The following is a 52175-nucleotide window of genomic DNA, read 5'->3' as shown; positions in this document are numbered from 1 at the left end:
TCTCCCATCACGAAGCGCCCGGTCCAATGATGATGGTGAGTGTGGCGGTTGCCTTTCTGGTGCTGTGAATCGTCTCGTGTCACTGCGAAGAGCAGAATCTTGCGGAAGGTATCTTCTATTTTCAAGGTAGAGGACCTTCCTGTACTCTTGGCTGTACACTCCTGAATAAAGCAAAAAGCTTGTTTGTGGCTGAAGATTTTTATTGTTTAAGTGAAACACTGATTACTCTTTTTGTTGACCAGGTATCGGAGCAATCATTGTTACAAAATAATCCCTATCTGAACGTGTTTTCATCATATTTTTCTCGAAGTTATTAAATATTTTAAAATTGGTTAAAGGATTTGGGTACTTTTTCAAGGTGAGGTGCTGTAGTTTTTGAGAATTGAGTAAAACAATGTCATGAAAATATGTTTGTAAATGATTATAAAAATAATTTTCGTCTCATGAGACGAAAATTATTTTCATGACATTGTTTTACTAGTTTCCCAAAAACTACAGCACCTCAGCACATAGTATTTTGTTGAACTGTCGGATTATGTGCTTTAGAGACCAAGTTCTATAACTGAAAAAAAGTTTGAAAAATATTGTATAGTTTTTGAGATATGGTCCCACTTCGGGTTGACCTAAAAGTAGGGGCCAACATGGGGTCACGGGTTTAATCAAAGTTTATTTAGTCAAAGTTTATTTATAAAGCCTAAGAAGTCCGAAACTTAAAATTGAAAATCGGTGTTGAGGTCAGTCAAAGATGCTGACTTTAGAGACTCAAAATTGTATCTTGCCAGGTACCTCTTAGTTTATTACAAAGTATAACAAACAAATGGCTTTCAATTATTAGTTTCAGTCTTACAAATGGTACACATAAAAAAGAAGATGGCATATGTAATTGTATGTTTGTACCTTTTATTTGACAATGCCTGCAGGCATTGGAAAGCGACCCAGGTCCAGCAGACTTCAACACCTTGGAGCTTCCTGGGTTATCAAAAATGTCATAAACGCAATAAGTTCAAAATGTCATAAACGCACAACTCTAAGCTGAAAAAGTGCTTTCCAAAGAGTCTTTGATGTTCGAATGTTGATGTCAAATTGCATGGATGGAATTAGTCATTTTTCTGTGATCATGCTTCCAATGGTGGTGTCTCCATCTCCGAATGGCCAGTCTAGATGATTGATGCTCACCATGAATGAATAGACGAACGAGCGAAAAAAAAAAGTTTTTCGGTCATGTTATAGCATAAATAATAGTGTAAAACCATGAAATTGTTATGACTAACCTGGGATGATAGACGAAAGCAGCAATCTCCCAATCTTGTCGCGGGTCCTGTGATCGAAGTTCATGCACTTAAGAATGACTGGATGCATACTGTATTGGACTTTCTGGTGGGTAAATGGATCAAATCCATCAGCGCTCACAGAAAGTGAAATACAGCGACCCTCACCTACAAATTCTCCATCTAAAAAGATTTTTAAAAAACACAAACATTGACCTATCATTATATTACAGCAAAGTATTTCAGAGAAAAAAAGTCGCATTCAAACTCAATGGCGTCCAATAAGGTAAAATTCTTCAAATGGTGGGGGGGGGGGGGTTAGGGGGGTGAGTATTAAAAAAAAAATCTAAATTAGAAAAATAGCAACATTATTTTGCTGTTTTTTCTAATTTTGAAACTTGATATCTGCAACTTTTGAAACCTGCAACTTGATATACATATATGTATATCAAGTTGCGGGTCGCAAATTTCTGATCCACTTTTTAAAATAGCAAATCATTGAAATTGCTTTGAAAATTGCGAAAGGCCATCCCGAGGTTCTTTTCAGCATAACGACATCAAAACATTGATGAGAACATTATTGGCATGTCCAATGTGCTAACTAGGCCTAAGCTACACGTCAGCCCCGAGTGCCTCATGACCCGTGAAGAACTTGACAAGTCGCATTTAAGTGACATTACTCTGCCAGATGTTGACACAAAAGAAGTTCACCTGCTCATCGGACAAGACAATCCCTCTCTCCTGATCCCGAAAGAAGTGCGCGTAGGTGGTATAGGAGCACCTTATGCTGCAAGGACCATTCTGGGATGGATCCTCAATGGACCTGTAGGAACAGAGCCCTTTAAGCCTGTGACATCACATTTTTGTCAACACGGACACCAGTCTACAGCGCCAGGCTGCACGATCTACCCCCACACAATGGAGACAACTTGAAACTAAGTCCAACCCAGGAGATGTAAATCTTTCAGTCAGCGAAATCTTGGGAGTTCAAACATGTCATTTATGGATGGATAAGTCCTTTCTTTCTTAAAGTTTGTGTAATTTTGGGACAGTTTATCTATCCACAGGAAGGTTGGCTGAGTTGTATATTGACAACTTACTTAAATTGCCTTTTTGTGTGTTTTATCTTGTTACAGTTGAACCACAGCCACACTCACACACTCTCACACCATAACCAAGTTTGCTACGAATTGCCATCTTAAAAGTAAAATTAGTCACCAATCTTCTGAATACCACATCTAGTACGATCCTTGTCATCTCATTGTAATTGTCACACCGTGGTCAGCATCGTTAGGTATAATAAACATTTTCAAGTTCATAAAAGTCAACATAAGCTGTGCGTTTCTTTTTCTGAGAGTTGTGATTTAATCAACCGTCAACCATGTCAACCATCTGTAGCGATTTGGAGGCTACAGGTGTATTGAGTAAATAGGTTGGCAGCTGCATTGATGTTTCTCATTGGATCAATGGTGACTCTGCATGACATTAAGAATTTAAGATCTGCGTACAAGGTTCCCTTGTCACCACTTGATGTTGTGTCGTATAAGTGTAACCATATCACCTGGTAAATGAAGAAAATTACTACTTCCAGAATGAGGTTTACAATGTAGTTTGTTTGTGCCTGGTTTGGGTAGGACATTATGGATGAATCTTGTTTCATCTCATTAATGCTGGGAAGGGCAAACTTGTCTGAAGCATATCACTGTGAACGACCGGTCCGGTGGGCGTTCTCGAAGGTGACATCTGGCATGCTGAACTTGATTGTTAATGTCTGCATTGCCTTCGAAGGGAACTACATGATTCTCGTTGAGGGTTTCCGGTATTCCACTTATACTTATGTTGAAGCTTCTGGAGTAGCGTTCCTGCTGGAGACTTTGCTTATGGATGTTAGTCAGGGCCTCGTCTACCTGTCTTGCCACCCAAAGTGTTATGCCTTTGGCATGCTTGTTACCAACAAGGTTCAAGTTTTATTTGGAGCCTGTGATTTACCACCAGGAAGAATTTGTACAGACAGATTATTCTGTCACCATCACCCATCTGACGAGCATCACTGAATCACATCAACCCAAACAGGGTGCTGTTCGGGAATAGTTGAAAAGAGCATCCTTTTCGAGGAGACAATCCTGGTTTTCTTTCATTTTATTCCTGCGAATGCTCCGCATGAACACCAACCAGTTCTGACCCACGTGGAATTGAGCAACCAAGTGGCAGCCATGTAGTTGCAAAGGTCGACTAAAGCTTGTATCGGTGTTCTGCTAGTTCCTGCAACTTCTTGAAAGCTTCAGCTTTGTGTTCTTGGGGGAGGAAGGGTAGTGACATCAGCTGTCTGATGAAGTCGCTGATGGCTACGTCGGCATGTAGGGGACATGCAGCCCAAGCTCCTGGCACGTCAGCCAGACTGCCTGTGTCCAATGGTACAAGCAGCCTGCTATGTGTACATCAGCGAAGACAGACTTAAGGGCTGATCAGATCCCAACCTCAAAGTCTACAACACTCTCGGTTAACCTGGGTGCCAGTTGACCTGGGTACGAGTTGACTTGGGTACGAGTTGACTTGGGTACAATAATTTGGGTACGTGTTGCCTTGGGTACGAGTTGACTTGGGTACGAGTTGCCCCGATAAAACGCAGTGGTCCATTGCGCAACTAATTGAATCTTACGCGGTTGTAATGCATGATGCCTTGCAAAAAACAACCTGACCTTGCTTTACTGCGAGCATTAGCACACACTGCCCCTGGCCCAGACATTGCCACGACCGCATTGTCTCGAAACAGCAATGCCTTGTCTATGTATTGGGAAGCCCAAATTTTTTATTGAACGGCTTGTGTCACGTACATGTACATAACAAACGGGGCATTCCCAAGGACGTCATCTTCACCGGATCGTCTTCTTGCAAGTTCATGACGGATGTGGATGTGGAACGGATGGAAATGTTTTGTTTACTTGGCCTTAGACAGAACGCCTGGCATTATAACATGCACTGTTATTGCTTGGGACAACATCAGTCTTCTTCAAAGGTGGGATGTTGTTCTCCACTGCAAGTTTAGAAATGAAACCTCTCAACATTTTATGAAGCTGCATGTTTCTTTCCTTGGACTTCGTTAGCTTATTCTTCAGCTCGGCTATCTCTCTCCACAGATCCACATTCTCTCCCAGGCATTCCTGGTATGCCTGGTATGTTTCGTTACTCCCCAGGAGCTGGGTGAAATACCCATCTGGCCAATACTCAAGGGGAAATTCTGATGGGTATGTGGGCGCTGGCTTTGGAAGCGGCTTGACTTTTACTCTCCCAACAATTTCTTCGAGAACCATGTGCACATAGTGGCTGGGGTCTCGATGAACTCCAATTTGAAACTCAGTCTGAGTTGGGTTACCAGTAATTGAGTCAATCCTGAAGTACTTCATGGAAGCTGCTATCACTAAGGCAGTGGTGTATTGAATTATTAGGTTGGCAGCTGCATTGATGTTTCTCATTGGATCACGGGTGACTCTGCGTGTCTCCAAGAAACAACGAAAACCAAACAAACACTATACACCAAAAAACAACATACACGCCATGCAAACAAACATACATGTACACCCAAACAAAAGCCATAGCAAGCAGACAATTAAACTAAAATTAAAAAGATAGTTCTGTGTTGGTTTATCAGAAATTGAGTAAATCCCTAAGTACTGGAGTACTGCTATCACCAAGACAGTGGTGAATTGAGTAACTAGGTCAGCAGCAGCATTGATGTTCCTCATCGGATCACTAGTGACTCTGCGTGCCTCCAAGAAGTTGCGAGCTGCACACAAGGCTCCCTTGTCACCACTTGATGTAGTGTTGTATAAGTGTGACCATATCACCTGGTAAAGAAAATTGCTTGGTGGCCAACCCTGAGACCTTATCTAACATGGTCTTGCTTTTGGCCTCTACGTAGATCTTCGATGGATTTTGAAGAAAAGATGATAGAATCCTCCATCTCCTTCTGTTTATTCTCAATTGTCACCAGTCTAGAGAGAAGGGACTCCTGGTTGGGGATGACTTTATCCAACTTGGCATTCATACCTGAGGCCATTGATTGCACTTCCCGCAGCAGATCAGTAATAGAAGGACCATCTGTTGTTTGGCTGGAGCTTGAGCCTGGTGACTTTTTGCGCGGAGGTAGAGGCTCTAGATGGCAAAACTGCAGGAGTTTTTTTTCTCTTTTCTTGGTGGCATTGCAGATAAAATGTGAGGAATACGGAGTGACCGGAGGAATGTAGGTGGAAATTCAGAGGTAAGATTCGACTTTGAAGGAGATGGAAGATACTAAATCGTGATCTTTAAGGTGGTTTTCAAGGAGACAATGAAACCTGCGTATTCATGGTATTGCTGCATCACGCCCTCTATGTTTAAATACTTTTAGAAAGATCCATGTTTAGAAACAAACTAATCAAAATTATTTCTTGGCTCCTTGATTCCTAATATAAAACTAAAAGAGCGGCACACATGTAAACAAGCTAGATTACACATACACACTGTACATGGACATATGCGGAACATACACGTACAACGCAGGAAAATCACTGGTTGCCTGCTGAGAGTCAGCCAGTTGAAGAATTCCAGAATGGAATGAAATTTTTATGAAGTGATACCAGTAATGTAGCGAACATGATCACGATTATTCTTCACTTGAAATCTGTTAAGGAACACTCAACTTAACCAATATACAAGAAAACATTGATGGGAACTTGTTGGCGCAGGTACTTACAGTAATGAGAAAAGTGAATGTTTTGCCCATTCTATTCCAAAATGTGTGGAATGGCAATACTTATAAACAAACATTTTATACAAAAGGAGAAAATTTGCCAGAATTTTTGCATCAAAATTGGACTTTATAATAATTGGCTTGCAATGTCATGAATGTACAATGAAATGGCAGCTGGAATTGGCAAATCTGAAGATTCTTAGCAGACAAGTTGATGGGAATGCGCTTATGTCTTGTTTTGAGGTCTTCAAGTTGTAATGTGCTGCGAAGTCGCACTGAGGTGATCATTTTGATTAAAGGTGCCCATCCGTGTTCTATTGGGTTGAGGGCTGAACTTTTGGGTGCGTATTTCGTTAAACACAGTGATTCCAGGTCAACTCGGCGAAGAAAACGAGACAAATAGACTGCAACTGTCCATGACAAATCATTCCAGTCAGGTCCCCTGTCAAAGATGAGCACTGCCCCATCTTTCCTTCGAGCACTGATGACGGACATACGAGGTACGTGTATCTCCTGCTCAAGTTGTCTATGTAGGGAGGAGATTGTTGTCGATCTACACTTGATCGGCGCAGTGAGTCTGAAGCGTAGCCTTGCTGGGTGATAAATAAAGTTGCTGTTTCCACAACCAGAGGATACTTCTCGTAAAGTGGTGTACGTCAAGCTCCTTCCCGGGGGCAGTTGTTTTTTTGTTTCTTAAATCTTTTCTTTTCGGAACGATGATTGCATTTGTAGACAAAATGTCCTGTATTGAGGTCGTCAAGTTCCAATGTGCTGTGAAGTTGCACTAAGTTGTTCTATTGTGAAGTTGCTCATCCGTGTTCTATTGGGTAAAGGGCTGAATTTTTTGGTGCATGTTTTTTTAAACACAGGAAGTCCAGGTCAGCTGTCAACTGTCCATGACGAATCATTCCAGTCAGGTCCTCCATTAAGGACAAGCACTGTGGAAGGCCAGAGGATTTAAAGAATGGAGTCGCACCCGGTTTTAATGTATGAAGATTTTAATAAATCAGCATTCAATTCTGCAATAAACCAAACAAAAATCCAAGTACATGAATGAGTACACATACCATATCTTAGAATACTGCTAAACAGTCTTAACACGTGTAAACAGAAAGATTATTACAGTCCAAACATCTGAAACAAGTGAAAGTAATTAATGAAACATAATGATTTTTAAACGGAAACATTAACCTACTACTGTGACCGGATACAACTAGCAGATCAGTAACAGTTCAGCAACAATAGTTCAGTCCAGTTAAACAGCATACAGTTCAGTTAATCAAAATGGTAATCCCCTAAACAAAAGGAAAACATTTTAAATACAGGAACCTGCCATGTATACTAAATTTACCCTGAACAAATCACCTTTAAAATCAATAAGATCATGCCCAACTGATTTACAGTAAACAAATCCTGGCCTCGATGATACTTGCTCTAGAATATTCATAAATTCTTACATAAGCAGAACTTGTAACTTGGAACCTTATTAAACGGATTTATAAACATCCGAACTTTAACCTTTGAACTTTGACGTGCATCAAATGCATAACATGTAACATATTACAACTTCTCCAGTGAGCAGAAAAACCGTTAGAATTATCTTTAATACTACGAAACTACTGAAAGTCTTAGCCAACAATACAATTCTATAACACTCACCCTAAACGCCGATCAGTAAATCTAAGCAGTATCAGTACAAATTTAAGCAGTTTAGATAACCTTTTATATCAGTAAAGCTATCGAGAAATACAGTTTCTGATGCGTTTATCGGAAAACGGTCGCCAAGTGTCGCGCCCTCAAGCGACAGTTCGTAATAAACAAAACTCGACGAAACACACTGCCCCATCTTTCTTTTGAGCACTGACGGACAAACAAGGTATCTCCATCTCAATGTGTCTCTGTAGGGAGAGGATCGTTGTTCGGCATGCATGACCTACCTTTGGTTGGCACAGGAGTCTGCAGCGTAGCTTTGTTGGGTGATGAAAGCAGTTGGCGTTTCCACAACCGGAGGAAACTTCTCGTGAAGTGGTGTACGTCCAGCTCCTTCCTGGGGCAGTTTCTTAAAATCTTTTTTGTTTCGAAAACAGAGATGGCACCTGAAGGCAAAATGTCCTGTCCCTTGCCCTCCTTGTGCTTTCCAATCACTGTTGAACCTCCAATAGTTGAGAAGTAGCTGATCGTGGTGGTCTTAAATGAATTGTAGAAGATGCCAATGGTTACTGAATACAATGTATGTTTATAAGTTGGTTGGGAACTAATTTTGTTGTATTTGTTTTCTTTTGTTTTATATTTGGTTTGTGATGTGCCCTGAACATCCAGTAAGGTGAAAATGTGTGCATCACAAGACTTAATTATTACTATTACCTGATTGGTCCTGGTTAGAGGAGGTTTTTATTGAACTGGCAAATCCAAAGCATGTCTGACATTGGCTTGCAACCCACGATGAAATCTAGACGATGGGCTTCAGGATATAAACTAATTGAAAAACCACAATTAAAACATTATCATTAATAGATTAACACAGAGAAGCTCATCCGGGACATCACCCTGTGTATTGGTAATGGTATGATACATGTTGACAAGAAATTGTGGTGCATTGGTGAAACTGTGCAGCAAAAAGCAGAATTCTGCTTATGTGACGAAACCCACCCAAACATATAACTTAGATCTGGATAACAATGTACTTTTAAAAAACAAAACAAATAATAAAATGCGTGTATGGATCTACGTGCTAGAGGCGAAACCCTTGGGTAATGTTTTACATGTACATGTAGGTAGCTGATCACTGGTTCTATTACAGCGACAATTATAAGAAGATTTAAGTTTAGAATTGGGTTAGGCCGTTTTGTTTGAAATAGAATGTTAACGCTTGCAATAGTGTTATCGCTAGGAAGTATCTAAAAAAAACACCTCTACACTAAACGAATGCTGAAATAAGAAGGACGATTCGTATGGGGAGGTGCAGTGTGAATTATCAATGCGCCAGGTGCGATGGTCGAATATTGAAGAGGATAAGTTTAGACCAATGATGGAATCTTAATGTGGTTAATAATGTAAGCCCACTATATAATTACAAAATAAACAAAAATTTACACAAGTACCACAATTGGAAAACTTAAAATATTTTAATAAAACACTAGTGTATCAAGTATACTGAAACAGCAAGTTTATTAATAATAATAACTTTAGATTTTTATAGCGCCTAATAATTAACACTTAATTCTCTAAGCGCTTTACAAAGAAGTACACTATACAATCTTCAACAACATAAATATAAGGGGACAAATAACACCACTACAAGCATAACGACACAACAATACAAGAATGGTAAACTATTGTAAGAAAAGGTGTGTCTTTAAGGCACTCTTGAAATCATCAAGGGAAGATGTATTCCTGATCGTCAAGGGTAGAGAATTCCACAGAGTTGGAGCCGAAGCCACAAAGGAACGGTCTCCATAGGTATGCATATTAACAGGGTGTACTGCAAGGAGGTGTTGTGACGATGATCGAAGTGTACGTACTGGATTGTGCTTATGAATGAGATCTGACATATAAGATGGAGCAAGATTATTCTAGGCTTTAAAACACATGATAAGAATCTTAAATACAACACGTTTTTCTACGGGCAACCAATGAAGTTTCTTTAGAAGGGGAGTGATGGAATCTCTTGAACGAGCACCCACTATTAACCTAGCTGCTGTGTTTTGAATTCTCTGTACCCGGTTTAATTCCTTTTTCGGAAGGCCATACAACAATGAATTACAATTATCAACATGTGACATTATCAAAGCATGAACAAGTATATTAATAGATCTACTATTTAGATATTGCCGGTTCTGTCCAATTTTCCGAATGGCTATGAATGCCAACCGACAGGTTTTAGTGATGTGATCAGACATTGTGAGGTGCTTATCCATGATTACACCCAAGTTGCGTGCCTTACTACAACTGCAGGAATGTCAACTCCATCAACAGTGATAAAAACAATTTAGATTAAAACAAAATAAAAACTTAACCATGAAGCTTGCATCAACTTTGAAGTCTTGTTTAGTTTAACGATAATATAATGAAACACAACTAGCCTGAAATAAGTCAATACAAATAGAAATACCTAAACGCGTAGCTTACTAGCTGATTTCCGACACTTGCCATTCAAGGCATCTATGAGTGTTTTGGTATAATTGTCCCCTGCCGTAGCAACTGGCCATTGTATGTCGGCTTGGGCCACTATGGCCTGAAAAGTTGGGTGTCTTTTCAGCGCCATCTTTTAGACTTCTCTTCCCTTGCTAAGAACCTTACCACCATGGTAGTTGTGTAGAGCAAGTTCTTCTTTCATCAACAGGCGGGATACAAGATTTTTTTATGAGAACAAAGTCTCCGCACTGAGCAGGGCGTTTACTGTCGATGGTCTTGGTTGTATGTCCAAAGGATGACAGGTATCAGATTGTGTGGAGCTACATGTAGGAACGTCCATGTTGAGCGTACATGTACATGTACATATGTAGCATCCTCTGCTAGGAAGATCTTACATAGAGTTTCCCCTTGCCATTTGTGGCTGAATCTGTACTATCATTCCATCATGTGCCGGCAGCATAGCGGGGACCTTTAAGTTTCTGAACCAATCTCTGTGAGTCACAAAATCGTTAAACAGTATCCATCACTGTAAGAAAGATGGTAAAAAAGATGGTGTGCCTTGATATGCTTTACTTTGTGACATTAACGGTGTTAGATACATGTAGGATGACCAATTGTACACTTTAAGGCAAAGCATCCTGGAAACCTCAGAAGGATTGCAAAACTTTGTTTGCCATTTCGACCAATCCTTCCACTCTCTTGAAAGTAGTCATCTACATCAGGTGCTGGGCCATAATGTAACACATGATTGTAGCTCCTCCACATGAACTCCCACGCCAAATGCAACAGGTGCTACCAAAACTCTTATAAAACTATCGGCCTTTGTAAAATCTTGCATGACCTTTTCTTTCCGTTTTTCTTCAGTGCATTATGAGAGATTAAATCCTCTCCAAGAACATCATCAAAAGCAGCGTGCAAGTCTCTGCACTGCCTACATGTATGTGACTGACTGAAAAAAATTAGTTTGGAGTTTGCTGCCCATGCTGCTCAGTTTCTGACCAGCCATTAAATTTGTGCAATCAAAAACGTTTAAAACAGTTACACTATATGATGGAAGGTCGAAGTGTAATTGCTGGTTTACCTTTTTATGCTTTACTTTGTTGAAGTAAAGGCTTAGACAGGACAAACAATCGTACACTTTCAGGCAAAGCATCCTGAACCTCAGAAGGATTGCAAAACTTTGTTTGCCATTTCGACCAATCCTTCCACTCTCTTGAAAGTAGTCATCTACATCAGGTGCTGGGCCATAATGTAACACATGATTGTAGCTCCTCCACATGAACTCCCTTTTGCAAATTGGAGTCGGCTGCTCTTAGTCTTTACTTGTTGTACTCTCCACACTCCTTGTGTAATCCCTCTGAGGTGTTGCTTTCCACTCTACTCTTGCAAATTGGAGTTAGCCGCTCTCAAGCTGAAGTGCCACCTGTCTCACAACAGGTGTACTTTTGACATCTTCGGTGTTCTCTCTGTGCCTGATATTTGTTGTTGAAGTCTTATATCCACGTATATCCACAAAATGTTCTCAGAATCTAATGCTGTAGTAAGCGGTGGGGACAATTTAGAAATCAGAACCAGTGACGTTCGACGGGCGACTTGTCGTACTCTCCACAGTCCTTGTGCATCCCTCTTAGGGACAGCGTCAAAAATATTTTTATCCTTGGGGCCTGCCGAGGGGTTTGCAACTCATTAAATTTGGCCTATTGTGTGTCTTATCAGCTGGTAACAATGGACGGAGAAGAACGCGGCGCGCTGCGACCGGTCGAGGTTGTAAAACTGGTCACAGTAGACTGAATCCTGAAACGATGGAAAACGGATGGATGACACCCTTGCGCTAGGACAAACCATAGAGCATGGATAAAACTGTTCATTATTTTTCCTTAAAATTGTGTTTAAGTACGCGACAATACTCTGGTGTTATGAATGTGAAATTGTTTGTTTTATAACTTTGTAAAAACAAGAACAATCAATTCCCCCATTTTTTTTTCTGATAAAAAAACATTTTGTTGTTGAACGTTCGTTTAATCCCCCCCCCCCCCCCGTTCGTTTAATTTATACCAAAATATCAGACAGTTTAAATAAATAAATATAACTTGATGAAGGCCATTTAAGTAGTTTTTGTATAAAAAAAAGTTTAGTTAAGTTAGATTTACATTTAAAATGAATAATTAATTAATTAATAACAATTTAGTTATAATAATGAAATACAAATAAATATAAATATATTAATACAAATAGTAATACTTAAAGGCCTAGTTTCGTAGCTAATTTGTGGCACTTGGCGTTCAATGCATCCTTCAGTGTTTTGGTGTCCCGTGCCGTTGCAACCAGCCACTGTATGTCTGCTTGGGCCGCTGTGGCCTGAAAAGTAGGATTTCTTTTTAGCGCAATTTTTTGAACTCCCCGTCCCTTGCTCAGAACCTCACCACCATGGTAGTTGTGGATGGCAAGTTCGTCTTCCGTCAACAGGCGGGACACCAACTTCAAGAAGTCCTTCGGATTGTCGACCTTCTAAAAAATGTCTAAATATACAGTTTTAGACATCACTTAGACGGCTATGTCCGGATGCCCGATTAAGATGTCCCCATCTGCTCCACCATCGACCTCGACGTAGTTTGGGACTTCTCTCCCAGCCGTCTTTAACCCAACTGCTCCCGTAGCATTTGAACCTCCCTGAGCAAAACTGAGAGCATATCTCTGTTTTGACGGGCTATAGTACCCCAGCATTCGCCAACTTGTCCTGAATTTTTTTTTAACAATAACCATAATTAAAAACATTGTTTATTAACGAAAGTCAAACGTCCATTCCTTCTTAAAATGGTAGACTCCAATATTCATTTGAGGATTTACAGTCGGTTAAAACTAGGTGTTGTTTTCCACGCTACTCTTGCAAATTGGAGTTGGCTGCTCTCGGTCTGGCACAGAAGGAAATGGAGTATCCGCCCAAAAAACACGTACTCCTTAACCAATCGGTTAGCTGAAGTGCTACCTTTAGTGCAAAGACCGGCAACGATTGAACCCCCCCCCCCCCCCAATTAATTCTTACAGTGTACTTTTGGTGTCTTGGGTGTTCCCTCCTGTGCCTGGAAAAACTTCTTGCCTACCTCGAATGTTACACCCAACTTGGAACATATTTGTTGTTGAAGCCGAGTATGTAGGCCCTAGTAGTACACTGTAATGACCATTCGGTTTGGCAATTCAAAAAACTAAAACTTTGCATGTCAGTTTTCACACTTGATAACTTGATTTTATATGCATTTCAGATATATAATCAGTGACACGTTTTACATAAGAAACGTTGTCTTCTGCTGCCAATCGGTTCTGCAGCTGTTGTTGCAGTGGCCTAAACCTTCTTACATGCACTCTTCCATGAGGCCTAGGCCCACGAGGGATGGGTGGAGCCTGATGCATGGTCGGAGCAAGTTGAACTCTCAGGCGATTCGCCAGTGAGGTGACGTTACGCTGAAGTAGGATGATGATTCTTTTCAGTTTAACGTAGGAACAAAACACCATCAATAGGGCAGTTATCCCCACAACAGCAATACTTTTAGCTGGATCCAGTACAGCAAATGACACTCTCCTATCATGGTTATGGTTGCATGCAAAAAACAACAACGGATGCAGACCAACTTTCGTAATGCTTAGCAGCTACTGTTGTCACTGGCTCATTTCTGGCTGACAAAAAGTGTGAACTAAAATACTAAAACCCATCGCTGCAAAAAAAACAAAAAAAACATTAAGAAATGTTACAATGGTATTCAGAAAAGTGCTCAAACATATTAAAAACGAAAAAAACAATAATCGCTTGCTTTAAAAAACATCTGGAAATTGTTGCTTTGTATCCAAAACTACCTTTAAAACCAGCGCGGTTCGGTTTGTTTGTCAACGATACTCAATAGAAAGGACCGGCTGCCATTTAAAAAAAATTGTACCACATGCTGGCAACAGTGAAGGGATACGGATTTTTTTTCTATTTACCCCAGAAAAAAACACCCCCGAAATTGTGCTTTTTCTCAAACCGACTTGCCGCCAGTTTTCATGAGGCTTATGGAGCTCGCTGATCGTCTGCGGCTTATTCAGTGTTTATGCAAAAATCTTCAACAACAACTTCAAAGTTGTACATGTAAGTGTACTTTATACTTAAAATTTGAATCTAGCAAAAATTTCCAAATTGTACTTTGCATCATCATTTTCAACGAACATAACAAACATTTCCTTTAACTTACCTGTGGTGCAACATTTGCAATGTTGCCAATGCTAGCAGATATCGCATTCCATCGCATGCTGCCTTCCGATAATTTCTTCTTTGCAGCTTGCAAGGGTACTCGGCTTGTTTTTTCTCTCTCTTACCCCCTTTTCTAGCACAGTTTGGCATTTTCGACGATTTTCACCAACAATAGCAAGAAGCTGAGTGATGATTATTCTACAAAAACTGCTTGTCCAGATTATCTTGTCCATTATGGTCTGGTGTGCATTCACTTGTAGGTCTTCTTCTGATAACGGTTAAGTTTCCTATCGTTTACAAGCCTCGGTATCTTTCAAAATGTTTTAATCAAACAGCTCTCTTTGAATAAATACGTATCAATCGGTAGCCTCTATTTCTGGTTGGGTTGGTCGTAAAAAGACTAATATGTCAAGATACTTCCAAATTGACTGTATTCAAAAACAATGTCGCACCTCCTGCATTACATTGTCAGTTTCCTGCCTTCTGTCAATCCTTGCACAGAAAAATACTTTAGTTTTACAGGAGGATTAGTACAAGGATAGAAAAAATAATGCTGGTGAGTTAGCACTATCAACGTGGCGGGGTTCGGCGTGGCAGTCTTTAAAAACAGTGTTTGCTGAACTTGTTGATGAAGTTAAACTCGTTGAAGACGAAGTGGCACAGCAGAAATACTGGAAGGATAGGGTACCTGTCGTTGTGAGTTCAATATGCTGCAAACGACAGAACATGCCTGTTCAGGAACCCCTGACAGTTCACTCAATAGGTTAATAGTGATTTGGAGATTTTCGTTTACCCCTTTTAACACAGCATAAAGCCAAATCGGCTTACTGCAATCCCAAACTTCTCGTTTGTATTCAAAATGTCTGAACTACAAAAGTCTTAAACAAAAACAATTCAATGTACATACTCCTTTAATATAGCTGAATCTTCACTAAATATTGAGAGTAAATTTAAAACGTCTAATTTAGGAACTTTCTTCTTAGTTAGACATGATGATGAGAGATAAAACATGAAAAGAAATGCTTTTAGCGACGCCTCACTTAAACTTACATGTGTACCTGTGGTGCAACGCTTGTAATGTTGCCAACGGCAGCAGATATCACATTCCATTGCATCTTGCCCTCTGGTAACTTCTTCTTTGCAGCTCATGCAAGGGTACTCCGTTTGTTGCTTCTCCCTTTTACCCACTTTTCTTGTAAAGATTTGCATTTTCGATGATTTTTTACCAACGTTAGCAAGAAGCTGAGTGATGAATATTCTACAAGAATTGCTCGTCCAGATTATCCCACAAATCAGATTGTCTGGCGTGCATTCGCTTGTAGGTCTTGTTGGTCTTCTTTTGGTTATGGCTGAGTTTCCTATCGTGTACAAGCCTGAGCCATCTGAAGAGTGACAATTTGTCCTTGTTTATGCAGTGGCGTTATCAGCTTGTAAAACCCCATGTTGCTGGTTCTAGCAGCTGTGTTTAGGGCTCTGTGCCATCCCTCAACATCATTGTTAGTTCTGATCGTCTGACGGCTTATTCAGTATTTATGCGAAATTTTTAACAAAAACTTTGAAGTTGTAAGTGTGCGTTATACTTTAACTTTGAACCTAACAAACATTTCCAAATTGTACTTCACATCATCACTCTCAACGAACATCATTAACGTACATTCCCTTTAACTTTACCTGGTGTGCAACACTGTTGCAATGTTGCCAATGCTAGCAGATATCGCATTCCATCGCATGCTGCCTTCCGGTCACTTCTTCTTTGCAGCTCATGCAAGGGTACTCCGCTTGTTGTTTCTCTCTTTTACCCCCTTTTCTAGCACAGATTGGCATTTTCGACCTTTTTTCACCAACAATAGCAAGAAGCTGAGTGATGATTATTCTACAAAAACTGCTTGTCCAGATTATCTTGTCCATTATAGTCTGGTGTGCATTTACTTGTAGGTCTTCTTCGTCTTCTTCTTATTCCTTTATTTAATTCTGTATTTATTTTCCTTACTTCTTGCTTTTTTATAATTGTTTTTTTTTTCCCCGTTAATGTTCTGTCTTGTGCTATTGTTACTTGTTTGTTGTACCTTGTATTGGTCGAATAAATAATAATAATAATAATAATGATAACGGTTAAGTTTCCTATCGTTTACAAGCCTCGGTATGTTTTCAAAATGTTTGAATCAAACAGCTCTCTTTGAATAAATACACAATCGGTAGCCTCTATTTCTGGTTGGGTTGGTCGTAAAAAGACCAATATGTCAAGATACTTCCAAATTGACTGTATTCAAAAACAATGTCGCACCTCCTGCATCACAGTGTCAGTTTCCTGCCTCCTGTCAATCCTTGCACAGAAAAATACTTTACTTTTACAGGAGGATTATGTAAGTATAAGGTGTCGCAGAGTGGACCCTTGCGCCACTCGACTCAGACTAACATCAGACATAAAACCCAGAAACAAGAATGGAACACAGTGACACCAGATTAGAAATAATAAAGAAACTACAATTTAATAGAAGTACCCCACAATAATTTAGCTTTAACAATCTTCCAGTTTTGCACCTTTGCATTCTCCACAGCTTAGAGCAACCCGTACAACTTACAACCTTTACTACAAACAATTCTATTTAAACACGGTAAAGCTACGCCTTCACAAATCTCACAATGGCCATACCCAAAAGATCAAGTAAACAACAATAATATGCTTTAACAACAAAATTTTATAGGTGAACCTTTTAGGCAAACAACAATGATCAACTCTTTAGGCAAACAATAGTCAATGGCTGCATACATTTTAGAACAAGGGACATTTTGAGAACAACCCATAGCTTGATTAACTCCCAGTAAAATTAGTTTAAAGTTACTCACAATGCCTTAGGCTTCGACACCGCTTATCTTTGGGTCCGAGATTCCTGGGAGGATTTGCGTTGCTGATGGGCCCTAAAACACCCGCTGGACCCCTACCCGCGCTAGACGGGTCAACACGACACAGCCTCGACGCTGGCCTAGCTGTCCGCTGGTTCACACCCAAACAATACCCCACACCCAAACAATACCCTTCTCAGCACCCGCAACGCAAATCTCAACCACAATATAAAATGTTTTGGGTTTAATAGTGCGCTCTACGAAACCCATTACAAAAGCTTAATAGCCCAACAAATGCCTGACGGGACATTCCAACCGTAGTGATACAATCAATTATTGCCCCTCCCATGTTATGGCTATAACAATACACATCAGCCATTTAAAGAAGTAATTTTTCCACATACTGTTACATAAGGATTGAAAAAGTAATGCTGGTGAGTTAGCACTTTCGCTGAATCTTGACTAAATATTGAGAGTACATTTGAAACGTCTAATTTATGAACTTTCTTCTTCTTAGACATGGTTATGAGAGATAAAACATGATAGGAAATGCTTAAAAACGACGCCTTACTTAAACTTACCTGTGGTGCAACATTTGCAACGTTGCCAACGGCAGCAAATATCACATTCCATTGCATGTTGCCTTCTGGTAACTTCTTCTTTGCAGCTCATGCAAGGATACTCCGCTCGTTCTTTCTCCCTTTAACCCCCTTTTCTAGTAAAGATTGGCATTTTCAACGATTTTTTACCATCAATAGTAAAGAAGCTGAGTGATGAATATTGTACAAAAAAATGCTTGGCCAGATTATCCCACAAATCACATAGTCTAGCGTGCATTCGATTGTAGGTCTTCTTTTGACAACGGCTGAGTTTCCTATCAGTTACAAGCCTCATCTGTCCTTGATTATGCAGTAATGTTATCAGCTTGTGCAGATTGGCATTTTGATGTGTTTTTTCTCGATCCTTCACCAACGATAGCAAGAAGCTAAATGATGAATATTCTACAAACCATGTAGAATTGGAAGGTCTTGAGTATCTTCTTGTAATCTGCCTTCGTCCGGCTTCCGATAAAACAGTAGGCTAGAGGGACCTGTTCCTACACACCGGAGTCACTCTTGGCGAATGCATGGATAGTGAACAACTGGTAAGAAGGCCGTTTAACTATCTTAAACGTGCCGTCCAGATACCAGGTCTTCACCCCGTCGAGAGCCGCCATCTGTTCTGAGGTTGCAAATATACATGTCGGGACTCCCCGACATGAATATCATGTTGGAGAAACCCCTCTGGGACGCTGTCCATTATGAGCTCGAAGCCTTGGTCTTGAGGTTCTTGGGGCCGCTGTCTTTGCCGGGCTCTGTTGGCAGCTCTTGTGAGATTGCTGGGTCTTGGGCAGTTAACGGGAGCGTCGGCGGGCACCATCCTGGTGAGAACTCCTTCAATGATGTCGCTGGCTGGGCGGAAGATGTTGTCCTTGGCTGCCTTCTTTACTGCCACCTTGACAGCAACAGCCACATCTCCTACGGCAGGGTGAAGGTGATGCTCGTTGCGACCAAACTTGAACTGATCACCATGCTGAAGGACAGACACGGGGCAACGCTGGGTCTTACTCCGCAAGCCACACACACCCATGCAGAGAATGGAGAAGTGGGGTCCTTCTTCCATTTCATGGTGTATGTGTAGCCGTTGGAGTCGACCAGAATGTTTTTTCCCCGAACTGTACCTCCAGTGGTGATCTTGAAGCTGGTAACAGGAACATCACCGAGTCCCTCGAGTTCTTCATGAAGAGTTTGGTCGGCAATCGTGGCTTCCTCTTGTTCCTGCGGGATTTCAAAATTGTCACTCAAGTTAAATGAAATACTCACACTCATCACTATCGGTCAACATGTAAACAAATAAAACACCATTTGAGTTTAATTCGTTTTTTTTCCATACTCATCACCATCAGTCAACACTAATTATTATTAAATAATTAATGCACGGCGCCCTCAATCTGTGCAATAAGTCCATTGACGACACCGTCTATTAGCAATGTGACCCTTCGTTTCTAGATACAGAAATCCAGAAACTATGCAGAAATCCTCAAGGTACGAAGTGTCTCGTGAGAAGGTATGAAGTGTCTCGTGAGAAGGTACGAAGTGTCTCGTGAGAAGGTACGAAGTGTCTCAAGGGAAGGTACGAAGTATCCAAGGTACGAAGTGTCCAAAGACACTTCGTACCTTCAAAAGGTACAAAGTGGCAAAGGTACGAAGTGTCCTGACACCATTGAAATTGACGAGTGTTGCAGCTAACAATTACCATTTAGCTCCGGCAACCTCAAAGGACTGCCATGGGTGTTAACTCTTTTGAGTGCCCACGGCTGCCGCAGACAAAAAGATGCCAACCAACTCCATCCTCTCAACAGTCCAAATCACATCTTACAATATTCTGGATTCATTGATGGTTCAGATGACACACTAAATATCTTAATTTCCTTTACTAAAAGAACAATTCACCAAGAGTCAGGATTTCACGCGTTTTACCATACAGGCCATGTAGTTGTGCCTAAGCCATGCAACCAAACACTATGTTCTTGTACTATATACATGTAGGTGTTTGAAGTTTATGCTCAGCAAACTTTTGAAGATGGGTTGAACGTCTTCACCCTATGATCAAAATGAGAATGTTCTCTCAGCCCCTTTACCACCTACCCCAGTTTAATGGCGTTTTATCATACATTGTAGTTGTTCTTGAGCCAAACACCATATTGTAGTAATAAAATGTTTATTTGTATGGATGTTTGAAGTTTATTCTCAAAATATTTTTGAAAGGGTTTAGACTTCTCCCCCCTACTATCAAAATGAAAATGTTCTCTCTGCCCCCTTTACCACCACCACAGTTTTGTTTTACCATACATGCCACAGTTGTACATGTATTTGAGCCAAACACCATATAATGTAATAGTAGTAATACAATTTATGTTCTTTTATTGTATAGAGGTTTGAAGTTTATGCTCACAATATTTATATTCATTAGATGGAAATTTACATCAGGGATACTTAACATTAATTTTGGTTTTACCTATGTACACTGGTGTGTTAGCACTCATCCGTGCCACTGTATACATGGTATACTTAGTACTTTCCTGAGCTCTGTGAAAAAAAAATCACCTGTAGGCATATCACAGGCATATTACTTGTCAGCTTGTGGGTTCGAATCCCACCCGAGTAATATGCCTATGATCTTTTTACACAAAGCTCGGGAAAGTACTGAGTATACAGTTCCAACACACATTGGTGTAAAGTATTTGGGTAAAACCAAAATTTATATTTAAATTTATATATGGTTTAAAAAAATGCTTACTTGAGTTGGCACTTACATGTAGGAATACCAGCTTAACAAAATGGCATTCTCGATCTGTACATGGATTGTTCAAGGTGGTTAAAGATCATGGATGCCAGGACCAATTTTTGGCTGATTTGACTAAAACAATTTGTTTAAAATTTTGAATAGATTTGCGAAAGGAAAGGAAATATTGCATGGAAATTCTGCGTTACGCATTCAAAACAGCGCGATGTTTCCTCAAAAAATGTTTTCCAACCAAAATGTTAGTGCGCACGCGCTATGTGCAATTTACGTATTTCAAGGGATGGGTCTATTAAAATTATAAAATCTTTCTGTGAAAATTTGGTGATGCATCTTTAAAGGTTGAAGGCTTTGGACACACTTGGTAATTACTCAAACTTACTTGGTAATGAGCAATGGAGAGCTGTTGATAGTATGAAACATTGTGAGAAACGGCTCTCTCTGAATTGTACATTTAGTGTTTATTAAGAACGAGATAACTTCTCACCAAAATATTTAAATCTGAAATTTGTTCAACAATGGTGTTTTTCTTTCATTATTTTCTTGCAACTTTGATGACCAATTGAGCCGAAGTTTTCACAGATTTGTTTGGATACACCAATTGAGAATACTGGTCTTTGACAATTACCAAATGTGCCCAGTGTCTATATAAGGTAATTTGTGCTGAAGTAATTTTTTGCCTATATATAGCAGCTTGAACAGCTTCATGTTTTTTCATAATACGATGGCATACTAGCGTAATGTAGATTACGTTTCTTGATTCCATAATGATACAAAGCAATACATACATGTACCCCCATGAAATTGCAGTGTTCTTAATGCACCCCTTATTTTGCTCACCTTTTATAATTTGTTTTCTTTTTTTTAAAGAAATACTTTATTGATGTTCTGCATTATTGATGTTCTGCTGCTGATTGTTGTTATTTTTATGGATGGTTTTAGATAATCTTATAGAATGTGTATTTTTAAAGGAGTAAACACAACAGGTCGTGTAGTGCTATTTTACAAATCTATAATTTAAGCAATGATATTACTAACAAATTTAATTTAACGAATCTTTATTCTGTAAATATTTACTTTCAAAGTATTTATTGTTATATGCAAAAAGTCTGAATACATGTATGTATTTCTTTGTAGTTTATTAGCATTTAAAAATAAACAATGACTATTAAACAGATAAATAATCTACGTTTTTCCCAATTTTCAAGCCAGTCTTTCCATTATCAAGTCATAGGATCAGGACATCTATTTTTAGATACGTTTCTCAGATTGTGGCGTGTAGTTGCCTGAAGGGAAAAGAGCACCGAACTCGAGCTCTTGTGTTTCTGATCCGCATGAGTATGGGTTTGAGTCCTGATCTTGGTACTTATCTTGGTACTTGTGTCCTTAAGCAAGACACTTATTAATCATTATTGCTGTGTCCTTCAGATGGGATGTAAAGTGGTTGGTCCCGTGTGTTGTGTAATGCTCGTAAAAGAAACATGTGCACTTATCATCTAGAGAAGGGGTTTGCCTTGGTGTTCCTGGTGGTCTGACCTGCAGCGTATTGCGTCAGGGCACCTAGTAAACCATTACAGTACATGGTACTACATGTATGTTAAAGGAGTAGGTCTCTCATACTTCAAAAACGTACCTATACTCTACATACCTTGCAAAAATTCAAAAAATACCAAGTGCTTTGGTATGTACTTCAGAGATGGTAATTGGTTCTCGAAAGAAGGCAGAGCAATTTCATTGAGCACAAGTGCTGACCTACATGTAGTTCAAGCTTTAAGTAGACTTTTTAGGCTATTTTAACATAATTTTTGAGAATGTTCCTAGGAAACAGAGAATGAGAAATTAAACTCATGAAGAATGTCATGACTGAGTCTTATGGGGGTGATAAAGCGCTATTAAGAACCTAGTTTCATTATAAAAAGACAACATTCTGTCCAAAACAACAGGAACAGAAAAAACACATCTTCAGGGGGTGAAGCCAGATGGGCTATTGATGCCACTTGCTGGACTGTTCACAATAGGGCTTCGCGCATTCCGGAATTTTTCCAGCATCTGTTGGTTGAAAGCGTCGATAGTCGATACGCCGCAGATGTCTGTTATTGACCCTCGTACAATGCTGGCTGAGATGACTCGCTTCCTTGACTGAGGCGTCTTGAAGGGGGTTCCATTTGCGGACTTCCTAGGGCTGAATAAAAAAAAAGGCGAGATTTAAATTTTTTGAAAACCTTACACTGATGATGTGCAGTTGTTTGTTTAGATGATCTTCCCATCAAGGGATTTTCTGCAAACTCACAGGGGGATATAAACGCCAAGCTGGCAACACCCAATCTCTCTCATACAAACATTGGTTTGACATCTATGATTATAGACCTTATCAAATTGTAAAAATTGTGATTCAGTAACTAATATTTATTCTAGTGAAATAAGCAGTTAGCTGGGGGACTCGAACCCACAACCTTGTTATTGTAGGTCCTGCTGACCAACCACTTGACCACTGTGTTAGCAATGTATACTCTGTACTTAAGAGAGTTCAGGCTGGGAATTTGATATAAAATGTGGAAGGGCAAGGCCATTTTCATTTTGCAAAGGGCACTTCCATTTGAATTTTTTTAAGTCAATGGCAAAGTGTTTGAAGGGGCCCATCAAGGCCAAGAGCAATGGAGGCCATGGCCAGCGAGTTCTGTGAGAAAAAAATCACAGGCATTTTTACTCAGGTTGGATTTGAACCCACGTCCTTTGCAATTCTAGAGGACGTGGGTTCCTTTAAGTGACTAGACCACAGAGATTGCCTGGTAGCTAGAGGCATTTTTTTGTTTTACCGGTTACGAACACTATACTCAGTATTTTGAACTTACCTGGGTTTTGAGACTGATTTGAGTTTGCTCTTATTGAATGATACTAATTCATCATGTACGCTGGCAATGGAACTAAGGGACGATGTGGACCTACATTAATATAATAGAAAGAGTCAAACATTGAGTTAATCATTGTTATTACAACAAAAAATATTGCTTTAAAAATTGTTTTCCAAATTATCAGAAACCAAACAGATGGTATACATGTAGATGTGAATTTTTTTTTTCTTCTTCTGGTAACCTTATTTTGGTAAGCAAACAGAAGATTTAAAAAAACCTTTTTGTCAGGTTTCTGAGGGTTTCTAGGTTTTAAAACTAAGAAGGGGGGCTTTTGGAATCTCATCATGTATCTTCCTGTCTGCCCAGTCCGCCGTGGTGGGAGTCAGATTGCATGTAAACATATTGGGAGCTTGTGAACGTGGGCGCATTGCCTGGAATGAATACGTGATAGTATAGCACATCAAGGGAAACTGATGAGGACTGGTAAATAGGACCATTACAAACTTTATATACTGAAAACTGAATGAGGGCTAATATACCAGTAAATACATGAGAATGACTGGATACTCACCCATATCTCTCAAGGCTTGCTTTGAAGCCAGGTGTGAGGGGAGGCTTAGGTGTGGAGACATACTTGGGACTGTCAAAGCAACCCTGCAGAACAAAGAAATATGATCAAAGTTAAACGGATCAGCAAACCTGGTGTTAACAACTGAGGGCTCTTTTAACTCTGGCGAAGAAGAGAAATACATTTTATTATTACAAACTGGATGAAAACCAAGACTTTTATGAATTGACACCATGTTAAGTATCAGAATCGTTTGTGATGGGGATCTTAAAGTTGATGTGCCATGAAAACAGAATTTGTACCCTGAAAAAGGGAGCATGACACAGCAATTTGAGAAATTACGTAAGATCTTTAAACATTTTGGTATTTTTTTATGATTCGGTAGTGCCTGTTTAAATAACCTGTGTTCCTATTGATCAATAGCAAGTTATGACGTGGAACCTATTGCCCCTCTCCCAAGAACAGTGATATAAAATAAGGAGTACTTCGTAAAGCAGAAAACTTCAATTGATATTTGGAATATTTTAGTTCATACCTGATGTTTGAGATTTGTTCTCTCTTTCAGTACCCGGGATTCAGTCGAACTGGGCGTCGGTGGTGGGGGAGGTGGGGGGACTGGAATGGTGCAGTTGATCGAGGCATCAGGGTGAAGAGGGGGTCTCCTGGCAGGGGTGATCGGAAGGTACAGAAACACATCGTCATCTGATTCTGGTGTCATTGAATACGAGGCTGATGTGGGTGGCGGGTAGGGGGGTGGTGTTGGGACAGCCTTCTTCTTCGTGGAATGCGAGATTGAAGAGGGCACCTTGAAGTTTGCTGGGGGTGTGCTTTTGTTGCCTTTGGCGGCCTTGGATTTCTTGGCGGCGATCCGACGGGAAAACCGTTTCTTGCTCTTGTTGGCCTCTGTATCAATTGTAAAGATAAAAAGAATCAGGCCTGATACTTCACAGAGGCAACAAAGGCGATTGCCTTCATGACCCCTGGTCATTGCCTTGGTGCCCTTGAAATGCTCCAGTAGAAATTTACAATTTTCTCATAGGGTGCCTTTACCATTCAGGCCTTTGGCAATAAGCTATGTCCATTAGTTCAGAGCAAGCTTATAGAAGTCTGTACAGGCATGATATTTAGCCCACTTGAAAAAAAAGGAACATTTTATTGAGAACCCGGGCTGATCTGCATTAGCATAATCTAGTACACATGGTTTAGGCTCCATCAACTCATTTTGAAACTGGTCTTTTAAAATAAATGTTGGTCCCGTAAAAAAATCTTGTGCTCGTAGCTCAAGATTTTTTTACTGGATTAACCAGTCTTGTGGATAACCCCCCCAAATTCGAGTCCCGAGTTGGGTCGAGGGATTGAATGAAATGTAGCCTTACCTTGTGCATAGTCGTACACCTTGCCCATCTCATGCTCCAGAGCACCCAGTTTATTCATTGTCTCCTCATTGGTTACTTCATCCTCCAGGTAGTCAGGGCCGCGCATTGTTGCCATCACTTTGCACTGTGGTTAAAAACAAAAAGTTTATTTCTACTTGACTTCTTTTGTTTATGCAGGTATAGGTCCTACATGTTTGTGTGACTCTGCTACTAGGGTGAACATTTATATAGAATGGTCTTTTTGATGGCCCCTACTGCCCCAGGTCTTGGCCTTAGTGCCCTTTCAAAAGTGTCCATTAGACTTTTAAAATATTTTCCAATGGAAGTGCCCTTAATAAATGGTTTATTTATTTAAATATTTCATTGCAGCATGCCGCTGAACTGCAATATAAAAAAAATAAAAAATAATAAACATTGCCTTGCCCTCTCAAAGATGAAATTGTAGGCCTGGATTGGTAAGCAGTTTGCAACAGACAATTCCTTTTTCAATTTTTTTCTCTTGGAATGCTCCAGACTGCATAGTAGGGTTCTTTAAACTAAGATAAACACCAAGAAGAAACCATTCCTAGGATCCAAATTTTAAGAGGCATCTGGTTGAAATTATGACATTTCCACCTTTCGGGAACCCCTGGGGTTCAGAATTCACACAGCTTCTACAAACAGTGTGCTCATAGAGAAGTAGATCAAAGACCTAGGCCATATTTCATTGCTCTGCTTACCGCCGAATTCTGGGCTTCAATCACCAGTCTCTGCTTACTGTGCAAGCGCTGAATTTCTGCGCTAGCTGTGTAAGCGTAGAATGCCTAGTAACATTGAGTGTGCACAAGCTAAAATTCCCTCGGAAACACGCTTGACATAAGCGCAGAATTCCCTGCTGCCGCAAGTGCCGATTCTTTGCTTACGGTAAACAGAGCCTTATATTAGGCCCAGGCTTCATCAAGCTGACTCAAAAGGTCTGAATTCAGATAACTCTTAAATTTCTCATCCCTGCGCTTACCTTCATGTAGGAGAAGATGCCAGCATTCTCTGCCTCCTCTTGCTTCTTTCTCACTAAAACCTTCTTGTAGACAGCTGGATTTTTCTCTAAATAGCTCATCAACTCCTTCAAGAGCAAAACAAATTTGAGAATAAAGTTGGAACCCTTCAACTGTCAGTTTGTAAAATTAAACTCAAGGTTTGTTCCACAACCCTTCACACATTGTAGTCAGTAGGCTAGAAATACAATGTACATGTTGAAGAGTTTTCATGAGCCCACCACAGTTTCAGGGTTCACTCACATTTTGTTAGGACAAACTCTGTGGAAAAATATTGGAGGATTCAGGAGGGCTGCCAACCAGGCCAAAGGACACCATGGAGTGAAGATTAAGGATAGACATTTTGAAGGTACTTAGTATAGGATTTGAAACTTTGCATGGTGGAAATACGATATATAGAAAGGTTTGCGGTTACACCATGTAATGTTAATCTCTAAATGAGTTGGGGTGGTTCGGTTCTTTTTAGAACCATCCCAACTTATTTAGAGATTATCACCGCAAACCTTTCTATATTGAAGGTACTAGTTAAGATTAAATGGGTTTTTTTTACAGCCCGTCTTGGGCCTTCTCAATTTGATCTTGAAGAGACACGCAATTTCACTCAGCTACATTGTAAGGGCGCGTCTAAATTTGGGGTCCTAAAAGCCGACACTTGCTGTCGGCGTTGTCGGCTTTTAGTAGGACCACTAAATTTGTACTAAGGAACCTTGCACAGGGCACCACAGCAATTCCTGTGGTGCCATGCCTTGTCTTGTCGTAAATACTGCACAAACCGCCGCCACTGGGCTACATATAAACGTGCAGACCCTCATGCATGCACGATCCTACTCAATTTTTTTATTTTCAAGGAGGGACTTAAAATTGTTGGCGTCACTTGTCTTGTCACGACACCATGAGTTGTTTTAAGCTGGCATTCTGACCTGTAATGCCTTTTCAGTTTCCACTGCCCCTTGTTGTTCAAATTCTGCTGAGGATATTTGCTGACAGAAGGCATACTGCATCTTCTTTGGTGCGTCATATTCATTGTATATCTCCATCTTATTATGGTGTCCTTGAAAAGATCTGCAAGAGTGGAAGAAATGTCACTGTTATTAAAATAAATGAAACGCTGTTTGTAATTTTGTCCTTCAGACCAATCAGACTCGCAGGTTTGAAAAGGTGAACAATCAGTTTCAGGGCTTGAATTTCAGGAAAATTAAAGGTGCTCGATCGTTAGTTGCGATAACGTAACCCTCCTCCCCTCCGCCGTCGGAAGGAGGGTTACGTTACTGCAACTACTCGATCATTAGTTTTAACTTTTATACATAGCTTGCTATACACGTACGGTACTGGAATTTTTTTTATATAAATCTTCTTGGAGCCAAAAATCAGAAAAAGGAATGGTAAAGTTAACTAACTAGTTTATTAAATTTACAATATAAACACTATTTTATATTATTATATTATTAAACTAAGAAGAATATTGATATTCTTATAAATTTTATGGGTGAAGCATCGTGACGTAAGCGAAGATTTGAACACCGAGTATAATTCCATTCTACTTTTACCTGTCAGTGACAGTGTCACTCATACATATCAAGATGTTTAATGATATGCATATACATGTATATAGTTACTGTGGGGTTGTTGAGCATGTTGAGATTCCCTCTTGATCCTGGAAATATTAATATTTTTAATAATTAATATAATAATTATTTACTGTTGGCTACTTCACTTTCCTACATACATGTACGTCATTTTTTAATTAATACTTAGCATAGATTTAGTCAAATTTAGCCGGTAATAGTTATCAAATTGTTCACTATATAGTATACAATAAATAAGTAAATATAGGGCCTATTACTAATTGATGATTTGTATAATATTTAAAATATTAATTATTCTCGACTCGAGTAATAAAACCCAAAAACTAAATTTGTGTTCATACCTACTTATAAATAGTTATACTACTTCACTGAGTTTCATTTTGACAGTTTGACAAAACTCCACACAGAGAAAAGAGCAACAAAATAATGTCAGAGAACACATTACATTCAGGGTCACTGTGACTGAAATTACTCTTGAGTGTGACTAAAATTCATTTAAATGAATATCTTACACAAACAAACAACCTCTCTCCCCCCTCTCGAAAGCAGACCGATCAAAACAAGAACGAAAAGTCAACTGTTTTGAATTTTCCGCCGCTGGTTGATTACGCTGGTTTTAGGGGTTCTAGATAGAAACCAATGATAAAGGTACCGAGTACCAGGGATTACCTGCAATAATTGAACTTTGACCCTGTCGGGTGTATGAAGCCTCGTTTTCGGCGCGCATGTCGCCATAGAGAAGGTTTCGTCGTGAGAAATCGTGCTCAAATATCGCCAAATTTGGTCTAACGACCACGTTTGGGGCCATTCCGAGGAAAACCGAGTATACCTTGTGCTACCAAGCACACTTTGAGCCTATCAAAGGCTCATATTTGCGCATTTTCACCTTCACAATCCAAAACCAAAAATCTGCAGGAATCCAAAGTTTTTGGTTTCTTCATTTTTTATTCCAACATGGAGTGCTGAATTAGCTTCGCCATGTCTCATCAATTGAACCGTCAAGTTTTATCTCCATTTGGAGTGGCTGTGCGTGCAGTTGACTCGTTGTTTACCGCATCCTGTGTGGATGTTAGAGGAGAAAGAGATGGACAAGAGTGTTATCACAAATCGTTCTGCTTCGGCTGCAGCCAAGAATCCGTCCGAGCCAAGTAAAAAAGGTCAGAAACGATCCCCAAAATTGAATAAAATTGTAATAATATTTGTATTATTGTATGTGTTGGCGCGATCGGTCAATCTGCGATCATGCTGCGCTATTGAAAGATCTATTGGTCGCGCAGCAATCGGTCGATCGCGCATGATAAATGAACATCTTTAATTTATGCGATCGATCGATCGCGTACTACGAGTACTTTTTGCGCGATCAGCCGACCGTGCAGGAAAGGCTTTGCGGGATCTACTGATCGTGCGGGAATGGGTTTGCGCCATCGACCGATCGTGCAGGAAAAGTTTTGCGCGATCGACCGATCGTGCAGTAAGGGGTTTGCGCGATCGACCGATTGCTGGAATGGCTTTGCGCTATCGACCTATCGTGCAGGTAGACCATTCCTGCACAATCGGCCGATCGCGCCTAACAATTCCTGCATAATCAGCCGATCGTGCAAAACCATTCCTGCACAATCCGCTGATCAAGCCGAGCCATTCCCGCACAATCGGCCGATCGCGCCATCCATTCCCGCACGATCGATTGATCGCGCATGTTTGTTACGGATGTTGCACGATTGACCGATTATTGCGTGCTCGACCGATTGCTGCGCGACCAATAGATCTTTCAATAGCGCAGCGCGATCAGTTGATCGTGCAGATCGACCGATCGCGGCTAACATATGCATATAAAATGTGGTAAATGCTCATGGTGTTTTTTTATGGGATGGTTGGGGGGAGGGATGGTAATTAATCGGGATTCAAATAATCACATTTTGAAAAACTTTTGTATCCTGCCACCACTTTTTCGCGCGTTTATTGTAATTGTATGATTATAATAAGTTTATCCAATACCAATTTTCTTTTAAAAATGAGGGGTCTTTTTTGGTAAAAATAAAATGAGTGAAAAATTGGTGGCAAGATATGGAAGTCTTTCCGCCCTATCCATACTTTTTAAAATATTTTGTTTAATAAGTACTTTGCATTTCATTTTGGATAAATGTGTGCATCCAGCCACCTTTTTTAATTAATGTTGAACTTTATTTCCCTTTTATGAAAATCTTTCTCTTTGCTCTTTGTTTGACTAGTTGCGATAACGTAACCCTCCTCCGTCGTCGGGAAGAGTGTTGCGTTATTGCAACTACTCTTTGATTTGAGTTGAGTTTAGTTGAGTTGAGGTCTGAGGAATTGCTGAACATGCACATTTCATCGCGCGGAGGAAACTCTCACGCACTCGTCTGGAAAAGATAATGAAATGTAGCGAGCATCATTGACATTGTCAACATGACATTTTTAGGGCAATGCCACTTTGGCCTTGAATTTGTCAAATTTTGAAAGGGCACCAAGGCCATGGGGTAGGGCACCAAGGCCAACTTAAAATTTCAAAAAGGGCATGAAGGCCATAAAAAATAAAGATCATGAAACAATTTCTGTTCAGGTCCATGAAGGCTATTTTAATGAACCATTTCATTACTTTTGCTTTCCTTTAACAAAAAAACATCAAGTATTTTTAAATGTATTTAATTTTATTGATTAATGGGAAATAAAAGTATGCATCCATTTTTTGTTGCGATGGCCAGACGTAAACAATGAACTGTCACTTAACTGTGTGCAGCGGAGATTTTGTTGCGACGGCCGGACGTAAACAATGAGCTGTCACTTGACTGTGTGCAGAGCGGAGATTTATTCAACGGACATACATGTACATGTACCATACATGTACATGTACCTTTCATGTACATGTACATGATGCGTGATTTACGTAACATGGCCCACGTGCACAAACATGTACGAGTACCAGTGAACAAGCACAATACCAGTGGAATAGGCGGACGCCCAACCTCGAATGGAACCGAAATTGTGATTAGCTGGTACCCATCATGGACAACCTTGCGTGGGTACGCGTGTTGCAAGATGAGTACTGGCAGTGCGATTGTTCTCAAATGGTCGTTGCAAGTACATCCGGCCCGTGTATAAACTTCGAGTACACAATGTCTATGGATGCACGTCTGTCGTTCGTTCTGCATCGTGCACACACACATGCACTGCAGGGATATGCTGCCGTCCGTTTAAATTCCGTGTGATGAGCATTCAACCGACCGCGCTCTGTGTGCGTGTATTAATATAGAATGTACATGTAAGTGTTTGATTTTATGTAAGACGGATGGTGGTGTATCAAAACATAAATTTTGATCTCAAAAAGGGCACGGCGGCCATCGGAGAAAAAGGGCACGGCCTTTTTGGCCGCGAAAATGTCCGATTTTCTCGGGGCACCACGGCCAGTAAGCAGGGCACCGGCGGCCATGGCCGTCGTGGCCGCCGGGAAATTTGAGGCCTGCTGTCAACACCACCATCCACAAATAGAGAATAGACCAGGCAGCGATTTCACCAAACTCTCCTAACTTGGGATTAATCTTAGCACGTAGAGGACGAGTTAAGTTCCGTAGACATTGGGACGCATTGAACCCATTCCAAGTTAGGACGAACAACTCGAGATAGGATTAACCTGAAAATCGGCTGCAGATTTCTAATAATTTTGTTTTCATGATGTTGACGCTTTGTACAGCAGTTCAAAGTTTGCCTTTCTGTAAACCCTTCTGAAAAGGTACATGTAAGGGTATAATTTTACCAAGTAAACTAAGAATGATTAAGTGGTGGCAGTGTGCCTAATTTTAGCCATATTTTAAAATTGTTTGACTGTTTATGGGCGACAGTTAAAACTACATGTATACAATATGTTTGTTTTTTGTACAGTGTATGTAGAATTTTCTTTTCACCAGGATCCTTCACCAGTGGCAATGATGAAATAAATCTTCACTTTGATCTGTAAACTAATGTAGAAGAACACCAAAAACTGAGCCACCAAGGAATTCACAAATCAAGGAATACAGAAGGGTTCAAAATTGCTTTTCTAATAGTCCCAGCTACAAGGATTACTTACAGCAGGGTACGAAATTAAGAAAATTTGCTGGTTGCCCCCAGGGCAACCAGCAACTGAAAATAGGTTGCCCACAAGAAAAATAGGTTGCCCGAAAAAAAAGAGATAAAAGTAAGTCTTACTCTAACTCTTGACAAAACCAGCGTCGGTATCACTTCTTACATGTTTTGTGTTTTTACCCAACGTGAAACCAAACTTTAGGAGGCTCATTGTTATTCTTTGTGTCATGCAACTTTCGTAAATATTAGAACTGTCAGTGTCAACCACGCAAATTAAAGTAGCGAGTGGATCTGCGCTCACACATGCTCGCTAGCTGTTCCCACACGCTTGTTATGTGGCACCAGTGATCCCCGGAAAAGCGCAATTTCTAGAAAGCGCGTGTGCCCGCAGCCTCCATTCATCGTGTTTATCATTTGCAAGCTGGTCCCGCGCGCGGCACACTGTGCAGCATGACAACTGCGCGGCACCAGCGGTTGCTGGAAAGCGCGTGTGCGACCAGGATCAGCGATGCAAACGTTCAGTCCCAACTATAGAAATGACCCAACTATGTGTTTTGCTACACAGCAAAGATGGTAAGTAAAGGCCCATATATCTGCAGTTAGGCTGATTTTATAGTTGGGACAGAACAAGAACGTGAATTCCAATTGTAAATGCTGTACGTGTACCCTACGCACGTGCATTACTGTCCCGCTATTACCCCCACACAGCACTGCAATTTTAACCGCGCTGTGCCATCGCATATTATTTAATACGTGAATGATGATGCTGAAAAGTTCTCACATGGCTCGCGGTCCGGTTGACGTCGTGGAATATACAAAAATGGTTGAACATCATAAATATTTTTTGTGTGTGGAAAATTCAAACGATCTTTGGAGCTGGCACAATATAAGCAGGTTAGGCCTAAATTGTTGTTTTTCATAAGGTTGCCCGTCGGGCAACGGCGACACAATCACAGGTTGCCCGGATGATTTTTTGGTTGCCCCGGGCAACCGGGCAACCGTTAATTTCGCACCCTGCTTACAGGACTCAATACAATTGTTGTAAAACCTCAAATTAATTGTCTTTTCCCCTTTTAAATTCCAGATAATGGCCGCGGTAATGGAAGTGGACAAGGGTATAACAAGAAAAGAGATGTGCAATTTTCTAAGGGGGCTCAGGACCCCAGTCCCCAGCGCAGATCCAATCCACAAAGGTCTAAGGGTTTTGCTGATAAGAGGCCACGTAACCATAACAACTGGTCAGGCAGACGTGATGAGGTACGTGGGTCAGATCAAACCTATTTATTTTTTAACTCAACCATTTTAAATTCTACAAAACACACCATAAAAGTTTATTTAAAAAGTGCACATTCTAAAACACAAAACTCATGGCACTACAGCAATAGATGTGCATAAACATTGATTAAACATTGCAACCAGTTTTCTTCTCCAAGTTGTTTTCGACCTTCCATTTTTTCTCTTGCCCTCTTGTTGCCATGTCAAGACAGTCATGCCATGGTGATTGTTCTCATTTCTTAATAGTACACATATCAAGCCAGTTCCATCTTCTTTTGACCTTTGCACCAATTCTTTAAACTTGTGTTAAATTGTTGAGGTCTATAATTGAGATAATGGATGGCCAACAAATCTTCATAACCCCAACCCAAATATTTTCAGGCCTGGATTTACTTGGTGACCATTGCCTGTGTTTGCTGTGGTCTTGGCCTTGGTGCCCCTTCAAAAGATTCCCATCTATAGGCTTTCAAGAATATAATGTCCTTTGCAAAATGAAAATGGTTTCAAAGATGACATTCCACTTTTAAAGTCATTCCCTCTAACTCGCAAGTAGTATTATCAAATAGTTAACACATCATAGTGCATTCACTGTGCATTTAGTTGTACAAATAAACTTTGTACTTGACTGGTACGTTGTAGCAATGATAAAATAATTCTTCACTTTGATCTGTAAACTAATGTAGAAGAACACAAATACTGAGCTACATGTACCCATGATTTCATCAGAAATATCTTAACTCGCAGGGCATTCTGGCAAGGAACTGTACAATGTCCATCTAGTATGGACTCAAATATGTCCATTTGTTATTATGAGTGCTTTGTGGTCTAACAGTAAGAAAGCTCACAATTGGAAATGCATGGTACTCGTCGCGTTACAGCATCACATAGGGCCACTGATTTTCCGTTTCAGAAAAGTGCAAATTCCATTTGGCAAAAACATGAATTCCGTTTCAGGCACAAAAAATTCTGTTTCATGTTTTTTTTAATTAGATAAAAGGTTGTTTAATACCCAGGGACACACTTATAAAAATCAATTTGAGATAAGTTGCACTGTTAATGTTGACTTCGTAAGATGTTCATTTGAACTGACAAATTTCAAAAAAATACTTTTTTTATAATTGTGGATTATTTTGTATACTGAAGTCGATGAAACAAAAACATGTAGTCATGGTAAAAAGGTTGCACTGTGACTGCAGTATCAATGCACATGATGTGATAGACTTGATTCCAAGTCTAAAACTGCAGTTGATTCTCTGCATCAGCCACATTGTAGGCTAATGACAGGAGTGTATCCACAAGAGGGCGCTGTTTCAGCATGATCAAAGACTTGGGAACAAGTCTATGGACGTGACCATTCTCCATCCACAAACAAAATGTCAGCCATTTTGTTTTCGCTTTGGCGACAGAATGTTGACAGTTTACGGTTTTATTTTAGACCTTTCCGAGATGAAAAAACATTGTATGTGTTCTTATAGATCATAGGTAAGCTAGTTTGTGTATTATTGTTTGTAAAAGAGAGGGAGAAAATGCAATTTGGGTGAACAAAAAATGTTTAAAACGTGCCGCGAATAATGCCCTTCGCTTAACCATGTTAACAACGTGTGTACATCATGTGTGTAAACATTGAGGATGATGTGAAGTAGAACAGAATGATCCACGATTACGATCTCGTACTTTTTAATGGTCTGATTTCTGATGCCTTTTTAGTTTAACAAAAAGAATCTTAATAAAGAATGCAATTTCAATAGTTTTGGCGTCAAGAAAAATTTTTTAAAAAATCAAATTTTCTGAAATCCCGTTTTCCGTTTCAAAGGGCGGTTTCCGCGAATTCCGTCCGTTTTCCGCGATCGCGGAAAATCAGTGGACCTAAATACACTAAAGTAGGTGTACAATGATTGAACAACAACTAATTGAAGAAACTCGACTCGGTACATTGTGGCCCGAGTATTGTCCATGTACATGTAAGTAGCGATGTGGATGCATGTTTTATTCAATTTGTTGTTGTTTCTTATTCTTTGCGACCGTCAGGTGACAAAGGCTCAGAGTGCAGAGTTTGGTTCTGCGCTCACTCACGGACCCAAGAAGATGAATCTGACCCATTTGATAAACTTCACCATGGCCCCTAGGGATGGTGCGTCAGACTACACAACACCTGGAGGGTGGAGGGGTAGGAATAAGTGGACTCAACGCTACCCTCGGTACAACAAAGAACAGTTCCTTCAGGCCAAGTAAGTTATTTATCTAAATCTGTTTGGGCAACAGGGAGGACACCTGGGCAATATATTAACCAAGCATCCTCAATGTCACTGGTCATCGCCTCAGTGCCCATGAAAGGCAAGAATTTCTTGTGTCTATTATGCATTAGTGCACAATGCGTAAAAATTGAATCACACACCAGCAACGCACATATAAATGTACCCATATTGCGTACCGCTTTATCTGTAAAGAATGATTCAGTACTCAACTGTGTAAATCTCTTTGTTTTGAAGGATCCGCGCACTTTGCATTGCACACCATGCATGATGGACTCATTGATTTCCAATGTGTGTGTTACAGGTTTTTTTTGTGCAGGATGTTGAAGTTTCTCTTCACCAGTGGCAATGATGAAATAAATCTTCACTTTGATCTGTAAAATTAATGTAGAAGAACACAAAAAACTGAGCCACAAAAGATTTATAAGACAGCAACATCAATCTAAGCTCAATATCTTCACATGTGTGTAGGTCTACTGAGAAAATTTGGCAGTTTCTAATACTGAATGATTTTACAAGAAGTAAAAACGTAGTTGAACTTTTCAACCATCCTCAAATCATAGGAATTCAAATTTACAATTTGTTGATCATTGATTTTCATCACGTTCAGTGACACTGTCCATGTTTGCTGTTTATTAAATTGGTTTTTCTCCTGCAGTTGTCAGTTTGTGGTGAAGGCTGGCTGTGATTATTCCATACAGTGTAAAAATGCAGACAAGCTGGTAGATTGGGATCTCATTGAACAAGTGGTGAGAAGAATTTCTAGATTACAGTCTGTCGTTGTATGGTTTTGTGATGTTGGCAAGTCGTGGCCGAGCGATCTAGTTCACCTGACCCAAGCTTTGGTGCTGTCAGCAGCAGAGTGTGGGTTCAATACCCAGTCATGACACTTGTGCCATTGATTGAGCAAGGCACTTTGCCATCATTGCTTTGTACAAAGTTGGGAAGGAAGTGCATACTGCTCTATCAGCCAGGCTCCTAGTGGATGATAACCATGCCTACATCCTTACAGACAGTGAATGGGGGTAACCCTGTTTCAGCCCCAGGATTAGGTGGCAAAACGTGCCCTTGGTGGCGGTTGATTTGGGCAAATAGCCCAAATCAGTTATAAGTGTAGCCCTCACATTGAAATACTGGGCGACTTTGAAAAAGCAAAAAGCATCCCATTTACACTGGAAAACACTGTTAAACAACATTGAATTGAACCAAAGTGGATTGATTCGCACAGACAAACAACGTTGTTGTAGCATACACAACCAGGGCCCAGTTTCATGGCTCTGCCAACCGTAAGCACAGAATCGGCGCTTACGGAAACCGGGAATTCTGTGCTTACTGCAAGCGTATTTCACGGGTTAGCGGCGAATTTTGGCTGCTGCCATGGCTGCGCGTGCGTACTCCACGTTACTAGGCATTCTACGCTTAGAAGGCTAGTGCAGAATTTTGGCGCTTGCACGTAAGTGGGGGATAGTGATCGTAAGCGCAGAATTCAGCGGTAAGCAGAGCCATGAAAATGGGCCCTGTGTAGTTGAATGATTTCAAATGGTTGGTTACTTGTAAATGATACTGAGAGAATGGTGAACTTGATATTACTTTATTCGCCATCTATTTGCAGAGGATTCTTGGTCAGGAGGTTCCATCATGCCCCATCTGTCTCTACCCACCAACAGCAGGTTAGTATGCATATCTTGTCATTCACGATAACGTGTTAAGTGATTAGGACAAAATACATACCTGCTGACTATTCAGACTTAATTGGAATTGTCCAGATTTTTAGATTACAGGCCTCAAAAAAAGCTATGGTAAAAAGTGGGTGCCATTTGCTGGTGACCTCGGGGAAAATTGATTTTTGTACATTTCTTTTTAAAATACTACATCATTTGTATGTGTACATGTGATAAAGCATTACTCAAATGACTTCATGCATCACTTTTTGTGGATTCGTAAAACTAGTGTTCCTATTTCTGAGGTTTCAATGTTGTAAATATCAGGTTGTTAAGCATTAATATGTGGGTTTGAATCCTACTCGAATACCAGTTACCGTGCTTCTGTCACTGACCAAGACCCTTATCCATTATTGCGTATCTTCACTCATTCATCTTGTTGCCTTCCCTTTAACAAGTCTGCTGAGACATGCAATTTTCAGCCAATCAGCTGATTTCAGTGTCATAGTGAAAAACCGGCAACTTCTTTTTGCTCTAATCCATTTTCATCTCTGTTTAACAATTGCAAAGTGACATGTCTGTTTTGTTGTAAATACAATTTGGTTTATTCCTTTTTAGCTAAAATTACACGCTGTGGTCACATCTACTGTTGGACATGTGTACTGCACTATCTTGCTTTGGGTGACAGGACCTGGAGAAAATGCCCTATCTGCTATGAAGCGGTGCATGAGAAAGATCTGAAAAGGTACAGACAGTTGCAGAGCATTATCTGCCAACTAACATTTTGCATTGAACTTGGACTTGGTGCCCCTCAAAGAGATTCCCATAGGCTGTAAAGAGGTTCACAATGAAATTGTCCTTTGAACATGCCCTCTCAAAGATGAAGTTTAGAGCAGTTAAGACCATGTGCCATGTAGTTCCGAATGTACATTAACTTTGTACTTAAGTGGTAGCAATGATGAAATAAATCTTCACTTTGATCTGTAAATTAATGTAGAAGAACAAACGTACTGAGCTGCCCGGGATTTATGCAGAAATATCATTCTTAACTCATAAGGGATCCTGGCTAGGTACCAGGTCCATCTAAGTTCACTAGTCTATGGACTCAATCTGCCTTGTTGTTTTTGTCAATACAGGGCTCGGTTTTGGAAAAAAGAATTCTGGACCAGAAATTCTTTTATAAGACCAGAATCAAAAGGAGGACAAATATCTACACAGTTGATCAATAAAATACACTGTTTTTATTTGAACAAACCCTTAGAGAAGATTTGTATTCTTTTTTAGAATTTAAAAACATTTATCAGACACAAAATCAATATTTGAACATTCTTTTTTGTACTGGTAATTACATGAATTATAGTCAATACAAAGGTAAATTGAATTGAAAAACACTAGACAGCTGGACCTCTCTGGCCGTTTTACCAGCCCAATGCTGAAATCAATGGCATCGGGCCAGTGGTCCAGTGTAAATTTCAAGCCGTGCACTATAAGCTTTGGAGATTGCATTATGGTAGAACAATCTAGACCTAAAGAATTTAACAAACCACACCAATTCTTTGTTTTTCAGTGTTATTGCCAAGGCAACCCATGGATACAGCCAGGGTGATGAGATAACCTTCCGTCTGATGAAACGAGAGAAAGGCTCTGTTGTCACTCAGCCTCATACTACCAGGGAGTATGGGAAACTCTTTACCATAGAAGGTATGTACAACCAGAGAAAATGTACCAGGGGTCACTTTCACAAAGAGTTAGGACTCGTCTTATCTCGAGTTAGGACGAGTAACTCGTCCTAACTTAGGATTAATCTTAAGGTCTGCATGCTACAGTGCAGGGTTGGGACTCGTCCTAAGTCCTAAGATTAGTTTTAAGTTAGGAAGAGTTTTGTGAAATCGACGGCAGTACTTTTGGGATTTATTTTCTTTTTATAGCTGCTGTGATAAAGACCCTGGGTCTTAATGGGGAAGGTTTACATTTCTTGATCACTCTTAAAATTAATGGCAATAAAAACCAACAGCAGCTGTCATTTTTAGATCTGTTTTACTTCAAAGGCTTACCTCACGCATTAAAGTAATGTGTTTTGGAAACCAAGCTTCCTAAAAAATGGTTGACTTCCCACAAGTCGTGCATAGTCTGTACAATCAGTGTTTTGTTTGAAAGCTGCTTAAGAAGTTAAAAAAGAAGTTTAAAAGTTATTTTTAAAGAATCTTGTTTTGCTCCAACGCTTCTAATAATTGAGCCTGAGCTATCTTGTACATAATGAACATGTGTTTGGTTGCCTACTCAGATGACCCAAGCAGCACGTGTATGGTTAAGCTGCTGCTAGCGACCCCTGAGCAAGTCAAAGAGATGGTAAGAACACTGACCCCTTGCCGCGTTCTCTCTCTCGTCCACTACAAACCATTTCAAACATTGCATTTTTTTTCTCTGCGCATAACGACTGTATGTTTTCTCCCACTTATTGTTAACACATTAAACTGATAGAGTGGGACAGTCAAAAAATTATGGTTTTTACCCATATACACCGATGCGTGTTAGCACTGTATACTCAGTACTGTCCCGAGTTCTGTGAAAAAAAACCACCAGGCATATTACTCGTTTCAGATTCAAACCCACGACCTTTGCAATTCTAGAGCATCATTAAGATTGCCCAGTAGCTAGAGGCAGATCGAATCCTTTATTTCTTTAGCTGCGGGTACCGCAACACTTTTGGAAATAAGTAATGATAAGTACACCTGTAGCCTATATATAAAGACTTAAGTATTATTATTTGTTATTGTTAGATTATCGAACCAGAGAGGGCTGCCTTATTGACTCAAATTCAGGAGAACGATGGGGTACGTATCCATAACCACAATGACTTATATCACCAATGGTATTGAAATGTTTTCTGTCAACAATAACAACTTTTTACGAATATAAGGGTTCCTTCATTCTAATGGAATTTAACTTAAATGTAGAGTTTCAGTTGTATATCTATAGAATCACATCTAGAGTTGTGCCTGTTGATTTTGCTGAACGGTTATTCTGAACTTGTGTCGTCTGGTTTATAACTGTTTGTACGATTCCAATCTGAACTACAAGCTGATGTCAATACACTTTCCAAGATCTATCAGGATGAAAAACAAAACAAAAAAACTATAGCCAAACGGTTTGAACCAGTTAACTGTCCCAACCCAACCCAATACACGGCAGACATTTGTATACCCGGTCTTTTCCCTAACCCCCCCCCCACCCCGCCATTAAGAAATAAGTATTTATTTGTTTATAACCTGCAAACCTTACTTAGTTAGCGATTTCTAGCCCTTTTCGTTATGTATCGCTTCATATCAATTCTACTTGAATTAAAGGATGAGTATTGGTATTATAAAATAATTAAAACCTGCAGCTGTCAGTTATAAATTTATGGAAAAAGTCATGTTTTGTATATCAACCACTTTAAAATACAGGATTTAGAGGACAGCTTCCCTTTAGCAGCTCTGGAAATGATCAAGGTAAGTTACATAATTATACATGGTTTGCCATAATATAAGTGTTGGTTTTATTATTGTTTCATACACCCATTTGTAAACAAGAGAACTGAAAACAGAGATGGCCCTATTGTGTCCAACCATCTAGTTGTCCATCTTTTTGGAAATGAAGATTCTGTTAATAATATTGATGATAATATTAAGTAATACAGAATATGTGTATAGCGCTGATACAAAGAACAGATCGCTTTACAGGAAATGCAAACAAAAACATGATTAAATAACTGACTGAAGGAACAAAAACAAAAAACAAACAAATTAGGGTTGATCGCAGGACAAGATTGCCTGAAGGAGACGTTTGAATACAAACATCGAGATTGCTTCTCTCAGACAGGCAGGAAGCTCACTCCATAGACGCTGGGCAGCAACAGCAAATCAGCTATACCATACCCAGCCTTCATTCTAGTTCTGGAAACAGGAAGCATGGTCGTATCGACTGATAAGCCGAGTTAGCAGTTTCATCTTTAAATTTAGACAACCCATTTTTCAGTATATTCATTTGTGTACTGTACAATCTGTGGCAATATCATCAGAGTCTAATGGTGCTTTTATTTAAATCTCGTACTTAGGAAAGAGAACAAAGCATTCATAATGTGAAGAAAATTCAGAAACTATCCTCTGCTGTTGTAGGTGAGTAGTCTGCATCTTCCATTTATTACTTCTTCTTTATCTGGACTTTCTTAGAACTCAAACGCCTAGATTTTTAGCATGAGTTGTCAAAAATGTATCTTTCTGATGTTTGAATGGTAGTGATCACAAGTGAATTCATAGTCAAACGAAGTGACATTTACACACTAAAAAAAGTCAAAGTTATAAACCACAAGGGAAACTGACACATGTAAATTTGGCAGACCAACAGCATTTAGTAGTTATCTGGGAGATTGTTGGTCCAAACACTGCTCTAGTCAATATTTCTTTGTTCACCCAAAATTTACTCAAACATAGATTGACACATTTTAAATGCTTTTGTTATTACATCACATATACAAAGTATGAGCTTTTTAAACATGTCCGTTGCCTGGTTTTTAAACATGTCCGTTGCCTGGTTTTTAGCAGCTCACAGGGCAAGTGGAGTTTGCAAGCCTGTGCCATTTTTTCCAAACAATGTCCCACTACAAATGCGAAGTGGTTGATTGATTGATTGATTGATTGATTGATTGGATGTTATTTGTTGTTAACAGGATTGAACCTACAAGATGATCAAGAGCAAGAAAAGCATCATGAAGAAGCATACTCTGGTCTATCACCTCCTTGTAATGTAAGCTTGAGATTTATTTTTCTGAAAGACTGGCTGTCATGTGTTATTCAATGGACCAATAAAACCATACTTTGTAATACCGTAAACAAAAAACAAGTGATGTCAAAATTTTGACTTTTAGTTAAATAAGCGCCATTCAATTCTATTGAGCAATGACGTATGTACAATCATAAAGACAAATGAGATAAATCTTCTCTTATATTATACAGTATGTCTGATGGTGCTTGAAATGAAAATAGTATGCAGTAAACAGTAGGCCTATGGTAACTATTCTAGTCTGTGGTCTAATGGTATAGACATCTGCTCTAGCAATGCAAAGGTCATGGGTTCAAATCCTAATCATTATCTCTGTCGTAGAATTACAAGCACTACTCTTCAGCCTTCTCTGACGAAGAGCATGATCCTGAAGAACACAATGCTGGCCGTCACAGTCCGATTCTAGAAGGCTTCACCATCGAAGAACCTTTCCAAGACTACTCCACATCTCGCAACGCTAAAGGGACACCGAGCAAGATGGAGCACCAGTTGCCGTCTGTTGGTGGATCAGATGCAGCGGGGACGCCGGTCCAAGCAGAAGGCCAGTTGCAAGACAGTACTGATGAGAGCGTTGTCAAGGGCGTGGTCGAGGGCGTGGTCGAGGGAGTGTCCAAGGATGATGAAGAGGTGGGAAGAGAAAGTCCCGTCCCGACTAGACAGAGGCGCGAGCAACTAGAGGGGGCGTCAGCTTCGGCAGAACGGAGTGAAGGCAAGGGACATGTATACTACTTCTATCAAGGTATGTTTCTATTGATTACAGTTGTTTAAATGATGTTCTAACTTTGCCATTTAAATTTCTATTTTAATACACATTCATTTGTCTAGGATTTCAACTTTTGTGTTTTGCTAACCCGAGATAGTAAATATAAAGTACATCACACGTTATACTTATTTATGAGGTATCAAACCACAAGGGAAACTGACTGGGTAAATGTTTTTAAAATGATTTGGGTTTGAACACAAATTGACTTCAATGGGATTTGAACCAATGATCTCCGGGTTAATGTGCCGGCCCTCTAACTAAGCTACCAAGCCATATGTTGGCGGTTTCCCTACTTTGTCATTTATCTCTGTTCTGGGAAAATGATAGTTGATAATGAAAAGGCGATAACGGTTTAAGAAATAATATACATACACATGTACAACGAGTAGGTTGGTTTCTGTTGCTTGCTCAGAGGGTAAAATTCGAAGTGCGGGGGGAGTGCGTGTGCACTCGAGCTTTATATACAGAGAAACGCACATGGCGTGACGTACAGAAAATAATGGTCGCGGGCCACCTGGGCGTGTTTTACGGGACAAAAGAACTTATATAACTGTAAGGGCTGCTACACCAGTCAATGTGATCCCTCAATGGCACCCTCGAACAGAGATATTGACTAATAAATAGGGAGACAGGTAGATAGTTCAGTTGGTAGAGCGCCTGCGCATTGATCTGGAGGTTGTTAGTTGGTTCAAATCCCACTCAAGTAAATTTGTCTTTGTTCAACCCCAAATTATTTCTGAGGTTAGTACATAATTGATGCCAATTGAGAACAATTGAAACTCATGAGAGATTTATGTTATGTTTTGTTGTTGTATGTATACAGCGGTGGACGGCCAACATTTGTATCTACAGTCACTGAATGTAAGCTGTTTGATTAGGGAGTATGGAAGCTTTGCTCAGTGCCCGGAGACCATCACTGCTAAAGTAGTTGAGATTGAACACATGTCAATGAATGAGGTAAGTAGAATTGATTTGTAGTTTAAAGGCAGTGGACACTGTTGGTAATTACTCAAAATATTTGTTAGCATTTGATAGTATAAAACATTGCGAGAAACGACTCCCTCTGAAGTAACGTAGTTTTCGAGAAAGAAGTAATTTTCCATTAAAATATTTGAATTTGATTTCAAGACCTCTGAATTAGATTTTGAGGTCCTGAAATCAAGCATCTGGAAGCACACAACTTCGTGTGACAAGGGTGTTTTTTCTTCCATTATTATCTCACAACTCCGACGACCAATTGTGTTCAAATTTTCACAGGTTTGATATTTTGTGCATATGTTGAGATACACCGAGTGAGAAGACTGGTCTTTGACAATAACCAAAAGTGTCCAATGTCTTTAATTAAACACAAAGTCTTTTCGCTTTTTACAAAGAGTAACAATTTAGTGATTCAACAGGAGAGGAAATTCAAGGTTTATACCGCAGATATGACAGAGAGACACCTACTGTAGTGCATAATACTCGAGTTGAGAATATGAGTTCCAGTCATTGCACTTGTGAGACCATATTGAGACCATGAGAGACCATAGCGGCTGGTTGTAAGCGGCTTCTACTGAAATGCCCATAGCAGCCACAAACAGCCACAAGATTTAACCAACTTAAGGCACGGTCACACTGGCCTCAATAACGAGAAAGAAAACAAGAACATTTACAATGCACGCCTGCGCTTATTCTGCGTGGAACAATCCAACCAATAGAATGTGTTCTCTTCGCATCGTGATTGTTATCGTTTTTGTTATCGCTGCAGTGTGATTCGGCCTTTATGCTCAAACAAGAACATAAGTAGGAGGTTAAATAAAAAGTAATGTACAGAGTTGACATTTGCCAATGTTCCTATGTTAACAAAGAACCAACTCTAAAACAAACATATTTTTCTGGGTTTAAAATTTTTTTTTTTTCGATGTCTCTATTTTTTTTGTCATCAGGCTCTTCGTCATCGTTTGCGTTATTTGTTCCATCTACCTCTGACTTGTGAGTTTGGAATCTGTGAGCTGGAATTCAAACCTCCAGTGGTGTCCAGGGAAACCATACAACACTTTGCTGGTGGGTAAAACAGTTTTGTTCAAATTATATTCTTTATCCTTGATCAATGAAATCTTTGCGGTACCCGCTGCAAAGGATTCAAACTGCCTTTATCAATTGGGCTAGCTCTCTGGTCTAGTGGCAAGATAGCTGCTCTAGCAATGCAAAGGTAATGGGTTCGTATCTCACCCAAGTGATGTGCCTGTGGAAATTCTTTTTTACAGAACTCAGGAGAGTAATACAAATCGGTGTTAAGGCCTGGTCCCACTGCAGCAAAACTAAAACGATAACGACCACGACGCAAAGAGAACGCATTCTGTTGGTTGAATTGCTCCGCGCAGAAAACGAACACGCTCTTTCAACCAATTGAATGCGTTCTCTTGCGTAGTTATCGTTATCGTTCTTGTTATCGCTGCAGTGGGACCGGGCCTTCAAGGTTGAAAAAACAATTGCTATTTTTGTGTCTAAAAGTTATGTCAGTGGTCTTTATGATGAATATGATAAATTTCAACAACAAATTTTTGTTTTGTTTTTTCATGTTTTTAGGTGATTTTCAGAAGAGAAAAAAGGCGCGGGAAAGGAAAGTCCGCAACGAGAAGAAACAGGAACGCAAGATGCAAATTCGAGAGAACAAGAAGAATGGAAAGTGTAAGGGAATAATTGTAATGTCATAGCAACACTTAATTTATTGTACACATACCGCTCAATAGTGATTGCTTAAGATAACACCTTTTCAATCAATCAACATTTATTTCCATACAAACACAATATACAAATACAAACAATAGGATGTTACAAGACTGAAAACTGTATTGAGGCATGGCCCATTAAAGCAAAGCTTGTAAGCTGGGATGCCTTTTACAAAACAAAGGAAGGTAATAAGATCATTTAAATTATAAAACAAAGCGTATAGTAACAACAATAACATCAAAACGAGACGGATAAACGAAACGCAAAAAAACAAAACACCCAACCAGACAAACAAACACCTCAAACTAACACCTCAAACTAACACCTCAAACAAACAAACAATACAAATACCACAAGACGGCCACGACGATAGAACTAAACCAAAATAATGACAGAATCACAACTATGTTACATAATGGGAGACAATGTGTTTTTTGAAGGAGGCTTTGAATCGACCAACAGAGGACTGCGAGCGAATTCGCCTATCAATTGAATTCCAGAGGCGGAATTAAAACATGAGCTGAGTGTGTGTTATGTTTTTCCATCATTTTCATCTCTAACTCAAATGCATTAATTTAGGAAGGCTTAGCGGTTTAGAGTACCAAATTCAAAGTCATCAGGGTATGGGTTCGAATCCCAGCCGTGGCACTTGTTTCCTTGAGCAAGGTGCTTTACCGTAGTTGATTCTCATTACCCAGCGGTATAAATGGTACCTGCGAGGGAAGAAGTTGACATGAAAAAGCCTTCAGAGGGCCGCAAAAACTGTATACTCCCTAGGGAGCTGAGGAAGAGTGAAGATATGTTGTTGGCCCATTGACCAGGGCACTAATGTAAGCGCATTGAAACGGTTATTGTCAAATGCGCTATATAAGAAATGGTTCTTACTAATTTTTATTTTTTCTTCTTCTGATTTGTAGATCCGACACCCAAGTTTTCCTTGCAGAGTAATACTCAGTTCCCCACCTTTGGGTTAGACTCTATGCCGGCCGATGTTTCTCACGCTGTGTCATCAGAAAGGTCATCTGCCGTTGCATCACCAGAGTCCACTGTGTCCTCCTTGGGGTCACCAACTGAGCTTAGCCAGGAAGAGGCTGGATATGGAGGTAAGACAGACTCCCTGCCTACCAAACTTGTTAATCTCACCCCCAAAATGTAGTCACATAACACCTGGGCCCAATTTCATAAAGCTGTTAAGTAGAAATAGTTGGAACAATGTAGAATTGTTTTACTTTTGCCTGGTACCTAGTTTCTGCTAAGCAAGATTTGTCTGTGCATAGCACATTTTTGTACTTACAAGCTTCATGGAATTAAGCTCTGGGCCCAATTTTATAGAGTTGCTTTAGCACAAAAAAGTGGCTAAGCATAAACAAAATTATGCTGACCAGAATAAGGATACAAGCCTAACTACCATGTCACACATACTATTTGTGAGTGGTATTCTGCTCATTTTTGCTTAGCAAGAAATTGTTCAGCAACATTTTCTGCTTAGGCAGCTCAATAAATGGGTCCCTGTTCTTGAATCCTTGCATTGGCTGCCTGTAGCAAAACGCATAACCTTCAAAGTTCTGTTGCTGGTCCACCATACAATTTATGGCTCCTTGCCATAGGTTTGGGTGCCAGCCCTAGAACTTGTATCAAGCTTTTTCCTTCGGAGGGGAAATGGCTTCCTTGGCCCCAATGGTTTTGTAGAACTCGTAAGAGGAGTTAACCATGTTGTTAGTGGCATGGTTGGCTGCAAGCTGCATCACAGCACCTTATTACCAGGCAATTTCTTTGTATATTACGATCATGAAGTTGTGTGCTTTGAGATGCTTGATTTCGAGACCTCAAAATCTAATTCTGAGGTCTCTAAATCAAATTCGTGGAAAATGACTTCTTTCTGGAAAACTACGTTACTTCAGAGGGAGCCGTTTCTCACAATGTTTTCTACTATCAACAGTTCTCCATTTCTCGTTACCAAGTAAGACTTTATGCTAATAATTATTTTATATTCTTTAATTGTTTTATTACCAATAGTGTCCACTGCCTTTAAAAGGTGCTTTAAAAGGCCTCAAAGAGCTAATGGTTGATTTTAATGTTATTTATCCAGCAGGTAGTCAGTATGGGCATGATGTTGATAGCACCGGTGGGCCATCACCGATTGTTGGAAGCTGGGCTTCAACTGCCAGCATGGAGGAGTCTGGTGCCTCTTTACGATCATTTGCACAGGTAAGTTATATAATAATAACTAATTCTTCTAAAATATGTATGATTTGAGGCATTGCATGGTGAGGTATCAATATATATTTGGTTTGCAGTAACTCCATGTGTGTATCTACCTGCCAGGTACAGTTTGTTCATTTAGAGACCTGTCTTGCTATATAATTTACTACCGCGGAGTAGATGTTTCGGGAGACTTCACAGTTCTGAAAAGAACTGTCCTGCTTTTTAGCGACTCCCTGGGTGGAAGGTAGAAACTCGGCTGGGACTTCTACTTTAGCCAATTAAATTTGGTCTACTTTAGCCAATTAACATTGGTCTCAACGTTTTGACTAGCTTGCTCTAGTCGTTGCTAGTTGATTTTTTGCATCAGGGATAAAGAATATAATTTGTTTTACCCTTTTCTTGATGATTATTTTAAAGCACTGTATACTTGGTCATTGGGCCAATAACATAATAAGATGTTGTGCATAAAAGAAGGAGACCTCAAGGCAAAGTATGTCTTTGGTTTTTGGAATCGTTAGATTGTTTATAAATGTAAATATATACAATAAGACTAACCTGTGAAAATGTCATTTCAAAACGTTGCAATGTTCTTGGGATTATGCCAATTAGTTACTCAATCTGAGACACACGTTATGCAGAAACCATTTGCTGAATGAAATGTTTTTGAATCCTAGTTTTTAAAACTACATTCCTTTGAATGGATTCGTTTTTAAAAATGTTAATACATTATCAACAGCTGCAGTGCTTCTCACCAAGGAAGTATTAAGGTCATTGATATTTTAATTTATAAAGTAATCATTAAAGGTTTAAACCATGTGAACTTTGTTAACAATAAGTGTGACCTTGTACATTCTTTGGCTAGTCTGGCAGGTAAGATACTGCACTGGTCATATGGGAAAGTTAACATTCTGTGTCATAATTTCCACATAAATAAGCTGGACAAGTTTTGAGTTGTGCCCACTTTCATCATATTAAAAGTTGATAAGAATTAGACAGCGCAATCGCCATAAAATATAAGATTTTATGTTTTCTTCCATTAGGCTGTGTACAAATCGTGCCTGCAGGAAGTCCAGGCTTGGTGGCTCTTTTGTAAACATGTGATGTCACAGGTCACATCCTCTATAAACCCTCCCTTTATCCATTTTATTTGTATTGTTCGTTAGATGCTTCGTGAAGGGAAAACAAAGCCAGAGACCAGCAGCTGGCCTAAGATTGTCAAAGCAGGCAGTGGAGGGACGGAGAAAACTCTGGATGAATGGAAGATTCGTAAACCGTCTGTCACAGGTACGTGACTTTCCTGTCAATTTGTTTCCAAGTGTTGTAGTTACTGTTAAGTTATATTTATGGCGTGTTGTGGCTGATCGCTCTTGTTCACCAGACCCAAGCCCTGGTGTTGTCAGCAGCAGAATTTGGGTTTGAATCCCGGTCCTGACCCTTGAGCAAGGCACATAACCATAAGTGCTTCGTAGAAAGTTGGGAAGTCGGTGCATTCTGCTCTACCAGCCAGGCTCCTAGTGGATGATACCCTTGCCTACATCCTTACAGACTGTGAAGGGGGTAACCCTGTTTCAGCCCCAGTAGTAGGTGGCAACATGCCTCTTGTGGAGATGACTTGGGTCGACATGGTCGATCGCTCAAATCAGTTAAGGTTAGCCTTCACCTTGGAGTGGCCACCTGGCTTTATGCTATAAAGGATCTCTTAAAATTTCTTTTTTTTTTAAATAAAGAAATATGAAGTTGCGTTGAATTCTTATGGATTAAGGTGTGTGTACAAAGATGGCATTCCATTGTCTAATCATCGTTTTACCTCTAAGATGGTGGCTTGGTGACCAGAGTGGATAAAGTCCATTGAATTTAATCCAGTGGGAGTAGCTTAGCAACAATATATTGGAAGACATTTTGATGATCTACTTGTATGTAACAGGGCCTGACGGAAGTGATGATAGCTCCAATGAAGACTACGCCCCAGTACCACAGTACAAAGATGCCTTCAGTGATGCTATACAAGCTGCATTAGACAAAGCTGCTATGGAGGCTGCTTCCCGTAAGACAGGTCAGTCAACTGTACACATTTAAGTCTAGGTACTAGACTTTCTTAAGTACTTCGAGACTTTCTTCTAGAGGTGTTAGGTGCTATATAAAAACAGTTGCTATTACTCTTATACAAGAGATTGTCATTGTGTACACCAACTTGAATTATGATAAAGGAACATAACAGAATTGGTAAGACAAAAAACTTGTCTGAGATCACAGTTTTCCATCAAATGTACACTGTCTAATGATGATGATAGTAGAAAACATCTCTTTAAATATTTATTTTTGAAAAAGTCATATTTGATAAGAAATTAATAGAACCATTTTCCCATTTGGAGTTTATCGCTCTGTGAGCGTTTTACTTAGTTTTTGTTTGCAACAATGTGCAAAATGTGAAATCGGTTCTACACTATTTTCTTGTGACCCAGATCGGTCTCGTACTTCTACAGGTTTGTCAGTGTGGTGGATTACATAAAGTGCTTACACTGCCAGCAACTAATGTGTGGTTCCACTGTATTGCTCAGCCACTCACAGTCAAAGGTGAAGTAAAAAAATTTAAAAAACGACTATAATTTTGTTTTTCTCCTCTGCAGATGATGACATAACTTCATCTCCTGGTTCCGGAAAGAGGGGCAAGAAAGGCAAGAAGAAACATCAGCTGCTTTTCTCAACCGCTGGACCTAGGTTCAAATAACCACCGTGGATTTAAATTGTAATCCACATCAAATGACAATTATGTCCACTTTTATAGAGCTGCTTATTAAGCACAAAAAGTTGCTCAGCACAACAAAATTATGCTTACCAGAGTAAGGTTACCAGCCGAACTACCATGCCACAAGTACAATTCATGACTGGTATCTTGATCATTTTACTTAGCAAAAAATTATATGGAAAGGTTTGCAGTAACACCATGTAATGATTATCTCTAAATGAGTTGGGGTGGGTTCTGAAAAAAATCTGTTGGTTTCAGTCAGTATGCTCTGATCGTCTTCTTGAAAAAATTTTTTGTTAAGGACTATTCTCTGCTGAAGCAGCTCTATGAAATTGGACCGTGGACATTGGTCTGTGTATTTGACCACCTGAGGGCGCTGCAATGAACTTCCATAGACCTTTTCGCAAATACCCATTGCACAATCGCTGACTGTTGAATGAGGTGCCTGCTGGTCTAGCTATGGATCAAACTTGATCGCTAGCTAGACCACCTTACACACGCACGTACCAAGTATTTGTGATAAGGTCTATTGGGTAACAGATTCCCCTTTAAGTAGGATTTGAAACTTTGCATAGTGGAGATAAGATATAGAAGAGCTTGCGGTAACACCATGTAATAATCTCTAAATGAGTTGGGGTGGTTCTGAAAAGAACCATTGGTTTAACTCTCCCTTTGATTCCCCTTTGACAATGGTCAATATCATTTTCTGATGTTGAATCCCCTCCGATACTGTTGTCAGTTAAAACACCCAAGGACCAGTCAGAATTCTGTCAAACTAGTCCAGCTGGCTGGTTAAATGCTTGCCATTGCTACACATAAACCACTGATTCAAATCACATAGTCCCATGCTAGTTAATAGGAAACTCCAGCTATTGACCCATTTCACCTGACGTCATTATCAGAAAAATCTTGAATGCGCCATACTGGTGGGCAATTTCACTGAGCGTTTTCATATATAACTTTATGCATAGAGTATGCTGTGCGTTATGCAGTGAAGTGCGCATTTTAGACGACGCGGCGTTAATACACGTAAACTTAACTTGCCCACCAACATGGTGAGCGTGACACCAGTCAACGCATGTGACGCGCGTGCAAGGGTTCAATAGACCAGTGAAAAAGCAAGTTGACCAGTAAAATGACATTCTAACTGGTCCTGCATGGCTGATGATATCACTGGTGTAGTTTACTTAAAACAACTGTAAATGATATTGAATAATAAGACTAGAGGAGGGTTTATAATATTGACAAAATTAAACTTTCAAGTACCGACCATAATTTAGAAAACTAGATTTCTGATTCCTGCAATCAATGCTTTGTGAGTAACCTTTGAGTTGCCTTTGTGAAAAAAAGACCTCTCTCTAATCATTCTTACTTAGATAACTGGTTTAACAGTTGGTGATAATATGCAGAAAACTAAACAATAAAACTTAAAACCCTGCTGTGATGTTTGTGGAAGTTGCAATCTATCTGAGAGATTGTTCCGTTTAGAGGGTATTTAAAAAAAGTACAGTTTTTCGTTGCTTTCCAAATCTTGCAGAAATATATTTGTTTGGCGTTTCACCCAGGAGTAAGTGGGTAACTACACAGATATAGGTTGTTGATGTGAATTATTAGCAACCTCTGCTGCCTTTGGTTGGCGGTGCTGCATACTCCAAAGGAATTGAGATAGGCTGAGGAGTGGTTTGAGTAAAGGGTACCTGCACATGTA

General features: G+C 39.8%; 3 protein-coding genes across 6 annotated transcripts; 1 reads left to right on the top strand and 2 right to left on the bottom strand.

The window, feature by feature from the left end:
- Positions 1-18127: 18127 nt before the first annotated feature.
- Positions 18128-19349, bottom strand: LOC117289869. Its single transcript, XM_033771054.1, has one exon. It carries the CDS (start codon positions 18857-18859, stop codon positions 18392-18394), a length of 468 nt encoding a protein of 155 aa, XP_033626945.1. The 5' UTR covers positions 18860-19349; the 3' UTR covers positions 18128-18391.
- Positions 19350-21100: 1751 nt separating this feature from the next.
- LOC117291006 lies at positions 21101-28510 on the bottom strand. 3 transcript variants are annotated; one of them, XM_033772602.1, is made up of 9 exons: positions 28468-28486; positions 27917-28023; positions 27290-27431; positions 26333-26437; positions 25336-25459; positions 24495-24862; positions 23963-24045; positions 23392-23481; positions 21101-22721 (listed from the first exon to the last, which is right to left on the bottom strand). In XM_033772602.1, exons 2-9 carry the CDS (start codon positions 27937-27939, stop codon positions 22502-22504), a joined length of 1155 nt encoding a protein of 384 aa, XP_033628493.1. In that variant the 5' UTR covers positions 27940-28023; positions 28468-28486; the 3' UTR covers positions 21101-22501. The 3 variants fall into 3 exon arrangements, with proteins under 3 accessions (XP_033628493.1, XP_033628494.1, XP_033628495.1); XM_033772603.1 differs by lacking the exon at positions 27917-28023 and having other exon boundaries at positions 28468-28510; XM_033772604.1 differs by lacking the exon at positions 28468-28486 and having other exon boundaries at positions 27986-28023.
- A 168-nt stretch (positions 28511-28678) lies between these two features.
- On the top strand, positions 28679-51061 carry LOC117290638 (RING finger protein 10-like). 2 transcript variants are annotated; one of them, XM_033772152.1, is made up of 21 exons: positions 28679-29112; positions 33117-33289; positions 35336-35535; positions 36218-36308; positions 37172-37229; positions 37839-37965; positions 38788-38921; positions 39505-39569; positions 40001-40054; positions 40667-40711; positions 41317-41377; positions 41929-42005; positions 42363-42780; positions 43628-43761; positions 44730-44847; positions 45373-45474; positions 46434-46619; positions 47609-47724; positions 48885-49005; positions 49646-49774; positions 50349-51061. In XM_033772152.1, the coding sequence occupies exons 1-21, from the start codon at positions 29022-29024 to the stop codon at positions 50447-50449; spliced, it is 2601 nt and encodes an 866-aa protein (XP_033628043.1). In that variant the 5' UTR covers positions 28679-29021; the 3' UTR covers positions 50450-51061. The 2 variants fall into 2 exon arrangements, with proteins under 2 accessions (XP_033628043.1, XP_033628042.1); XM_033772151.1 differs by having other exon boundaries at positions 47606-47724.
- Positions 51062-52175: the final 1114 nt, after the last annotated feature.

This window comes from Asterias rubens, chromosome 5 (genome assembly GCF_902459465.1).
Source record: "Asterias rubens chromosome 5, eAstRub1.3, whole genome shotgun sequence".
Classification (NCBI taxonomy): domain Eukaryota; kingdom Metazoa; phylum Echinodermata; class Asteroidea; order Forcipulatida; family Asteriidae; genus Asterias; species Asterias rubens.
Note: the sequence above shows the minus strand (reverse complement) of the source record. Positions and strands in the feature narration are given on the sequence as shown.

Coding starts and splice junctions, on each gene's coding strand:
- LOC117291006 (XM_033772602.1), bottom strand. CDS start 27,939: ATGAGTGACACTGTCACTGACAG. Junction 26,438..27,289: donor AAACTGAAAAGGCATTACAG/GTCAGAATGCCA, acceptor TTGCTCTTGAAG/GAGTTGATGAGCTATTTAGA. Junction 24,863..25,335: donor GGTGTACGACTATGCACAAG/GTAAGGCTACAT, acceptor CAATTGATACAG/AGGCCAACAAGAGCAAGAAA.
- LOC117290638 (XM_033772151.1), top strand. CDS start 29,022: ATGTTAGAGGAGAAAGAGATGGACAAGAGTGTTATCACAAATCGTTCT. Junction 38,922..39,504: donor GAAACTCTTTACCATAGAAG/GTATGTACAACC, acceptor TTGCCTACTCAG/ATGACCCAAGCAGCACGTGT. Junction 45,475..46,433: donor GAACAAGAAGAATGGAAAGT/GTAAGGGAATAA, acceptor TCTGATTTGTAG/ATCCGACACCCAAGTTTTCC.
- LOC117289869 (XM_033771054.1), bottom strand. CDS start 18,859: ATGGAAGAAGGACCCCACTTCTCCATTCTCTGCATGGGTGTGTGTGGC.